Source organism: Vanessa atalanta, chromosome 9 (assembly GCF_905147765.1).
Source record: "Vanessa atalanta chromosome 9, ilVanAtal1.2, whole genome shotgun sequence".
Lineage (NCBI taxonomy): Eukaryota > Metazoa > Arthropoda > Insecta > Lepidoptera > Nymphalidae > Vanessa > Vanessa atalanta.
Window position 1 is genome coordinate 5716527 of NC_061879.1, and position 72089 is coordinate 5788615.

Genomic DNA, 72089 nt, shown 5'->3' on the forward strand with positions numbered 1-72089 from the left:
CACATGAAATTTCAGTGGTGCCTGCCTGGGTTTGAACCCGAAATCATCGGTTAAGATGCACGCGTTCTAACCACTGGGCCATCTCGGCTCATGGGGAGTTATCCGCAGTTATTTCAGTTTTAAATAAAATAAAATGTTATTATTTGATGATCGGTTCAACAGATACAGATTTTTTCTTTTACTAACTATTACATATATTTATCTATTACATCTACACCATCTAATTCATTTTTCATTAAATAGCGGCCATTAGTCCGAGTTTGAGAGTTCATGTTTGAAAACAAATTTCCACCAGCGTCCTTTGTGGTCATTTTTTTTCGGTTGCTTTGAAATAAGTTCCTAGTTGTAATACATTTTTGAGAGCTAAGAAAACGGTAATGTTTTTAAATTAATCTGCAAGACAAGTTTCATAACATTTTTTTTTGTTCTTAAAGCATTTTTTCGGAAAAGAAAATACTTTTTTTTAAATATTGTCGTTTTCCGTCTCGCATTTTTAAATTTGGACCGATAATTATTGTTTTAATATTGATAAATAACCATTGTTTAATTTTTTTTTATAATTCAGAAGAAAAAAGAGATTTAAATCATAACATGTTTTTTAAATAAAGATTTTAATTTGCATTTTTGACTTTGATAAAAACTAAAAAACGTGATAACTGAAAAATGGTTCACTTTTGCAACATGCATATGGGAGTTAAAATTATCGCAAATAATCACCCCTATCACCTAACGGGAATACGTCGAATTACCAATAACATTGTATAATTATATGGATAATAAGATCTGTTGAATATTTGATAGCATATGGCATAGGCACAATCATACAGATTTTTATGAGCATATCATAGTTTTAAAAATATTAATTTATTAGGTAATTAACCCAACAACAAAATGAATCTTCAGAAATTGATCACGGCAGCTAAGACACGCATATTCACAGTGGCGTGTCGTCAAAGTTTTTTGCAAAAGACAATTGTAATAACAAAATTATTTTATCGATTTGTTTATTAATTTTACCAACTTACTTGACTATTTCCGAAGAATAGTCTTTATGTAAAACAAAATGAACTCTTTTGAAGATTTGAAGAACCATTTCATCATCATTCATCATTCATTAGGACCACCAACAGTGGATACAACACTACATCAAATTAAAAAAAAATACAATTCAAAATTAGCTAGGCAAAAGTTCTACTACTTACAGGTAGTCTCACGATGCCCTATCATATTGCACAATATGTATTAAAAATATAAATTAAGTATAAGCAATAATTAGATATAAGAAGTATAATATAATCTATATATACAATATACATTAATAAACAATAAGTAAAAAATCAATTTTATAAGTAAATTATAAACAATACACGATCATATGAATTGTTTTATATTAGATCGATGAATAAAATTAGTATTACGAAAGGAATAAAAAAAGGTCATTTCATACAAAAACATGAATAAAAATATATGTATGTAGGTACTTACTCGCGGAGTTGTGGTGCCATTATGAAACAAATTCATGAGCCCATCTTGTCGTCATGAAAATTCGACATACGTGTTGGTTGTATTGTCGAGAGGATGAACAATAGTTTTAAGACACGGTAAGAGTACTGTCTATACGTTCTTTGAAATAACTATATCGTCTTTTATTATGATAAGATTCATATTCTATAACAATATATTGATGTAAAGTTATGAGAGCTTTTTTTTCCATTTTTATAAATGCTCCATGCTTGGCGGTGAAAAAAATTAGTTGAGTGATATTATGCCAAATGATTTTTTTCTAAACTTACTTATCTGAATATATTATGTGGTCGCTGTTAGGAACACAGCAATTAGGACTTGGTGCTAGGGCTTGGTACTTTTTTCGAACCTGACTAGGTAAGTACCATCAACTCATCATATATTCTAATGCTAAACAATCCTTTGTATTATTGTGTTCCGATTTGAAGGGTGAATGGGCCAGTGTAACTAAAGGCACAAGATACATATTAACTTAGTTCCCAACCTTGGCACATTGGCAAGGGATGTAAGGAATGTTTAATATTTTTTACAATGCTAATGTTCATGACCACTTTACGCGTCCGCCTGTATACTATAAACAATAACATACAATAAAAATAAATATATATTTGTTAATATTATATTTCGATGGCGCTGTAACACATCAATTGATGGCTATGACATAACTATGTACATATGATATACATATACATTACAGGTTAATTCGCCACCACCATGCGCCACCGCATTGGAGATGTAAGGAATAAATAAAAATTCAATTTTAAAAAGTAATTAATTTGTCCATGTCCAAATCTCAGTCTAACTATAAGTAAATGTTATAATTTAATGATTTAGTTCTAGATTATTACAAAAATAATAGTTATAATGCAATGCTACTATCATTATGATAGTATCTATCTAGTATTTTTCCTTGTATATTAATTCATCCAAGTTATTAAACTACATATTATGAAGTTATCTGTAGGTCAAACAAGAAAACTGTAAAATTGCAATAATATATTACATTGCTTATATGTTAATAATTAATGAAATAAAATGTAACGGAGTTCTAAAAGACATAATTATTATCTATCTATGTGTATGTATAATACACAAATGAATCTCAAAAATGTACGGACGCAATAAGTAGTTAATTCTCAATAATAAAGAAAATTTTATTTAAACGTTCATTTAGTTTTTATATTCATTGTGGTATTGCTTTAGTTTAATTTTGCCGTTTACAATAATTTGGAGAATATATAAGTATATGAATAGAATAATAATAGATTACAAAAGCTTAAAAGAGCAAAATCAAAGTAATAAGATTTATTTCCAGTACAATAGACCCGATCTACTAAAAATACACTGCTTACTGATATTCTAGTTATTCCATAGTCCAAGATCAGTGGTTCAGTTCAGTCATTATTTCATAGTTTATCAATATATACATATATAATAGTATTGTATAAACATAGTATTGACAAATTATATTTAACATTATTAATGAATAATTAATAATTTATTCAACTGATTCCAATGAATAATAATTAATCCCTCGCTCAGTAGGACGTAGGCCTTCGACATCTCAACACGTGTGTAGTTGACGCTCATTGCGTAACGATGTCAAGTAGTTATCTAAATACAATGTTACTGATAACCATATATTAAGAATAACAATGAATATGGAAAAAATTGAAGATTTTTTACCGAGTCAAAGAGAAACGGTTTTAGTGTTTTTTGTCAATGGAAAAAAGGTAAGTTTATAAGACATACTCGTGCATCTGCTGCATGTAGGTATTTTTTATGAAGCTTTTGTGCATATGAATAGTCTCGAAGTTACGACGAAGTATTAATTCCAAGTGTCTAGCATAATTAAATTTTAGTCTAAAAATGATAATGCTTGAGATTTGGTGTACAAGTATGGTTAGAAATTAGACCGAGCGGTGTCTGCGACTTCGGCTACTTGTCCGTTGTTTTCATACAGCATTCCTGTCTTTATAACTACGTTTGTAGCGATACTTTAAGTAATACTATTATCCACTTCTACTGTCTTTCCCTACATACTTAATGAAACGCTACGTGTTTGCTTATGGAGGAGATTCATTTGTTAATAAAAAATGTATTAATAAAGTATCGCGAATAATGTGTGAAAACTACGCCGCTGTTAGTTCGCTCATCGCTGGAATGTAAGCTGCTATTAATTGCATTTACAGTATGATTCAATTCTTGAAGAGAATGTTGTTTTAGCATAAGATAACATTTTGCACTTATTTTTTGTGTCCTTACTATAATTTTTTTGGTTTCTTGTTTCGGTGCTTAATAAATAATATTTTGTATTGTAATGTAAACTAATATACCTATATAATACTATATTAATTATTGTTTAGGTCATATATTTTCTTAATGCTTTTATGTATTTTTTTTTTATAATGTATTGTGAACTCTAATTATGTGATTCATTCTAATTAAGTTATTTATGTAGGTATATGTGTTCAAGAAGGTAAATAAACCGCCTCGTATATGTTTTCCGTTATGTAATTGGTTGTTTTTTGCTATATGTACCTACCTACATTCATGTGTTTTCATAATGTACCTTAAATCTGAGATTTTGGCATTTTGTTTGTAATCAACATTAAAAAAGAGATTACATTTAAAAAAAGGCGCGTTTAAAAAAAAACACGTGATACCTAGTAAGTCTTAATTGTATGTAAGACTGTATTATAACCTGTAAAAGTGTGAAACTTTGGTTAAAGAAAAGCAAACAGAGGCGCTGGTACTGATAGTCTCATGAATTAATTATATTACTCTATTCGATTTAAAAAAAAACATATATCTTTTAATATTACAGGTCATTGAATCTTCTCCGAATCCAGAATGGACCTTACTTTGGTATTTACGCAAGAAACTTCAATTAACTGGCACGAAGTACGGCTGCGGGGAAGGAGGTTGTGGCGCTTGCACTGTCATGATTTCGCAATACTTAGAACATGAGAGACGTGTGAAGTATCCTTTTTTAATAACAATTTTTATTGAGTCCAACGTAGACGCAAACTTTAGACAAATAGTTAAAATTTATGTTATGTATTATAATTTTGATTTAATTTAAATTAAATTGCGCCATAGTTGTATTACAGATAAAATTTCTCCAAAGTTATATATTAAATAAATTAGTTTACTTGTTAGTTTTCAAAATTTAAAATATCTGATTTACAATTTTCTATCAAAGTTGATGTTAGATAGCGTTTACAATTCACGTTATACGTAGGGTAGCTAATTTAGGAAAGACATGGATAGGTACGCTCGAGGAAGTCGCGCATACATAAATCCTCAGCCCGAAGGCATGATTTTAGAAGATTGAGACGTGGAAACGTTACTGCTGAACGGATATGGTCCCCTATAATTTCCGTTCTCAACACTATGACCATATATTTAATCCAAACTAATCGAATATATGTAATCACATTAAGCAATTATTTTGAAGAGGCAAGATTTAATTAATTATTCAAAACGCTTATTTTTCAACCTCGACCAAGACACCATAGATAATACACTTATACTAGCTACTAGACACAGAACTTACAAACATGAAAAGTACGCCAAAGGTGGTAAATGCCTATTCTGATCAGGAATGGCCACATTTTAAATCAAATTAATTGCTGTTCTTATTTTTGTTTAAAAATTTACAATGCTGTCACAATATGGTATATTCGGTACGATGAAAGGGATTATTGCAATGATTCTTAAAAGGTATTCCTTTATTTAATTTTAAAGTTATTAAAAATAATATTCTTACATAGTACAGTCATATGGCGGTTAACGCATGCTTAACACCACTTTGCGCTGTGCATGGATTGGCTATAACAACTGTAGAAGGAATCGGTAACGTACAAGACAAGTTACATCCAGTTCAAGAAAGAATAGCTAAAGCACATGGGTCTCAATGTGGATTTTGTACACCGGGAATAGTTATGTCGATGTATGCTTTGCTTAGAAATAAAATTAAAATAAATTACGACGACATAGAAACGTCTCTACAAGGAAACCTGTGTAGGTGTACGGGATATAGACCCATAATAGAAGGGTTCAAAACTTTTATAGAAGTAACTGAAGGTGCAACAGAAAATCAAAAAACAAAACTCTGCCCTATGGGTAAAGATTGTTGTAAATTCAATCAAAATAATGAAGATGTTTTGTTCAATAAGTCGGAATTTCAACCTTACTGTCCAACGCAGGAACCAATATTTCCTCCTGAGTTAATTTTGAACAATATTTACAGAAATTCCTTTCTTTTTTATAAAGGCAATAATGTTGTATGGATACGCCCACAAAATCTCAAAGATATCCTTATTTTAAAAAAAGAATACCCATGTAGCAAAATTATAGTCGGAAACACAGAAATAGGAGTAGAAGTAAAGTTTAAGAATAAATCCTATCCAATATTGATTTCCCCTAAATTAATTAAAGAAATGAATAACATACTTGTAAAAGAGTCATGTATTGAGATAGGAGCAGCAGTTTCATTAAAAGACGTAGAAGACTTCTTACGAAATCAAATTCACGAAAGTACAGAAAAGGTCAAGGTTTTGAATGCCATAAGAGATATACTTCATTGGTTCGCAGGCAGTCAAATTCGTAATGTCGCTTCTATCGGAGGAAACATCGTAACTGCTAGCCCTATATCAGATTTAAATCCGATATTTATGGCTTGTTCTGCTAATATTATAATTTCTAGTTTTGACAGGGGAGTTAGAAAGTTAGTCATCGACCAAAATTTCTTTCGAGGATATAGAAATGTAGCATTAGATGACGACGAAATAATACTAGCAATTGAAATTCCTTTTACGGATGACATGCAATTTTTTAAAGCATATAAGCAAGCCAGACGAAGAGAGGATGATATATCAATAGTAACTGCTGCATTTAATGTTAAACTTGATAAACAGAATCATTTTGTAAAAGAAGCTAAGTTATGTTTCGGAGGTATGGGTCCAATAACCGTTTGTGCCTTTAAAACATCGGAATTATTAAAAAATCTGCCATGGGATGAAGATATGGTTAATAAAGTTTTTAAATCGCTAAATGATGAACTACTTTTAAGCATTTCGGCACCAGGAGGGATGCATGAGTATCGCAAATCGTTGTGCCTAAGTCTATTTTTTAGGTTTTATATTTACGTATTGAATGAAGTAAAAGGTATTGGGTTAGAAAATAATAATAAAGATTTATGTGGATCTTCTGAACTACCACGCACGAAACCAAAAAGTTCTCAATGTTTTGAAATAAAAGTCAAGAATAAAATCAACCATAATGCTGTTGGAAAACCTATACCTCACATGTCGTCTATGAAACAGGCCACTGGTGAAGCAATTTATTGCGATGATGTTGTAAGCGTAGAAGGTGAACTTTTTTTATGTTTAGTATTCAGTTCGGAATCCCATGCAAAAATTGTATCTATTGACGTTACAGAAGCTTTACTAGAACCCGATGTTGTGGCTTTTTTTTCTGCATCAAATTTGTCAAAAGAGCTCAATAAAATGGGACCTATACTTAAAGATGAAAAAATATTTGCCGATAAAATTGTCACTAGTCGCTCTTGTGTAATTGGTGCCGTGGTTGCAAAATCAGAGTACGCAGCCAGGAAAGCTAAACATTTAGTTAAAATCACTTATGAAAAATTACAGCCTGTGATAATTTCTATTGAAGAAGCTATTCTTCAGGGTTCATTTTATGATGGATATCCACGTAAAATAGAAAAAGGAAATGTAAAAGAAGCTATTTTACACTCGAAACATGTCGTAGAAGGGTATATTAGAAGTGGAGCGCAAGAACACTTTTATTTAGAAACAATTTCGGCATATGCTATGAGAAAAGAAGATGAATTGGAAATTATATGTACATCGCAAAATCCAGCAGAAATAGCAGTAAGTATTCATGATAACGATATACATTTAGAAAAATATTTATTTAATAAATAAAACCATTTTTAGGATACGGCAGCCAAAGTACTCGGTATACCAAATCATAAAGTGGTAGCTAAAGTTAAAAGAATAGGAGGAGGTTTTGGTGGAAAAGAAACAAGAGCAGTCGTGTTAGCAATACCCGTTGCCGTGGCTGCATATAACTTAAAAAAACCAATACGAGCAGTTTTAGACAGAGATGAAGATATGCAACTTACCGGTTATAGACATCCAATGCTTATTAAATATAAGGTTGCCTTTAATGATGATGGTAAGATCACAGCTGTAATTTACGACTTATATGCTAATGCTGGAAATTACATGGATATTTCATGCTCGGTAAGCTTTCTTTGAAATAATTGATATTTGTTTAAGTACTCGTAAAACAAAAACAAGTAACAATGATTTTGTTTCAGATGTTAGAAAGAGCAATGGCACATGTAGACAACTGTTATTATATACCAAACATAGAAGTGAATGGATATCTTTGTAAAACAAATATGCCATCAAATACAGCTTTCAGGGGTTTCGGCGCACCGAAGGCTATGTTAGCCGCAGAAGCTATGATAAGGAAAATAGCAGATATTCTTGGGAAGAAATATGAGGAAATTGTTGATATAAATATTTACAAAGAAGGAAATTTAACCCATTTTAATCAAAAGCTTACTTATTGCACTTTAGGTCGATGTTGGAAGGAGTGTATAGAGCTTTCTGATTATTGGCATAGGAAACAGTTAGTAGAAGATTTTAACAGGTAGTGTAATATTCATAAATATATGCTAAACGAAATCTATTCGAAATATACTTTTGTTAATTAATTTTAAATTCTTTATAATAGATCGCACAGGTGGAAGAAAAGGGGTATCACTATGGTTCCAACCAAATATGGGATTTCATTTCACACTGATTTACTAATGCAGGGCGGCGCATTATTATTAGTATATAACGATGGTTCAGTTCTCTTAACAATAGGAGGAATAGAAATGGGTCAAGGACTTTTTACAAAAATGATTCAAGTGGCATCACAAGTTTTGCAAGTAGATGTTTCGAAAATTCATATAAGTGAAATGGCAACGGATAAAGTTCCAAACAGCCAACCCACAGCAGGAAGCATGAGCTCTGACTTATATGGAATGGCTGTAATAGATGCTTGTAATACTATAAACAATAGATTAGAACCTTACAAAACTAGTAATCCGAATGGAAAATGGGAAGAATGGGTTTTCGCGGCATACTTAGATAGAGTATGTTTGTCAGCGACTGGTTTCTATGCAGCCCGAAAAATAGAATACAATCGAGAAACGAATGTTGGAGATCTATATGAATATTTTACCTACGGTGTAGCGTGTTCTGAAGTTATTATCGACTGCCTAACTGGCGATCACCAAGTTTTGAGAACAGACATTGTAATGGATGTTGGAGAAAGTTTAAATCCCGCTATCGATATTGGTCAAATTGAAGGCGCGTTCGTTCAAGGATATGGATTTTATACGATGGAAGAAATGTTATTTGCACCGAGCGGCGAAGTAATTTCAAAGGGTCCGGGTGCCTATAAAATACCTGGATTTTCTGATATCCCTAAAGAATTTAATGTATCACTTCTAAAAGGTGCTCCCAATCCACGAGCTGTATATTCGTCAAAGGTAACTTTTGAGTTTGTTTTAACCTCTTATTTAAACACTCACAACATTATGAAAAAGAACATTGACTTGAAACTCGTAAATAAGGCCTATTATTTAATAAAATATTTTTTATATAATAATATAAAATAAAATTGTATAAAAGTAAAATACCTTTGTAAGTTGGTTGAAAAGAGTAATGACCGAGTGTTTTGCTGATTCTACTCGGTAGAATATATTTTCCAAACGTTATTTTACTGCTTTGTATTAAATTCAATACTGAAATATGACGTTTCAGTAGTATATTTTATAAGCTTTCTTGAAAAAATAATATTTTGCGTTTGGCTAAAATTGGCAATTGGACTTTATATTGAAAGTAATTCAGTAATCATTTTCTTAACTCGAGTACATAATCGATGATTTTTTTCAGGCCATTGGTGAACCTCCCCTTTTTTTGGCTGCGTCAGTTTACTACGCAATTAAAGAAGCTATTAAAGCCGCTAGATCTGACGCTGGATTTGATATGGAATTTACCCTAGATGTACCGGCAACATGTGCTCGAATTAGAATGGCATGTGAAGATCATATCACTGAGCAGGTACTTATTTTATATCTACTGTCTATGTTTATATAAATTAATGTTTTAATGAGTTCCTATATCATTCATATGAGTGAGTTGAAACTGTTGGTGACACTTCAAGATTTCAAGTATAGTATAAATAACGTAACAAAGGTGACAAGCGAGCTGAAAGAAAAATTAAAAAAGCTATGCAATGCCTGTCTGAATCAACTAGTCTAAAATAGAATAGCAATTTAAAAAAAATCGATTCAAATATATTAAATTGTCTAACCCCTTAAACTAATGTAGTAAATTTGCAGTGTAAAAGTCTATAAGGTGGCACTAACCACTCATCCACCACCCATCCTGGCAGGTTTACATGAAACGTTATAATCATATGTTCAACTACTTACATTATTATGTTTAATTATTACAGGTAAAACCAACTATTATGAAGAAAGGAACTCCGTGGAACGTTGTACCCTAAAAGTCAGTACCTAGTAATTAGATAACTAATTACAAAAATATATATGATATTATTAAAATATTGTTCGCAAACTTTTTTATAGAACATTTTATATTGTTTTTTTTTGCTTTTATTATATTAAAAATTAAAACAAAAATCTTGTTTTCATTAGTAACTCTTTGATAAATAAGTTAACCTAGTACAGTCGAAAAAATAATACCTAAAAGTGTAATATAAACAAAATACCAGTTACCAGCGGACCTGGTACACATTGTCGTGGCTACGTATACTGAGAATAATATTGTATGAAAATAGTTAAACAAAAACGTTCTCTGAAATACACTGAATATGATGGTGAATACCATCATATCAAATTGGATTCATGTCAAAATGTATAGCAGTTATTGGATTTTGGGCGTTAAAAATTATAATATAAAAAGTAACTCAAAAATCTTGTTTTCATTAGTGACTATTTCATTATGAAACTAACCTAACACAGTCAACAAAATATAACTGTTATATAATTGTTAGCAGGCTCGGCCACGTTTTGCTCTGTGGCCAAGTTATACGTTGATACGGTTTATTTTGTTGTCGTTGTAATATGTATACTTTAGAATTTAATAGTAATTACATGAGTATTTGTTTTACACATAGATTTTTTTTTGTTACTACTGATAGTCCAGGAGGAAGTTTTGCATTTTCGGTTTTGTTTTACGCCGAATGATTTTATTTTTTTCACAGATAAATAAATAGGTTATCTGCTGCTTTTGAAGCACCTACGGTGGAAACGGTGTCAGAGGATGTGAAAGTTGTAAAAATAGTAATACTATTCTTATAGTGCACGCAACTAATTATTTACTTTGGCATTTGTAAATATACACAGTAAACTTTTAGGTAATTAATTAATTTTCATTCATAATTTCATGTATAATTACTTTATTTTTTTCTTGTAAATATATTACAAGTTTATCCATACATATGACATGTAATTCTCAGATTATTGAATGTATGCTGCATTATATTATGTATTTTTTTTTACTTACAATTACATTACTTAACAATACTCAAACAATTTGTCAGTCGTAACATTCATAAGTTGTTTTTAACGCAACCTCCCAGACTATGACTGGGCTTGATTTCTCCCAATAAATTCACATTAGAATAAATTCTGTCCTTTTTTTACCAATTGACAAAAAGCAGACTAAGCAAGAGATAATATTTTAATATAATTTATTTGTAAGTTAAACAACAATCAAGATCTACTCAAAATATGTTATATTTAGAAAACCGGTTAGGAAACGTAACGAATATAAGTAGGGCCTTGAGTGAAGTAAGTTAAGCCTCTCGTTGACTGGAACTTCTAGGTGTTAGAAAAAGTTAAAATAAATGTAGACTCACACCTACTATGAAATATCAAACATGAAATTCGTCAAATTATTAAATGTAAGCCCATTTTCCCCGTTATGAAATAAATTATTTGATTTTTTTGTTAAAAAACAACTGAAAAACTTTATGACACCATAGTAACATATAAACATACTTATTTTATATAAAAGGTAAAATAAGAGTTTGTTTATTTATTTTCAAACTTTATGGTGTATGATTTTTTGTAGGCACACTTACTTGAAAAAGTTTTTGTAATATTATTTAAACGCATCATGGCCTTAATTTTACTCGATCGCAGTGCGAATAAAATAAGTATAAACTGCATCAATGATTTTTTTCTTAAAAAATAATTAGTTTATTATAAAACTTTATTGATTTACTTTTTCGCAGTCGAATCGAAACGTAATCGTTGTCGCTTAGATATTCTACAACACAACTATCCAGTTGCGGTTTGTTCGGAATAAGATCGGGAATGAATGTTAACCATTATAAATGAGTAGAATTTCCCCCAGGCTCCTATGCTAAATTCATTGTCATTAATCACATTCGTCCGGCCGTGACCGATGTGTCTGCTCTTCGTGATGACATAAGATACATTAGATGTTATTAGTTCTTAGTCGATTTTGAGCTCATATACTAGTTAATCCAGTTGTTATTTAATAATAACATTTTTCGTTTTAATTAAGTTCAAGTCACTTTAAATCAAGTCATTCATTGTCACTGTTATCATCAACATGATTCTCTATTCGTATCGAGACTGATAGCCGACAGCGCACTACAAGCAAATTATTATCGTTGCTCCATACTGTCATAGTTCAGTTTCGATCGAATATCCGAGTAAGTCGGACAAGGCTAATTTTGTCACTTTAACATTTAACGTTTCGATATTTTAATTTCTAGTATTATTTTCATAAAAACATGGGACTTTTGAACGCTGATGAAGAAATCAACGATATGGCCACGGAATTAGTTTTTTACGTGAACGGCAAAAAGGTACGTATCTGAATGTGATAAAGTTTATCAATTAGTCTTTTTGATACTCGTAATGAAGTATCTGCGGCAGGAGTTTGGATGTTATAAATATTTAAAATTCATAAACATATTTTTAATGCAATCACCGACATACTACGTCTATTGTATTTTATGGAGGTACATGATAAATTTCAAAGATTTATAAGTATTTAAAGATAAGCAATTTACAAAACACTACTATTGTATTTTTATGATATTTACGTACGTATACGTATATTTTTTAATTCTTTGTAACCTGTTTAGTTTCATACATTATATTAGGCTATTCGGGACCAGTATTTTTGATAACTGTAAGCTAGCCGCTTACTGTTATGAGTAACGGATAAGCTGTTTTAAGTAATACGAAACCACCATGCGGTTAATATCATGTGTGGTAAAAACATTATGTACTTACTAGATAAATCTTAAAGCGGTTTATTGCTAAATACTTGAATAAAACACTCGTGCAATATAGTCTTAAGATAAGTAAATACTTTCTTGTTATCAAATAAATAAAATATGGGACAATCAATTTAATATATAATAATTTGTATTAAATATGGCTGATGTAATTGATATTATCACCCACATATGTGTTAGTGCAGTATGATGCGACTTCCACTTGTAATAAAATATTGTAACTTTAGGACATATATACTTGCTTATTGTTGTGGGTGTGAGTAAAAAGTAGTCGACCTTGAAAAGTTAAAAAAAAACAAATATAATTTTTGATGAGTTCGCAATCGACTGACGAGAAATATTGTAATAAAAAAAATGTAAATACAAATATCTAAGGTAATGATTAAGATATGAAATATACTTATACGTTAATGATATTTTGACTTAATAGCTATTTAATGAAGCTGTGTTTAATGTTATATACTTACATTGAACATTAAAATGACTATATTCCTTCGACTTCTCTTGAAATCTTATTTTAAATAGTCTTAACATTATTTGGGATAAACTGTTATTCTATATTTAGTACAAATACAAGAGAGATTGGCATACAAATTGGTGGTACTGGTACTATTATTTTCATAAGATATTTTTAAATGTAACGGTGGCTTCATATTTTTGCATTTCTCTGTGATAAAAATCTGGCATGTAAAACAAAACAAATACGACAATCCGGTGCTGCGAGAAAGAAAGATAGAAATAAAGAGTTCCCATAAAATATACGTAGATTATATTATACTAATTGTTGTCCGTGGTTTTGCTGGCTTTTAAGCCTACTTACGTCTTTGGAGTTCAAGCTTGCTTCATTTAATTTCATGAAATTCAGTGATTTGGCCGAAAAAGAACAACAGACAGACACTTTCTCATTCACAATACTACTAGTATAGACTAGTATGGATAATTTACGCGTATAAACTACAAATATATGTCATTATAACATAATTAAACAAAAGTACTGCCTTGCATACCAAGAAGTGTTGCTTGCAAAAACATAATGGCTCAATTTATCTTAATCGACTTTATTATTAATTGCAAAAAAAAAACACTAATAAGTATTTTATTTTTAAAGTAATAATGTTTACTCGACTACTCTAATTTATATTTTGTACTTGATTTTGGCTTTAGTGAAAGCCTGTCTGGGTAAACACCCATTCACCAATACCAATACTTACTATTATTGCTTTCCGGTTTGTAGGATGAGTGAGATATTATAATTACAGGCACGAGTGACATAATAATTTTAGATCTCAAGGTTGGCGGTACATTGGCGATGTAAAGAATGGTTAATAATTCTTGCAGTGCCAATGTTGGTGGTGGTTAAGTACCATCAGGGCCGTTGACCCGACTGTGTATAGCTATATCATAAAAAAGAGAAAGGAAAAGTTTAAATAGATCAATCGATAGGGCAAGAGCGTTTATTCGTATAGTCTAATCCAATGGAAGTAGGACCAAAAGTATTTAACCTTAGATTTACGTATTTCATGCGATTCGCTGATAACTCAGCTATATTGTCAAATACATAGAGTTTTTGATTAATATATCTTTATTCATAACACAACAATTTTACACTTAATATATTTCGACGACATTCAAAATGCCATTCTTTCGCAAATTCTTAGTGAATATCATAAATTAATCAAGCCCTCGACCATTGAAACGTGTCAATTTGCTGTTAAATGTTGCTTGGTCTGGATACCAACCATAAGAGGAGAAAAGCCAAATCACTAAACTATACTCTATTGAGTATAGCAACATCCAGTCGATTTGATTAATTCTTTTTGCGCTAGACAGTCTGTTTATTAAAGAGGGTTACCCTTAGAGGCTACATAACTGCACTGTCAATAAATATAGTAAATATTATGAAACACGCTTGCGTCTTCCAGATTTAAGGCGAGTGAAACCGTGGCACATAGTTAGTTGGTACCCTACAATAACAAATCTTCATGTAGATACGTAAATTAATGTCAAGGTCATATAAAATGGCAGATAGTAGGCTGAGGCCCGGTTGAGCTTAGTCGGTTAACCTCATTTATGACAATGTCATTATTTATTATTAATATGTCTCAAAAGACATAGACATTCGTAGACTTATCTTATCGTGCCCTTACATAGTTAATATCATATAAATATTTTAAAAATACAGCATACTTGTTTCCTACGTTTATGATTTCATCAGAAGTTGAGCACAATGATCCTCCGTCTCCGATTGTTAGGTACTAAGGAATATTTAATGATATGACCCGCGCGTGATAAAGCGCGCCCCCGAGATGTTGCAATCAAAACAACTACTTTATACAAAAATAACGTGTACATAGTTTATATATAAAACTAGCCAAAAAGAAAAAAAATCTTAATCTTCTAACAATAATCTTACAACAGATTTTTAAGCATATTACCTTAAACATAACCTTAATCTGAACATTTTCATATATTTTGAGGACCTCCAAAACTGCGAATTAATATTTAAAATACTTTTATATTTAAGTATTTTATTCTATACAGTTATTTTTTTTCATATTAATGTATTCATGGAGATATATGAATAGATAGGAATCATTAAAATAAGTATTTTTATTTTTTTTTAAATAGTAAGTAGTAAAAATAGTAGTAGTAGTAAATTATAGAATATTTTCTAAGCTGTTCATTTTGATTCAATAAATGTATTATAAATGTATTATAATAACTTCAATATCGTTTTCCAATAAAATGACAAATCTAACCAATTCAACATTAAATTTCACGTTTAATTGGTAAATAATAATGATCTAATTCAATGTTTATTATTTTGAACTAATAAAAGATAAAAATAATTCAAAGGTGATAGAGCCAAATCCTGACCCTGAATGGACTTTGTTATGGTATTTGCGAAAAAAGTTACGCCTCACTGGAACAAAGCTTGGCTGCGCTGAGGGCGGCTGCGGCGCATGCACTGTTATGATCTCCAAATACATCCGAAAAGAAAAGAAAATAATGTATCCTTAAAAATATATTCTATAACTGTTAAAAAAAAACTAGTTATAACTTATTAAATATTCAGTTTAAGCTTTTAGAGGAGGAAAATTGCAATTTGAAATAATGCTAATAACTTTTGTTTTATGTTAAAAATAGAGATGTTTTTTAATAGTTTCTTATAAATCTTATGAATTCAGACATTTAGCGGTGAACGCATGTTTAGCCCCAGTTTGCGCTATGCATGGCTTAGCGATCACAACAATAGAAGGAATCGGTTCCACTAAAACTAAACTTCACCCCGTTCAAGAAAGACTTGCTAAGGCACATGGCTCCCAATGTGGTTTTTGCACTCCAGGGATTGTGATGTCGATGTATAGTTTGCTTAGAAGTTGTAGCAAACTTAAATACTCGGATATGGAAGTAGCGCTTCAAGGCAATTTATGCAGATGCACAGGTTACCGAGCTATAATAGAAGGATACAAGACGTTCATTGAGGACTGGGAAACACACCGAATTACAAATGGTCAATCAAATCAATCTAACAATGGTGTATGCGCGATGGGAAAAGACTGTTGTAAGAATAAAAAAGACGACAGTGAAACTGAATTTATATTTGAAAAGTCTTCCTTTTTACCGTACGATCCCAGTCAAGAACCTATATTTCCACCCGAACTAAAACTTTCGTCAGCCTTTGACAATCAGTATTTGATATACCGTGGTGAGAAAACTGTATGGTTCAGACCTACAACACTCGAGGGAATATTAAAATTAAAAGAACAATATCCAGAGGCAAAAATAGTTGTTGGAAATACAGAAGTAGGCGTTGAAGTAAAATTTAAACACTTTGTTTATCCAGTGATAATTATGCCTAATTGTGTATCGGAAATGAATATAGTTTTAGAAACAGAAACAGGACTTGTGGTGGGTGCAGCTGTAACATTGATGGAAATGGAAAATGTTTTTAAAAAATATATCGAGACTTTACCTAAATATAAGACAAGAACACTGAAAACAATAATAGAAATGTTAAACTGGTTTGCTGGTAAACAGATTAGAAATGTAGCAGCAATTGGTGGAAACATAATGACCGGTAGCCCGATATCAGATTTAAACCCAATTTTAATGGCTTTAAAGGTAAAACTCAATCTATCAAGTCTTGATGGCTCGCGATCTGTATTAATGGATGAGTCATTCTTTACTGGTTATAGGAAAAATGTTGTTAAACCTAATGAAATCTTGCTTTCGATCGAAATCCCATATACAAATCGGTATCAATTTGTTAAGGCATATAAACAGGCAAAGCGACGTGAAGATGATATTTCAATAGTAACCGCTGCAATTAATGTTGAGTTCGAAAGTGATACAAATGTTATTAAAAATATTAACTTAGCTTTTGGTGGAATGGCGCCAGTAACTAAAATAGCGACGAAATCTAGTCAAGCTTTAAAAGGCTTAAAATGGTCAGAAGAAATGGTCGAGAAAACGTTTACTTATTTATTGGATGAATTACCACTCAGTCCATCAGTGCCTGGTGGAAACGTACTCTATAGAAGAGCTTTAACTATGAGTTTATTTCTAAAAGCCTATTTAGCAATTGCCAAAGAAATGTCTCAAAGTTATATCCATGAAGATCTTATTACGCCATATCATAGCAGCGGAGCTGAACAATTTCATGGTAATGTACCCAAAAGCGCACAATATTTTGAATTAATCGGCGATAAACAAATTAAAAGTGATGCAGTCGGTAGACCTATAACGCATTTATCAGCACTAAAACAGGTAACGGGTGAAGCGATATACTGTGATGACATACCGATAGCAGAAGGTGAATTGTATCTTTCATTTGTTCTTAGTTCAAAAGCTCACGCTAAATTAGTATCAGTTGATCCAAGTGAAGCGCTGAGTCAACCAGGTGTAGTAGCCTTTTTTTCCGCTAAAGATTTAACAGAGGAACAAAATGCTATTGGTCCTATTTTTCACGATGAGGAGCTGTTCGCAAGCAAAAAAGTAATTAGTCAAGGTCAAACAATTGGCGTCATCGTAGCCAAAGATCAACAAACAGCGCAAGCCGCTGCTCGAAAAGTTCGAATAGAATATGAAGAATTACAACCAATTATTATTTCTATTGAGGATGCCATAAAGCACAAATCGTTTTATAAACAATTTCCGAAAACAATACGTTCAGGTGACGTGAAGCCTGTTTTTGATGACCCAAACAATATAATAATAGAAGGAGAATGCCGAATGGGTGGTCAAGAGCACTTTTATTTGGAAACCCACGCTGCGTTTGCAATTCCAAAAAAAGAAGATAGCGAATTAGAGATATTTTGTTCCAGTCAACATCCATCAGAAATTGTGGTAATTTTTTTTCTAAAATAATTAGAATGTTAATAATAGTAGTAAACAATAATTTATATAAACATAATATTATATAATTATAAATTTCGTAGTTAATATTTATTTTTCTAAATACTTCTTAGATTAATCTTAATGTTTCAGAAATTAACCAGCCATGTACTTCATGTGCCAATGAACAGAATAGTGGCCCGTGTAAAACGTATGGGAGGTGGATTTGGGGGCAAAGAATCGAGGGGTATGCTAGTTGCATTACCAGTGGCTTTAGCCGCCCACAAACTGCAACGGCCTGTTCGTTGTATGCTAGATCGAGATGAAGATATGCAAATGTCTGGAACAAGACATCCATTTTTAATTAAATACAAAGTAGCTGTTACTAAGGAAGGAAAAATATTGGCTGCAGATTGCAATATATATAACAATGCCGGTTACTCTATAGATCTTTCTGGACCCGTAAGTTAAAACTGTTTGATTTCTTTTAATTAATTTTTGTGTTGTATTTTTATAATGGTTATATGTTAATTACAGGTCGTTGAAAGGGCAATGTTCCATTTTCAAAATGCCTATTATATACCTAATAGTCAGGTAACAGGCCACGTATGCAAAACGAATTTACCTTCAAATACAGCTTTTCGAGGATTCGGTGGTCCACAAGGAATGTTTGGAGCTGAAAATATGATATGGGACATTGCTAATAAGTTAAACAAGCCTTCAGAGGAAATCAGAAGAATTAATTTATATACAGAAAATTTAACGACTCATTATGGACAGGTTTTAACTCACTGTACTTTGCAAAGATGTTGGGATGAGTGTGTTAATAAAAGTGATTTGGCAGAAAGAAAAACAAATATAGAAAACTTTAATAAGTAAACTTTTTATTTTGATTTATTTTTTTCATAAAAAGCATTATTCAAACCAATTGAGCAATATATAAAATTGTTATTTTCCAGACAACATCGATGGCGCAAGCGGGGCATATCGCTTGTCCCAACCATGTTTGGGATAGCTTTTACAGAAAAATTGTTAAATCAAGCTGGTGCTCTAGTTTTGATATATACTGATGGTTCTGTTCTCTTGTCTCACGGAGGAACAGAAATGGGTCAGGGTCTGCATACGAAAATGATTCAAGTTGCGTCCCGTGCTCTCGGAATTGATATTTCAAAGATTCATATAAGTGAAACGGCTACGGATAAGGTACCCAATACTTCTGCCACTGCAGCTAGTGCCGGTTCAGATCTTAATGGGATGGCTGTTCTTGAAGCCTGTCAAACATTAGTTAAACGCCTTCAGCCTTACAAAGAAAAAAATCCTAATGGAAAATGGGAAGATTGGGTTTCCGCAGCTTACGTTGACCGAGTAAGTTTGTCAGCTACAGGATTTTATGCCACACCAGATATTGGATACAATATTAACACAAATACAGGAAAAGCTTTCAATTACTATACATTTGGGGTAGCATGCACTGAAGTTGAAATCGATTGCCTTAGTGGCGACCATCAACTTATCAGAACTGATATTGTAATGGATTTAGGAGAAAGTATAAATCCAGCTATAGATATTGGCCAAATAGAAGGAGCTTTTATTCAAGGTTATGGACTATTCACAATGGAAGAGCTAATTTATTCTCCAACTGGAACATTATACTCACGTGGTCCTGGTGCTTATAAAATCCCAGGTTTTGGTGATATTCCGCAAGAATTTAACGTTTCTTTATTGAAAGGAGCTCCAAACCCGAGAGCAGTATATTCGTCAAAAGTAAGTAACATATCATACAGTTTAGGAACGCTACTTGGAATCAATATATAATTTATAATTATTATTTATACGTCTTGACTGACATACCTTTTTGCTGTGTTTCAGGCGGTTGGTGAGCCTCCTCTGTTTCTGGCAAGTACCGCATTCTTCGCGATAAAAGAAGCTATTCGAGCAGCACGTGCTGATGCTGGGGTCCCTCTAGACTTCGTTCTTGAGTCACCGGCTACTTCTGCACGTATACGCATGGCCTGTGAAGATCATATTACTAAAAGGGTAAATATTAACCTGATCATTTTCTATAAAATTGTATGTTAAAAAAAGGATTCGCTAATACAAACCAAATGAGTCCAAACTCTATAAGCCATTCGAGAATTTTATTATTCATTTCCTGGTTCCTTTATCAGGCCAGCTCGATGGTACCGAATAATAATATTATCATTCAAATTGTGAATCCGAGTGCAAAGTTTGAAACGTATACAGCTGTTGTTTAAAATTAGCTTCTCATTTTGATTATTTTGAGATTAATGTAATTCTTTATTCAATTTCAGATTCCACGACCGGAGCCAGATAGCTACGTCCCGTGGAATGTTGTTCCTTAATTTTTATACTTAATCTTCATACTGTATTATATAAAGTAAAATATTTTAACTCATATGGATATAAGAATTGTTATTTTCTACACATTCTGGTTGTGTCTAATAATATTTCATTGTACAACTTAATACTATGAATAAACTAAACTATCAAATAGTTGTATTAGGTTTTTAATTAAGGATTAATAAAAGTGCCATATATATAAAAAAAAAATATTTATTTCAATTCGTATCTAATACAGGCTAATAAACGAAAAAGTTATTTTAAATAAATTAAGATCGTGCCAATATGTCTGATTATGATATATAATACAATAAGTAATTTTTCGTTTTTCATAACCTTATTAAACATGTTCAAATCGTAAGACTATTTATAGATAGAAATAATAAATAAAAAATCGCCAAAAGAGTGTATCCTTGTTTAGCCTGTTGGCTAATCGTTAAGATGTTTTTAATTAGGAATAAATTCAGAAGGTAATAAATTGAATTTCGAAACTTACTAAAATAATAATATATACCTATTTAGAATAAATAAATACACAATTTTTTTATTAGAAATATTTTTTGGAAATTGAAAAATAATATAAAATTTATTTATATTTATAAATAAAATACGTTTGATCATATGCGTTCGTATCGAATCGTAAAATGTTCGTTTTAATAGAGACGTTTAGACTAAACGATAACAATGATGTTACAAAATTGCAAAGCAATCGAATAAATCATTATATTTTTTGATGAACTTATTGATTTGTTTTGATATTTTACACTCAAATATTTTTTTCTGAATATATAAAGCTTTTGTTTGAAATTAAACAATTCTTTACGATTTTTATAAGCAATTCATATTTGTTAAATGATCATATATGTGCAGGTATTATGTATATACAGAGTAGGAACTCATGCAAGTAAACCAAAGAGTGAACTTAACGAAAATAAAACTTAATTATAAATTATAATTAAAATCTTTCTTCTATCACTCAAGTTGTTATTTTATATCGAAAACCAGGAAAAGCCGTATGACAAAATGTAATATAATTCTCGAATAAATTAATCTTATGAACATTGTATTCCATCATTATCTCGTTAAGTACATTACGATAAGAATTTGTCTTGTTTATCTCAAACGTCATGTTTTCCAATAGACTTATCGAAATTATTAAATAGCAAAATATTACTTGAATAGCATAAATAACTTATATAGCAAATTATATTTGATCATTGCAAAATAATTTTTGTTGGTGAGATTTTAATTAAAATTTAAATTTTGCTTGGTACTGATCATATAGTACATTTTTATTAAGACGATATCAGACATATTCACTCTTGAAGAAAATTCACTCGAGTGAATATTAATTTTGCCAGTTAATGCCAATGCCGATATGCCACTATCCATTGGCACAGACAAATCCATGTCACTTTTTTATTTGTTTAGTATACTTATCACTTTTAGCGTACGAGCAAAATGAATGAAAAAAATATGACAGATTCCTTCTTTATGGTGTATGATCTTCTAAATAAGATTTAATAGATGCTTGATAAGATCGGAGGGATATTTTAGTTTAACGGAAGATTTTGTAGAAAGTATATTGAAGGAAGACTAGACGCCTATTATTTTATTAATCAAGGCTACTTGCTTTCATGCATGCCTGTTTCGTACGATAACCATTTTGGGTGACGTTTATTGTTACTTTAACGTAATAGCCTATATACAACTCAACATTGAATAATCAGGTTACAAAAATACTCCAGCTTTTAAAATATTAACACAGATTATAAATATAGAAATAAGTTTTTTTTGAATAGTGACTTTTGAAATGGGTTCAACGAAAAAAAAACTACAAATAATTGCAAACGAAACAATAAATCTTCAATTGTCAATTAAACACTACACCATATTATACAATAATATTTTCCAGTGGAGTTATTGAATTCCTCATTCCTCACTACCGTAACCACCAACAAAATACGATTTGGCTCCAAATTTAACTTTTAGGTAACATAACATTTTTACATTCCTTTTTCAGACTCGGACGAACATCCTGAACCAGAACTTGGGCCTGAAAACAAAAGAATGGGTAAAAATATAACATTTGAAAAAAAAAGACTACTGTCACATACGACAGAACAAAATACAGTCAATTTAAATTTATTGTTTAATGTTGTGTGGTAAAAGAAGCCAGCTCAGTAAAGCGGGGTCAAAAAACCACTCAGATCTACTCTTTAATTCGGAAATTACACAAAATATACAACCAATAACAGAATTAAAAATAAATATCTTAACTAACCAATAATTATTTTGTTGAGGCCAATTTTTTTTTTTATGAATTATAAGTTTACTTATAGTTGGTGTTGGTATCGGTTAACTGCAATATTTTTATTGAAAATAATATCTCAGAGTTAAACAATTTTGGACGATGTCGACATACCTGAGTGTCTGGAGTACCGCCGTGCTTGTTGCCTCCGCGTGGGACTGTCCGAGTTGTATTCTGTTTCAGTGTCGGGCGGTCCGTTCCGGGATCGTGATCCACGACCATTATACCTACAAATTATTATGTTATATCATACGAATATAAAACTCTTACAATTTAAAAGTATAATAATAATAATAAAAAAAATATATAAAAGTATATTTTTCTATGTTCAAAATATTGCATGAAATGTTTATAATGCACAGTTGTCAACAAAATAATGTTTTGAAATTTGATCATTTTACAAGATGGTCTTTTAAGAAAAATCGAATATTTAACTACTAACAATTCAATGATAATAATGCATTTAGAATACACTTCACGAGCTAGGATATTATTTTAATTTAATCATGTATTTAATTTTGTCCAGTGGCTTTATGGTGGCCTCTTTTGGTAGGTGCAAGCAACTTATAATTTATCTGACGTCTCTTAGAAAATCGCCTTTAGAATGCAATGAGTTTTTATTTTAATTATCACATTATATTGATTATATATAGGATGTCGCTTGATGACATTTAATTGGTGGTGGTTATTGATATTGTCCGGGAAGGAACACCTTTGTTTAGAACAGTACTATCCAAAGTACGGCCCACAATGTGAAAGAACCTTTATATTTCGGCGGCTCACCAGCATAATATGTAGTATTTTTTATTAGAATATATGCAACTCTTGTCTTGAAGGCAATGATCAGGAAACACATGTATGTGTCACATTTATACAAACCTATCTGTAGATCGTCTTCTTTGTCTGGGCGAGTAGGGGGAGCGACTTGGTCTCGGCGAGTAGCGGCTCTCGGGAGAGTATCGCATAGGCTCGGGCGAGTAGCGCCTGCCGGGGGAGTATCTGCTTTCTGGCGAGTAGCGGCTCTCAGGCGAGTACCGGCTATCGGGCGAGTAGCGCCGCTCGTTGTATCTATGAACGAAATTAATAGAAAATCGAATATTCTAAAAAATTGTTTTCTTCTAAGCCAAATTATTAATGACAATTGACTTTCGTATATAAAAATAATATAAAAATGATTTTGATTCGTAATTTTAATTCGAAATAGATACAAATTAGTTTAATTTTAACTGACAAGATCAAAATGTTATTGTTATATTATTATTCGAGCGTCTGTTTCACAATGACCGACTTTTTGCTTGCACGTTATTTAGAATCTGTATAACTGGAGAAAGCTTTGTTTTACACTATTTATAGATAAAGTGTTTATTTTTGTTACCTTGGAGGGTGTGGCGAAGGCAATCGGCCCAATGGGGGCGGGCGGGGCAGTGGTGGTAATAATGGGGGTAGGAAAGCCAGCGGCGGCGGAAGGGCTGCCGGCAGACCCACCTCTGCTTCCAACGGGGACGCTACCTCTGTAAAGAGATACCGTTTTTTTTACTTTTTCGTCATGTTTAAAACTCTTAATTTAAATTCAAAACAGGTCCAGAGACATTGGACATTATCAATAATGCTCCCGAAAGTGACGTATACACTGATATGAGCATCTAGATCAAGTGGTTCTAAAATAGTTAATAAAAAAAAATGTTTTTTTTTTAAATATAAACTTTATAGTTTTGTTGATACTTTTATTACAACAGAACTGGAATGACACTGTCGGTGTTTCCACTTCCGATATAAAGTAGAGGGGGTACGGACGCGCGTGCGGCGAGAAGGCGCCGTCGGCGCGGCTGGCGGCGTGCAGCTTGCGGCGCAGCGCGGCGGCGTCGTCGCGCGCGGCGTTGGCGTCGCGCCGCGCCTGGCGCGCCTCGAGCCACGCGGCGTGCGCGCGCGCCTCCACCTCGCCCACCGCCGTGCGCCGCGCCGACTCCTGCTCCGCCAGCTCCAGCGTCAGCGCGTCGCACTTCTCTCTGATACGAATACGTATTGCTTACTGTTTTGGGTACGTCCGACTTTAGGCATAAAACTGAAGCCCGTCATTTGGATGTGACCTTCGTTTTATGATGCGTAAATGGTAGGAATTAGACAGGACTGCAATGTCTTTAGGTCCGTCTAATCGATCCATTCTGAGTGTCTATTCATCAAACTGAGCTGAGATAAATAAATGTTGATTGCGATATTAAAACAATGTATATGATAATGATAGATCAAATATAATCTACATTGTTTTCATTTTCGCGAGTGAAGTTATTGGTACACACTTACTTGTATCTTTGCACTTCTCGTTGTAGTGACTCGATTTTTTCCACGGTGCTTGCCGATTCTCCTTGTTTGCTGAACCATAACGCTTCTTTGGTACTTAATTCCCTACAAAAAAAATTTTTGTCATGCAAACATAGATATAAATATTTGCCATTTTATAATCTACCAAATGACTCAAAAATATTTGTTTATTTATTTAGTATACGAATAAATAATAAATATAATTAAATATTGGACAACATCACATACATTACTCGGATCCCAATGGTAAATGGTACCACAAACACCCAGACCCAAGACAACATAGAAAACTAATGAACTTTTTCTACATCGACTCGGCCGGGAATCGAACCCGGAACTTCGGAAGGGCGTAGCTATGAAAACCGGTGTACGCACTACTCGACCACGGAGGTCGTCAAAAAAAAATACATTAAATATAAAATAAGATTTCTTACTTCATAAGTTCACTCTCTCGTTCTTGGAAGTATTTTCCTAGCACTTCGAGCCTCGTCATAGCCTCGGAGGTTTGCTGTCTGCATGTCTTGTAAGACTCTTGGATAGTTGTTAGTTCTTCTGCAATACGAGCCCTCTCCTTGTGTTCTGCCTGAACAGTTACATTTATTCATAAATATACATCGTAATCATGATCTAATTCGATATTGAAATAAAAAATATATAACTTAAACTTAATATAATATTTGTATCTTGTATGATTAAAGATAGTATAAAACATCATTGTCATAACTAATAAAGGAACATCCATTTCCAGTGTAGAATTTTTCATTCAAGTCGGTGGTAGATATTTGAAATTGAAAGAAAAATTATAGAATGAAGAATTAAGTTACATTTTGAAATAGCAAAGACGTGAAAAAAACTTTTAAAACATTAATTTTACCTCATATTTGGTCATAAATGTATTCTTCTCTTCTAATGCTTTAGATAATTTAGCTTTAATTTCTGTGTGGTCTATCAGTGAAGTTACATCAGTATTAGACAACGAACCACTTTTCAGTTCCTTTAATGCATCCTAGAATCAAAATGGAGGAAGAAAATTAATTACAGCAAATGTGTCAATTATATAATTACATCCATCTTTTAATAATTTTTAGGTAATTTTTTTGTTTTTAAATCTTTATGAAGTCTTCCTGACTGAATTCAACCATTCTCAATTGAGAATAATCAGATGTAAGTTATTATATTCAAAAGACTGTCCAAACTGGAACACTCTCATAATTCGAAGGGATGTCAATCCATCACAACTTAACATGCTTTCTAAAGTCCAGGTTGTTACTGTATTTTTAGACTGATTAACTGACACACTTTTGTATCTATGCGATAAGGGTTTGAACTCAAGGACTCAGGATCTAGAATCTTATATGTAATTGAAAGCAGCATTTTATTTGAGAACTATGTCTAATTATTCTTATATCTGTAATTTCATTATTCATTTCACATTCTGCAGTGAAAGTGCATTGTGAGAAAATTATACGACATGTGTATGAACCTGTATCGGACCAGCATTTTTTGGTTTAAGCCAAAAGCTAAATTCAATATAAGGAGATATGCACATTAATGGGATAAATATCGGTTTTTACTTTCAACATTATACTAATATTTAAATGCATGTACATTTCTTTTCTTCATGGACATAATTGAAACACAAACATTAAGATATTGAAACTGGAATATAAGCAACAAACAATATTTCAAAAGAAAATTACTTTAAGTGCTGCAATTTCATGTTTCTGTAATTCAATCTTATTGTGAGCATCTTTCAAGTTTTGATTAAGTTCATCCAGGTCTTTTTTTTGTTTTTTAAATTCTTCTAGTGCAGTTTCAGCCGATACATATTTTAATTGGAAATTATCTCTTTCTCGACTAACAGATACTAATTCTTCTTCAAATGCTTGTATTTTACCTGTAAAATATAATAATATTTTGTTTATATATTTATAGACACACTAATCGATTTTTTATATATAATAAATATACAAAGCGAAAAATTTTTATTTGTAAATGGGGATGACTATTTAATTTAAACATTATATAAAAGGGATTTAAAAGACCGATTGACTAAAACCAGCTCTCCTTTGGTAAGACTTAACACTTATGGTATTGATAGGTGCATTTAACAAATCTCCGTAATCAACTGTTATGAGGGTTCTATCGTGATTTGCATAAAATCATATTCTTTAACGATTATTTCTTAATAAAATTATTACTATTCTATAATTTAAAGAAATGTACCATTGAACTCTGCTATTTGCTCTTCAGAGTGAGCTCTTTCAGCTAAGAGTTCACTAAGAGTATTTTCAACTTCTCCTAAAGTATTTTGTAACTCTCCGGCTGTGTTTTCTGAGACTCTTAATAATTTTTCGTTGTCGTCTAATGAATTTCGCAGTCTTTCATTGTTTTCTTTTAACTCTTGTATTTCTTCTTTCAATGATTGAACCATGTCATCCATGCCAAAGGAGCTGTCTTCAATGCCAGCCAGTTTATTTTTAGTAGATGAGAGCTCCTCTTTAAGGATCTCACACTCCTAAAATTTAATAAGATTAATATGGATAAAATATTTGAATATAAATGTTTTAACTAAAATAATAAAATTCACTTGATAAGTATTAAGGAAATTTGTATTTAATAACAATTTTCCTAAAGACATTATAGTGAAAAATATACAAAGTTTATGTTTAAAAAATTATTAAACTAATATTACAATATTATTATATATTTTTGTAGAAATCAAATAAAAATTACCTTAGTAGAAAACAGCAATTCTCTCTGTAGGTTATTTATGTTACCTATGAGCCTACCGTCTTGTCTTTTACTTTCAATGTAGTAGTAGCCAAGGATGAACAAAATTACTGAGCCAGCTGTAGTTAAGAGGAAGGTGAGCAGCCGATTTGGTTTGTTAAGGGTTTCTCCATCACAGTACTCATCCGTAAAGCATGTATCCCCTGAAATTACAACATATTTATCAAAACTATAAAATGTCACATACACATTCAACAATAATCTTATCTTTAAGCAGAAAAAATATTGCCTAATACATACTGTTACAGAGTATATGGTTGAGAAATTAGCCTATTATGTCAAACAAACATGTCTAAATTAATAATTACATATTAAAAAATTCAATTTCAAATCAGTTTCCTTACCCGCTGAAGGGAAGAGAGCATTTGATTGTTCTTTACTACCCATGACAGAGTAATAGGTGTGAAAGATGTATTTTACAAATGAAAAACTTTCATGTGATGTTTCATCAATTTCAGGTTCTTTAACAAATTCAGGGTTAAAGATTGACTCAGGTGGAGGTGACTCTGTAGAAGTTGGCCACATATCTGCAATTGTTGTGTAAATACTTGATAGGATATTTTCACTATTCTCTTCGGTGTTAGATGCTTCTGTTGTAGGTGTATTAAATATTTGCTCAATTACACTCTCGGTTGAAGCAGTGTAGAAGTTGGAACCTACTTCAGGTGTTGTTACAGATTCAGACTCCTCTAGAGATGACTGTGGATTAGTTTCAGTTGTAAACATTTCTTGCTGAGTAATCTCTGTGGTTGTTTCAACAGTATTTTGTGATTCTATTGTAGTTTCCTTTAATAAATCTACAGATAGTGATTGGACGTTTAGACTGCTTGCATCATTCACAGGAACATCAGCAGGGGTATTAATGTTAGTGAATGTTGCTGGAATTGTTGCGGTAGTTGTCTCAGGTGTAGTCTGTATAACAGGTAAAATAGGCTCTTTATTATCCATAGGTGTATCTTGAGTTGAAAATTGTTCTATGGGTGGTTGTGGTGTTATAGTTTCTGGTTGAATATTCATTTGAGGAGTGGTGTCTTCTCCATTCATATTAAGTACATTATTAACTTTATTTGTTTCACTATCTATAATTATATCGGGATTTGATTCAGGCACTTGTGGTGTGTTGTCAGAAAGTTTCGGAATTATGACCGTATGGTCCTCGATATTATTTACTATGTTAGGATTATCAAGAGGCTCTTTTTTGGCTTCAATATTATTGATTATACTTGCTGGTAATATTAAATTTTGATGACTAATATCACTAACATCAGACTTTGATAAATCTGAATCTAAGTAATCTACTTTATCAGGCACTTTGACAGATTCTGCTGATACATTTTCACTATCACTTAATATTTGCTGTTGAGGAGACGTCTCCTCTGTTGGAGTAACTGTACTCGGTATTTTGAAATCTTGATTTATTGTGTCGTTACTTGTTGTTTGTGCATTTTGATTTAAACTATTATTGCTTTCTCCTTGTAGCGCATAATGATCATTTGTTATCTTATTATTGGTGTCAATATTCTGAAAAGTTTCAGATGTGTTTGTTTGTTCTACTTCAACAGGAGACAAACTCTTTTGCTCAGGAACATCTGAATCTGAATTAGTAGAAGACAAACCTACAAGATTTTCATTTAAAAATGTTTCAATATTTGTTGGATTGGGAGTCTTTTCATTGTCAACATTTTGCACAGAGTCCTGATTTGGTACTTGTTCTTGCGAAGATGGCATTGTACTTTCAGTGGACACAATTGTAGATGGAGTGGTAACATCTTGTTCAGAAACAGGTGGTTCTATTGGAAATATTGTAGTGCCTTCAACTATTTCATGTGCTTGCTGCACCTTATCAGGTTTAACATCTGCCTGATGTTTATCTCCTTCTATGGGCAGAATAAATTCAGGCTCTGCAATTTTTTTATACTCTCTTAAAAAATTTGAGTTAACAAATCCTGATTGACCGTTTATATCGGCGTACCATAATTCAGAATGCAGACCAGCTGATTTCATGTAAATAATAGCATCAGATTTTGCAGGAAACGATATTAAGTTGGGATCTCCACTGTTATAATTAATTAAGGTTGTAGCTTTGGATATAGGTTCTGAAAGTAATTATAATTATTATATATAGAATATTAAATTTAGGAAATATTAACGTAAACTAAACAGATAGTCATTACTTACTGCTACAATTTTCATTGACACATTTTACTTTATCTGGTAATCTACAGTGACTTGTCGAAAAGAATAAAACTAAAAAAATAAATTTTAACACAATCATTTTCGCATTATTATTAACATTCAATTACTACACAATACTACACATAATTATTAAAATTCACTAATACAAGACGGTAGGCCACATCATCTGTCAAGTCGGTATTTTGACGTTCCGTTATACGCATAGCGTATGCCGTATAGCACAATTTAACACATTTCACTTTGTTAATTTAATAATCAAAACAATATAAATTTGTTATATTACACAAAATGTCATACTTATGCTATTATGTTTCAATTCAATTTTATTTAAAAGTATATACAAAAAAAAGGAATTAATCATTTAACCATTCACAATTATTTATGAAGAATCGGTAAGAAGGGTAGGAAAAGAAAAATATGTAGGTAAAACTATTTTGTGAGTATTTCGTTTTTAGTACTTATCTATTTAAAATAAAATCGATCTGACATACGCACTATCTGCGATATATCATAAAAAAATGTAAAACATGGAAATGAATACGAAAGTAATTTTATTAAAGAAGATAAAATTTTAAAATGTCTACTCTATCTCATATTTCTTTAATCGACTTATCAAAGCAATTTAAATTTGCGATTGGTGAGAATTTTTAGATATATTAATTAATTATAGCTATTTATTTTTTGTTAGTAACCAAAAGTAGTGCAAAATTGAAAAAAAAGATTAGTCGTTCAGATTACTCAGAAAATTAATTTCTATTTAAATCATTCAGAGCCGAGATGGCCCAGTGGCTAGAACGCGTGTATCTTAACCGATGATTTCGGGTTCAAACCCAGGCAGGCACTGAAATTTCATGTGCTTAATTTGTGTTTATAATTCATCTCGTGCTCGGCGGTGAAGGAAAACATCGTGAGGAAGCCTGCATGTGTCTAATTTCAACGAAATTCTGCCACATGTGTATTCCGCCAACCCGCATTGGAGCAGCGTGGTGGAATATGTTCCAAACCTTCTCATCAAAGGGAGAGGAGGCCTTTATCCCAGCAGTGGGACATTTACGGGCTGCTAATGCTAAAATAATGCTAAATCATTCACGACCATTGACTCTCCGACGCTTTGAAAACTCATGCCTATACCTAAAGTAACAAATGTTTGAAAACGATGGAGTGTTAAGGAAAGGAGTAACGTCTCTGTGTATAAAAAAACCGTCGAAATGAGTTTAATTGGAGTGGCGCTACAATAACAATAGAGTTTACACGACAGTTATTTTAGATTATATTCAAAAAAAAATTCTGACTATATAAATAATTTAGCTTTTTTTATAATTGATTGTCGTTAATTCATCTAGTCCATTAACAACTATTAAATCCATACCGTACCCTTTGCCTGTGCTAGCGCCATTTTGGAGGTTTTTTGAACTGTTATTAACTGATTATAGCTGAAAACCTTTTTTCAAATTATCCCTCATATCAGACGGTTCTCCTTACCTTTGCCATCCATACTCAAGAGTATAGCTTTTTGTTTGACTTTTTTTACTGTTATTATAATATTTTTTTAATATTAAAATATACACACTAAATTTAACATCATTTATATATAAACAAAATTAATGTATTATTATTATATGAAGGGTAAAACGTACTATTCCAAATTACAGATGAAGAAACAAAAAAGAAAATATGTTTTGATGAAACATTGGTAATAAGTTGTGCTCATCATGAGGGTAGTTATAAATATGAGTCTTCTGATTCAGAAATTTCTTGCACGGATTCTTTAAAGACTAAGGACTCTGATAAAAAAATAGATCACGAACCAAATGAAATAAAAATGAATTTTGAAAACAAATGTGAGGTCAATAAAGAAGACGTAGAGGAAGAAGATAAAGATTTTCACTTCTTTTTTTTTCCGGATTGCAAAACTAAAGCGTCATCAAAAGACAGCAAGGCAAGTTTAATATTAGTAGATGGGTTTCCTATAATAAATTCTGCTGCTCTTAATCAACCATTGTGCACCTGTGCTGTTGATAAAGCAGGCAAATGTCCTTGTCATTTAAAAGTTCCATGTTTATGTGGAGCTAAGCAACGTGATGACTGTACCTGTATTCAAGCTCAAAACATCTGCGTATGTGAAGAAGGAAATCCCCAATTGGTATGTAAATGTAAACCTAGCAAGGTATGCTTGTGCGACCCTGATTATAAGCCTCAACCAATTTGTGTTTGTGCAAAAATTGATAAGCCATGTATATGCCAAACGGATAAATATCCTTATCCTGTTTGCGTATGTAAATGTAAACCTAATTCCCTTCAAAACTTAACTAAAAATCAAAATTATACCAGCGAGGGAAGCATGATCCAAACAGAAAATTCTACAATAAAGAATCAAGAAGAAGATACGGATCCTTGTACTTGTCAACAACCAAAACCAAAGTCTATATGTTTATGTAAAAAGGGAAAGGAGTGTATATGTGACCAAAACATGTGTATTTGCGATGTCCTGCCAACATGCGTGTGTGAAGCTGATGGGAAACTAATTTGTGAAAATAACGAATCTAAGACAGTCTGCAAATGCGAAGTCAAAGCAGAATGCACATGTTATGATAAATCACCTGATAATTGTGATTGTTTTCCTAAACCAAATTTGTGTACTTGTGGTAATCCTGAAAATTGTGTTTGTTTTTCGACCTGTGAATGCACTGATCCTTGTCTTTGTGATACCATTCCGGACACAAAACAAGAATGCACTTGCGATGAAAATCGTAAAGATATCGCTGATGGCTATGTTTGTACTTGTCCCCCCGAAAAAGAAGATGATAGAAAATTAAAGAAGGTAAGAGCTGGTAAACATGATCATCGATGGTGTCATGATGTTGATCCTAAGCATACATTTTTTGGATATGCATATGGGAGGCATAATAAAATATCATATAAAGAACAAGACAAAGAAAAGTTAAAGATTTTAGGTCTTTATGATGAAATAAAACAAGACGAAGTTTGTGAAATACATAAAGCGACAGTGCCTGTTTTCAAAAAAAAAGTGCAAAAGCCTTCTATTGATTGTTGTGGTGCTGTTGGAGGTAACGGAAATAATTATAAAAATATTAATTTACTATTTCATAGAGTAAACAGTCTAGTTTTAGTCGGCGTATTCATGTTATTTTTGTATGCCAAATAACTTTTCTCTTAAATACTAGAGCCAAAATGGCGCAATGGCTAAAGAACATAGTTAGGATCTTAACCGAAAATCACGGTTTCAAATCCTGACAAGCGCTATATCAATTTTGTGTTCTTAATTTGTGTTTGTAATTCACCAACTGCTCGGCTTGTGGAAAAAAATATGTCGGTAGAAAACCACATGGGCATTCATTGATAATCTCAGAAAACTCATGCGAAAATTACATGGATGGCAGTATTTAAAAGTAAAGCAAAAGTCATATCCCGTTAATGCCCCACTGCTAGGTTGAGGCGTCTTTCCCTTTCGAGGAGAAGGTTTATTTTACTATTCGGTTCAAATGCAGGTTGGTTCCAAGCTCACTGTCAATAATATCAATAAGCCCATCTATCAGTCCGCAAGGAATATCAATATGTTTGTAATATTATTCTTTGTGGCATGTGAGTCATAAATGGAAGCAGTAGAAAATAGATTTGTTTGGCTTAGTATTGTTTGTATTGTTCTGTTCTAAAACAACGTTACGTATTAATACAGGTATTAGTTTTAGCGTTGAAACGCTAGGAGAGGATAAAGATAAATTTCTCGTTCAAGTTGTATCTCATGCATCTAAAGAAGGAGCTAAAATTGGCTCCAAGCTTGTTAGCATTTTGGACTGCAATCTTCACATTTTAGAAGAAAATAGAGCAGAGTAAGATTTTTACTTAATTTTCATCAATTTATAGCATACGAAGCTTTGCTATAAATATCGTACTTATTGATTTAATACAAAATGAATTGTTCCAATATAGTTAAGAGTAATGTGTGTGTTAAGTGTAGTAAGAATTTGAATACTTTAAAATGTAAAAAAAAATATTACAGTCGGCCATAAAACTTTGACTGTGATTAAGAGTAATTTCATTTCAGGCACATAACAAAAAAGAATCTAACGAAGGAGCACAGAAGTTATATGACGATCTGTGAAAGCGGCTATTATAATAAAGTGACACGTATTTGCGGAGACAAACATTTTGTAAAACGGCTTTACCACTCCTTTGAAGCGGCTCGCAATTTTTTACTCGAAGGTGCTAATGTTGTGCTGCTTAGATACTTTGGAATAAGCAGATTTTGCGGTCACGTTAAAACCGATACCGTTCTGATAAACGGCACTATTTGTGAAAGCGTTTACGTAAGTAATTTTGGATGTAAAGTAAGATCTTTTTAAGAGGTTTAAATTATAATAATTTTAGTTGCTATAATTAGTAGTGGTTTATCAAGAATTCAGTCTAACATATATAATAACATGCTTCATCATTTTTATGCACTAAGACCATTTTTTTTGGATTGTATGTAACGAACATTGTGAAAATTGCACAGTAAAAAATAGCTTGACGCCAACGCCAATTCTGGTTAGCCCTTGCAGGCTCTAAGGAGAAGTATCCAGTGCCCAACAAACAAATATCCTTTATTTGGCTCCTACAACATTCAAGGGATAAATTCAGTGAATTTTTTATTTTGTGGGAGTTATATATAAACTTTTATTTATGATTATTTTTATTAAACCTATTTATATAATTGCAATGTCGAAATATTTGGTAAGTGCCGACAAAGTATGACCTTATCGAAACCGAAATTACACGTAATTTTAGCACATAATATGTGGATAATACGATCATCACGAAAATAAATATATTTATATATATATATGTTATGCGATATCAGCGCTTAATAGCCAATATCATGTAGATTTAAATGGGATAGTTGATTGATATTTTAATTCTTAGGCATTATGTTCTGTCATATTACAATGTTAAAAAAAATGCAAATTTTAACTAAAATAATTGTATGGTAATTTTTTAATATTCTTCGCGAGCACTTGCTAGTGTGATTTTGTATAAGCCCGTCTGGATAGGTACTACCAACTGCTTACATATACTACCGCCAAACAGTAATACTTAGTATTCTTGTGTTTCGGTGTAAAGAGTGCATTGACGTCAATCCTTTGTGTTTTTTTAATGTTTAATAATTATAATAAAATAAAACCTAACCTAATCTTTATTAACGCACTCGCAGATTTTATTTCCTAAGGTGGCGTTAAATCGTATTTACTAATAATTGTTATAAATTTATAAATTGTGTGTAATAATAGTAAATAAAGAAATAACTACAGACAAATGGGAAATAATATTTTAGCTCCAAAAAGTGGAGGCACATTGGCTATTTATGGAATGGTTAATATTTCTTTCGTCTGTGGGTGGTTATTACTTACCACCAGGTGACCAATTTGTCCGTCTGCCTACCAGGTTTCAATAAAATTTTCCACGTTTCTTATAATAATCTTTTACGTTAGGTTTGCTTGGGCGTTAGTCAAGCTATTGTGAATGGCAAGCCATTATTCGTCGTAAAAGTAGAACGTCACATCATTGAACCGTCAGGATTTATTCATCAAACATTGACAATTCTTACGCTAAGAGGTAAGCTAAGACGGTTAGTAAGTAACAGTAAAAATATCTACATCTACATTAGCTTGTGTGGTTGTTATTTTTTTACAATTTAATAAAGTATATGGAAGATCGATTTTCCGTTTAACCTTTTCTGATCTTAAATCCCTATAGTTATCACTATTGAGTTATTTACCGAAATGCTCTCTACCAATATGAAATAAAATTATGCGATTCAAATAAATTTTATGTTTTCTACTTAATTAGTAATTAATTGTAATAGATGGAAACTGATCACGTAAAATGCTCTGAATCTGATTTTATATTAGCTGGCCGCCCAGCTTTGCACGGGTGCAAATTGTTAATAAAAAATAAATATAACATATAAATATAATACCTTATAGCACTCAGGAATAATTTAAGCTAAATGATCCCTGAGTGCTATAAGGTTATTTATTATATTTAAATGAGATTTGCTTCTAGAATTGGAGCATTATTTGTGGACTTTTTCTCTAGATACAAAAAAACAAATTTTACCTCTTTACAATATAAGTATAGGTATAAGTTAGGACTTATGATCGAGTATACAGTAGATAGGACTGGCTGATGTCCGGTTAGTCAGACAGTTAATCAGACAAAAGACAATTCGTATACGCAAAGTCAAAAAAAAAAGTTGTGGAGTGATATATTGGCAATTTGAAATTAGAATTCGGAATGCGTCAATTTTGTTTTAATAAAATAACATATGTAAATAACCTATGTAATTTAATTGGCGTAAAAGAGTTTATAGTCTGTTTTTCCTAGTAGAATTTTGAATGTGTGACTGACGGCTTTTCATTTAATATAATCTTGTAAAACTATTCAAAAATACTCGTAAAAGCTTCATTGAATGAGGTTTTGTTTATGTCTTGTTAACAACTAAACATGAAATATACATTTAAATAACTTGATTTAGTGTTATAATATATTTTGATGATCGACTTCTAACACATGTATGTATGACACGAAAAAATAAAGTATTTTCGTTATTTTTTAAATCCTGATTTCTTTCGTTTGTTTTTCATGTTTTTACATTCTGTGCTTAGTCGTGTGAATAAATTGCATAATGTGTTTGTAAGTTAATTTACAACTGTGAATTAATTAAAGCAATTGCAGTAGTTGTTTTTAATATATGCTTGTAAATGTAAATGCTACGGTAACGTAACATTATAATTTTTTTGTTTCATTTATTACGTTGGTGTTGATTGTTAATCGTTTGATTTGATTTAGGTGTAAGCTTACGCATTAGATGATTGCATGTTCAAAGGTTATATGGTGAGTCACGAGTGGGCAGATAGTAGCTACATTTTCCATATTAACCCTCTCCTGCAAGTCGTCCCTGAAAGAGATGAAATAGAGTCCCACGAGCCGCTGCGTGAGAAATGGCGAAGCGATTTACAGCTGTTATCTGATTACCTCGATTTTAAGGTAATGTAAAAATAGATATATTTATTTAAAAGGTTACATAAAATGTAAAAAATATTTATGAGTCGGCTTGTGCATGTACTAAAAAAATTGAAGTTTGCTGACGTCACAAGTGTCATAATAGTGCCTTAATCGCATAAACAGGATATTCAATCTATACTATGATTATAAGCTAGAGAGTTATTTATTATAAAAATAATATTTATATTTCTAAGGAGCGGAGTTGTCAGCATAAATGGGATGCATATTATGCATGTATATTCCATTATATATTACATTTATATATGTATATGACGGCGGAGGGCCATCACCACAGTTATAGTTCATGGTTTTCTTATGTGGGCGTCTATCGGTGGGTGACGTAGGATCAAGAAAACACACTTGTACAATCAACCACAGTATAATGACTCAGTAACACAGTTTAATTCAATTTTTAAGATAAGAGGTAGAAGTTAAAAGGTCCACACATAATTTACATATATTTCACTAGTGATATAGTTTTCTGAATGTTCAACCGAATCAATGGCTTTTGATGAGTCATAAACAATCCCTAATGCATCCTTTGACTTCTTTTGGGCTTTATTTATATTATTAATAGCTCGATACCTGCGTCATAAATAATATTTATTTTCTATGAAGAGATTGTACCTCTAATAGTAATCTATATTTTTTTCAAATATTTTGTTGAGTGTTGTGAGTGATGTGAGTTTGACCTAGAATTGCTGGGGTCCGAAGAACTACCAGATTTAAATACTGGTATGACTACTAAGTTTAAATGTACCAAATTTTTTTAAACTGAAGCAACATTTTACTACTTTTACTACTTATTATTACTATGCAGGGTCAATTCTCTAGCAGTTTCACAATTAATAATTTTATAAATGTATTTTATTTAATCACGTAAATCCTTTTTTTTAATGTGTAACATAAGTTGCTAAAGCTTTTGCTTATATTTTATGTCTCGCAATTTTATATTTATTAAAAAAATTTGTGTATTAACTGCTTTAGAAGTATATACTACTATTATTTTAATGGTGTTGAATAATACGTTGGGCTTTTTATTAAAAGAAAAATATGGGGACGAAATAATAATAAGGAAAATATCGTAAGGAAACCTACATGTGTTAGTTTTAATGAAAATTTACCACATGTGTATCCATCAACCCGCTTTGGAGCAGCGTGGTGGAATATGATCCAAACCTCCTTGAAAGGAGAGGAGGCCTTTGCCCAGCTGTCGGAAAATTACCGGAAGTTACTGGGTATTGTGAAATATGAGGAGATTGATCATAATGTTACTTTTAAACGTCTCAAGCCGGCTACGTTCAAAAGAACGCACCTTATTTTTTATGGTTGTTTAATTTTTAAAAGTAAAATAAAAGATACTAGACATGCATAGTGATTTGAATTTAATTCAGGAATAATTATTTTATTTGAGTAGTTGTGGAATCTAGTGGAAGTTTATTCTAGTCGGCTCTAAGAACAATTTTACATCGATATATGAATTAGACAAAGATTTGAATTTAATACTAATTGTAGTCTAGTTATCCACAAATTTATATAGAAGTCTCCAATAATCTATTTATTGATTTAGAAATAAAAATATACAAATTTAGTAATTAATAAAGTCGTACTACTTTCGATATCATTCCACACCTATGATTAAAGCCATACTCGTCGTAATATGTGGTAGATATTAAATATTATCATCGATATTTTATTCAGAGCACACGTACATCTGAAGGAGGACGTTACGTGACGGAGAACGGCGAACTCACCGGGATAATTCGTGACTACCTTCAAACCTTGCTTCTTCTCCGTCCTCACGATGCCTTGCATTTTACTAGACATTATTTTGGATCAGCTCTATCTGCGTTAGATCTTCCTCACGACGAATACTTCGACCCTTGCACTAAACATGTTCGTTACTACTTTTTTGAAGAATAACATGAAACTATGTAGTTCTCTTTGTACATTCATTGATTTATATAATATTATATACGATTTTCTAAAAATTTCATTAAATTTTTCTTGTTAACTTTATTGTTTTATTTCTGATTATATTTTAAAGCAATTATATATTTTAATAATACGTCATATTAAAGTATTTCTATGTATTTATCACGTAGTTTTGTTGCAATTTAAATATCAGTTTGTTATAACCTATGTCGGTAATTTATATCGACTAAAGTTAATAGCGGGAGAAATTTCGTATTAAAATAGCTCATATTAACAAGCATCGTGGATTTTATTAATAACATATATTGCAATTTTTATGTGTCGACACAGAACGTCTATTTTGGATGGTAAATTATGGAAAAATTTGGTTAAATATTTTAGTTAAATCGATTATTTTACCTCATAAAGTAAAACAATTATTAATTAAAAAAACAAAAGAGAGCCGCACATTGAATGACAATAGGAGATTTTTCCTAATTGTATTTTTACTTCAGGACTATAAAATTTATAAAATAAAACAATAATAAATAAATATTCTGTGTACTGTTTCATGTGTATTATTACATTGTCTTCTTTTTCTAAATACAGTTCGGATCACTCAATAACAACACATATCTATACACATGTTGTTATTAATGGGATCAGAATTTTATAGCTAAACGTCTTATTTTATTAAATGTTTTTGTGACGTCGTCTAATATAAGTATCTGTAAGCTGTAGCCCAAATTTGCATTAATTAATGCTGCATTGCAATATAATAAATACGTTGCTCTGTCCGAATATCTATAAAAATAAATAAAAAGCAATACATCAATGGAATAAAATTTAAATAATCCAAATCGGTCGAATGGTCGGTGAATATATGCATATATAAAAGAATATACCTGCCGAACATAATATAACCTTCTGTTTTTGAAACCGGTTAAAAACGTTTCGCACACATGGGGTTTACATTACAGGCCTGAATGTCTGACTTGTAGAATTTCATTTTTAACAGTATTTTGATCACAGTCCAAAACATGAACAAATGTTTAAGTACCCTCAGTTTTTTAAATTTGGAACATTCGATATCTAACGAGATTTCATAAAATACTAAAACGTTTACTATAGAGAAAAAACAAACGGATTAAAGCTTTTCCGTTAACGTGACAAAACATTCGATACAGAAGTTATTCTTGGTATATTTCAGCATTTTGTTTATTTTATGATTGGTATGTCATTATCATTCATATGGAACCTGAAGACAGCTATAGAATACTTAGAGCTAGAATAATTTATTAGTTGGCACTTGATTAGCTCATTTAGGCAGGAATGCACAAGGCCATCCATTGTAAATTAGAAATTAGGAGATAAATTTGTCGAACTTCATATCTGACAAGTGAGATTGCCACAGACACTTGAGGTTACTTAAAAAAAGTAATGAAACAGGCTAATTTCAATGCAACTTTAGAAAGAAATATAAAATTTCGCGTGTAGAATCTACATATTATTTTCCTTCTGGCATGAATCTCAGGTAACAAGTTAGTATCTCTAGTACTGTGCATTCGAGGAATTTTCAACGAAAGTTTCTATTTGAAGAAGTAAACCTAATTGGAAACTGAATAAGTCCGTATATCTTTGCTATTTTAAATATAAATTTGTTTCCCTTATATAAGTCTTCAGCCTTAATATACATATACCATTCTATAATAAGCTAGGAACACTCAGCATACGTTGTCCGGCTGTGCATACCAATTGCTATGGCGATCGGTTTAATGTTATAGATGTGCTACAGCGATGATCGGTCAAACGGTGTACAAATCTCAAACAGATGTTCTAACATCACTTTTTATATACCAGATAGAGCGGCTCCAGATTCTGGCTTATATCACGGTGCGAATTCACCCTGCGACTTTCTCGTAAAGTGTAAACATGTGCAAAGGTAGAATCATACGTTTCCGTTTTTGTACAATTTTCAACTTCTATTTTGCTCTTTCTCTCAAAGTAACTTGTCTAAACAAGAAAATAAAATAAGAATGTATGATGAATTTTAGATATTAGTATTCAGTATTGAAATAAATATTCACTCTCCTGAACGTTCTTTAGAGTGAATGTGTCTGATAATATCTTAACGATGAAATTGTGAGATGACTAGAAGAAGTTTCTGCTCAGAGAAAAATGAAATGGAGTACAGTCAAGAGAAGAGAGCAGCAGATACTTGGTGGTAATGGTGGATATGTTCAAAATGTCGCTTTGTAAAGCTGGAGAAATTAATGCTTAAAAAATAACAAATTATTTTGTAGTTAGTACTTTAAAAAAGTTATAAGTTTAAGCATTTAAATTTTTATTTTGTTTGGTACTAATTTATGATTTGTGAGTGGTACCTACTGTAGTACAACCACAAAGTATCGAAATTAGAATCCACATAAAATAAATTGAAGTTATTAGATTTTTTTAATATTGCTTGGGGCAAATAGTTACAAATTACTTCACTAATGTCACGTAGGATGCAAAATATTCTGTAAATAAATATTTAACAAATTTTGGAAACAAATGATGTAACTTTATTACCGATACATATAAAACTTAAAGAATAATACAAACTAATATTAATTTGTAATATAATATGTCTGTTATAATTTTTTGTTTAAAAATAAACATTTATAAAAAATAAAAACCGGACGCTTAAACTAAACTAAAAAGTAATATTGATTGCGTAACAGTAAAAATAAGATATAATAATAATTGTTGAAATATTTACAACAGTCTAAGCTATTTATGTAGTTTTAAAAAAGATTTTTGACAACTGAGACACAGCACAACTAAAAAATATTTTAATTATATGTAGTACAGACGATTTTTTTCTCACTCTAATTTTGTTTGATTGTGTACGTCATGTACGAATGATAACGTCCCCGCTAGCTATTTTAAACCAGCTACTAACCAAGAGGATAATGCAATAATCCTTCTAATTTGTGTACCTATTCATTTCAAACCTACTCAAAGCTCTGAATGTTTATGTTTAAGTGACTCGAATTGTCGAATTCTTAACATCCAAATCTTTATTATATAAACATAATATGCGGGTCTGGTTTATGGTATAAAAATAAAAATAAACGAAAACATTGATTTATCACTTACCATTTTTTTGCTTAGATATTGAGAAAAAAAAAACAAAAACATAATTGTGTACCAAACACACGTAAATTAAATATGGAATAGTGTTGCCTTTAAAAATAATTATTTTTTTAATAACTTCATATTAACTTAATCGACGATAATAATTTAACAAATACTTTTTTGTTAGAATTTACACATGAAAATTTCCCTAGGCCTAGTTATAGGATGCCAACAGCACGAAAGTTGCCGTATTTCGTCGCATAGTAATTTTAAGGTTAGCAATTTGTATGCAATGTGAATGAACACGCGTCTGCTTGTTTGTAAACTGAGTAGGATGAAGGCCGCACGAGACTCTCCTAACAAGTTAATTTAAACTTCTAACGCTTATCCGTATTAGGTTTACGGAGCTTAATAATACTTTATAAGTAAAATTTGAATTCATTACGTCAGACCTCGCTCCTTTGTTGCAATAAATAGGGAGCTTAGTCTTATGTTTATTTTATTTAATATTTACAATGTTTCTTCTTTACATTTGGGTTTTTATTAAAATTATTGATAAATGTAATAAGATTTCTTTCTATTTAATTAAAATAAAATTGATGTTTTACTTTTGTATGATATTTTTTACAGTAGATATACGTACTGTATTGATTGCCTCGTTGGTCTATTTGCTATAAAGCCACAGATCCCGAGGTCTTGGGTTTAACTCCAGGTCGGACCGAAAAAAGGTATTGGGTTTTTCTATCGAAAATTCTCAGTTTATTTTTTTATAGTACAGGAGGCAAGCAGGACGTTCAAATGATGGAAAGCGACTACCACAGGCCTAGGATATCTGCAATGAAGGGGTTCTCAAAGGTCCACAGTCGTATTTCCGTGCCTCGGAAAGCACGCAAAGTAACATCTTACTTTGCGTGCTTTCCGAGGCACGGAAATACGTCAGGATCATCATCCTGCGCCTGAACTCTTTCCAGTCTTACCGGATTTTGCGGTCCTATCGGATTATGAGATTTAGGGAAGAGTGCACCTGTGTCTGTACACACACTTGTGCAATATAATATGTCCTGCGGAGGCTGGCTTCCTTTAAGATTGACTACCGTGACCGAAGAAGGTCAAGGCGACATTATTATTATTACATTATGTCTACTGTAAAAAAAATAAAATTGTTTCTAAAAAGTATTTAGAAAAATGTATTCAGTACACAGCGGTAGTACCTACTGTAAAAATCGTTGATTTATTGCATTTACCGTTAATGACAACGATACAAAGAATTCATAAAACGATTTTGAAATTAATAATGTTTTCTTAATATTTTAATACTTTCTGCTACAATGGGATTATCAAATACCACTCTGGATATTCCGAGGAAAGCTCTATTAATCCAAGCGGAAAACATCACGTCCTAGTGAGAAGAAAATTGAAGGCAGAAAGGTTCATCAAAATTCTTATTTGAAAGTAAGGTGAGGGAAAATTGGACTTGTCCTCGTCGTAATGTCGTATGCTAGCGATTTTGGGACCTAATAATAAATTCCTTTGTGCAAAAGGAACAAAAAATTAAAATTCTTTTCATGTACGACGCCTTCCTTGAGCACAGTTTTGTTACTTTGCTTGGGTTGAGTAACATACGCAAATCCCTCGCGTACAAATACTTGTTCGCTTTACAACTTTATATCAGTTTTGTTTGTTAATAAAACTCGTCGAACTTGTACATTTGCATTCGTACTAAAGTTTTAAAAATTTATAATGAATGTCGCGCGTGTGAAACGTTGTTTTTTATATTTACAGTTTTATATTTTGAGTTTGATACAAATTGTATAATTATAATATACTATTATATTACAGCAAACCTTTGAGTCAAAGATTCCAATACCATATAAATGATAGCTGTACTAAATTGTAAGGAACTAATAATCTTATTTTCTACTCCAATTAACCGTACAGCTTCTGCTGGGAGTGGCTACGACAACAATAAAAAGGGTCATGAATCATGATCGAATCAACGACTTTAATATTGCTAGGCGTACCACTAACCGATGCGCTATACAGACACCGATATAGGTTAATATATATTTTATCGTATAATAAACAGCATATATAAAAATACTTCAGCTAGCAAGAAACAGATAACCATATAACTTTTCTATTTAATATAATGCTCAGTAAATCAATGATGAAATTGTAATACACATAATATTAGTATCAGGAATAACATAAGCCTATTATTCAATTCGGTCAGTACCGCTATGTTCACCCTAATTCAAAATTGAGTAAGTTATCAATTCGGCTTAATTTTTTTGTAAATAATTCCTTACATTTACCTAGTTTCCTATTTATTTTAATTAAATAATTGTATGAAATAATATTTCGAGAGTATTTTTTATTGAATATTCCGGGTAATAACAATCGAAAATTATTGTTTTATTTTTCATTTGTTGTGTGTGATTTATCGATTTAATTTATTTATTTAGATTTATTAAAGACGACCAAAAGTCTTACAAAACCGCCTTAAAAATGCCTCCATTTGTATGTATACGTGAAAGCATTCTAAACAAATTGCATAAGCACAATAAATACAATTAGTTTTGCTTAAATATTTAAAACATAATTTACTCTAAACAGCAAAACTTTGTGTTGCTGAGTTCCGGTTTGGTCAGTGAGCTAGTGTAATGAGGCCTATAATGGACATAACATATTATGGTTGTCGGCGCATTGACGTTGGAAGGAATGGTTGTAACAGTGGAATTTACCCGTCTGTCATGTTGACAAAATAAAAAGTTTAGACTGATTGCCAGTCAGATTTATTGCCTTTTATGTGTGTAAAAATCAACGTACGTTTTCCATCGTTTTATATTTAATTAAATGCCTGTCCCGACTTCGTGCGAGTAAATTTCCTACGAAGTAAAAATTTCAGCTGTCTACATATTAAGTGTTTGGATCTACGATGAAATAGCGACTATTTTGTAACCTTCATAGCTCAGTGGAAAGTATACGTGGACTCGTGAATTATGACATTACTACCGGATAAGTACTTCTTTTTTCATGAGTTTTCATAAGTTTGACTTGTGCTCATATTCATCTTGTTCTCAGCGGTGAAGAAAAACACCGTAAATAAATTTGTATGTATCGGATGAAATTCTATGGCCGCATAGGCCGCCAACCCTTACTGGATCAGCGTGATAGAATTTATCTAACGTGTATACGAGAATATCCGAAGATATACTCGTATACACGTCGTTACTTTTATAGGTTTATAGTTTATTTTTATTTGATATTAAAATATTGCAGTATTGGTACTCCTGGCTCCGATTCTCGAACCTTTAAGCCGATATTATAACCGCTATTCCATTCTACTCAATCAATTATTTATATATTTTGTTTTCATGGTTTATTGAGACCGACATTTTTTAGATACACGTCTATACATTATTAATATATTTCCATTAGACGACCCTTTTCATCCGAAAAGTAATGGGATTGATCTGTTTGCTTTTAAGGTTGATTTTAAAGACCCAAACTTATATAAGTTATTTGTATGGGACCGATATACATATTTTTATAACGCCCTTCTTTATGGATTGTGTATATGGTTACAAGTAAATAAATATCAGGTGCCAGATAAATGTATGTACACACGTTTGGACACAGTGTCACAGAATGTTCGGTAGATGTTAAATATTGAAATTGGTGTTCACTGAAAGAATTAATAATAAAAAAAAATAATCTTATAGTATTAGCATATGATGTGAAACATCTGTTATCGCACCTTTGGTATAAGAAACCTTTACATTAAATCCTGTCGGAGTATACGTTATAGCATCTGACGCCCAACTCTAGCACCTCGTGCGCTTTTTTTACACATTTCCGCGATCATTCCCACAAATTGCAGGAATACAATGAATTAGAGGAAATAAATCAGTCAGTTTGTCAGTCTTCAAAAAAAAATGAGTAAAATTAAATAAAGCCGCAAAGTATACACTTTATATTTATGAACATCAACTATCGTCGCGTGAATTTGTACTTTCGATTTTTCGTGTATAATATGTTTTTTTTAATGCTTGTTAAATAAATTGTTTCAGTGATAATAACATAAAACTAGTGATTTACCCGCGAAATATCGCTTTTATTCAAAAGAAAATTTCTAAACCTATGACAGGTTTTATTTTGGTTTCATTTCATTGTAAACTGCAAGTCACACTTACATTTGACTATGAAAACTTATTTAAATGAAATTTTTAATGTCAAATAGTATACATTAGTTTAGTTAGAATTGGAGTATGTCGAAAAGGATTTACTTTTATTTTTTTTATGTTTTATTTTTTTTTTCTTATACAGCCGTATAATTGTTCTCTAACCGGCCAGTAACTTTCTCCCGCACTCTAAAATTAATTCTTTGTTAAATTGTAACGAATTAGTAAATTGTAATCAAGAGTCCTTTTCAATTTTCTGCACATCTACGAGTAGAGTTCTTCAATTGAGACCAAGACCGATTTTTTTATTTGCAGCTATTGTGCCATAATCACTGAGACAAAGATCGGCTTATACAATTATTATAAAAGATAAGCTTTTATATTGTCAGTTTTATATGTCATTTTTTATAATTAAAAAGTTATTATTAATTTTGCGAACTGGATTGATTAACTTTACCTTCTACCAGCTTAGGATTGGACGTATAACTTTCAGCTTAAGTCGGAAAAGGGCATTTATTGTGCGCCTAGAGTACACTGGACAATTTGCAAAAGTATAGGGCAAGAGACTTATTATAGAAACTTTATTGACAATAAGACGGACCGTAGTCCGAAAATGTTATTAACCCTGCAGAGAAACCCTGTGGCTAGTTCCAAAATAACAAGCCCTGAGTCAACCACCAGCCTAGCTCTTATATAAATTTCAGTCATAATAATATCGTGTAATAGCGTACTTATCCTCATACACGACATATTTTGTCGAGAGCCGTTGGGCTTACGACTTCATTCATTTGGACGTCGGGTATGACGATACAGTTTTATTATTATATTTTAGGAACTTTGTTATTTTAAAGACAAAGCCATGTATGTATGTTAACAGATAAAAAATTATTATAGCGATTTTTGTTCAAATCCATTTCATACCAAAATATGTTATTGAATTGAAGTACTATTCACTTTAAATCGACTTACGAAAATGCGTCTATTTTGATGCGTGATTATTTTAATTATTAAATTATTATTATTATTCTAATTTGCACTCGGTTTTTCGACACAGAACAGTTGTGTATTAACTGCCTCGTTGGTCTATTGACTTATATATATATAATATAATACAAGGCCGCAATTCCCAGGCCACAATTTCAGGTTTCAAACTCAGATAAAAAGTTATTGGGTTTTTCTATCAAAAAATCTTGAGGAGTCTGGAAGTTGGAAGTGTGGTCTTTCTTGGGAGAGACCTCGTGTCGGAATTGCCGTCCCATCGGATTATGAAAGTTAGGGAATAGAGAGTGCACCTGTGTTTGCAAACACTAGTGCACTATAAGCCCTGCGTTGTTGCTTAGTCTCCCTTGATAATGGCCGTGGCCGAAATCGGTCAGGATGATATCAGCTGTATTTCGAAAGTAATGTTTTGTATCGTATTATTTTGTTGTCGATTGTTAATTTTTTTTTTTAATGTATTTTATATCCAGACAGACCTACTAGGCTTTTATTTAGTGTTTAGATAGTAAAAAACTTTATTACGTATTTACAAAAGGCTTTATTATTCTGTCTAAAATGTATCTACGAGTTTTATATTTCTCAGAAAATATAAGGATACGTACAAACATACAGTAAATATATTATGATAACGATGAATCAATTAAAAATAAACGTAAAATAATTATGATTAATTTTATATTACATAATTTAAAAAAATAGTGACGCTATTGCGATTTAAAATATAAAAAATAGAAAATAAACATCTAAAATATAAATTGTTTTATAAGATAATAGTGTGAGCGGGCAAAATCTATGGTTCCTCAGAGGGATTACGGTCGCTGTCCATCAGAGGGACAATAAATTACGTTAATTGTCAACGTTTTATTGGACAGGTGAGGCCAATAGGGAAAACTAAATGAGGACGGGAAATACTGTGATACAATTGTTATTTGTACCAATAAAGTGAAATGTATTCAAAATAATTGAGGAAAACGCAGTTTTATCATTTATTAATACCAAGCTATGTTGCGGGTCCGCCTGTAATAAATTATGATTGATAAAATAAAATTTACATCTTTTATTTTATGATTTATTATCATTGAATTATATATATCCTATATATGCTCGTTAGCTTGCATTCATAAATGCATTTTATTTGAATAAAAACATATCGATCCAATAATAAATATTTAGATATATTTGATTAATAATTAAATACATATAGATCAAAGATAAAAATAAATCATTGTTCCAATCATAGAATTGCAGAATAGAAAGAATTCTAGTTCCTCGTCGAATCGCAGTTCCAATTCTCTGAACGAAAAATAACCCGCCCTTATTACCGGTAGGTAGAAGAGAGCCAATAAGACGAGGTGTTATTTTTTTGTAGTATAACTCCAAGGTGCAAGGCTTCTACGTGAAATATTTAAATAATATTTCTATATTTACCTGTTAAAGTCACACAAAAAGGGAGCAATTCTACTATGGTTCTCGATTCTATTCCGATCCAGATTCGACAATTGCTCATAATAATAAAAATCAGGTTTATCGTAACTGAGGGCCAATTTTATTTATTTAGATCAGTTATGATATGAAACATTATATTCCGATTCATCTTTGAAACACAACTGGATCACTGTGTTGAAGTTTAGGAAACCGGTTGAAGGACAACGATTTTCGATGTTTCGATTCGATTCCGATATAGTGATAAATTGTTTCTAGAATTGGCGTCCTAATATCAAATACCATCGCTCGTTATTAATTTTACGGAGTAAATGGAAAATGGATCCATTTCCACGTTTGTCATTTGTATTTGGAACTAACGAACTCTGATTGTAATCAGTCTAAAATAAATTACAATCTATAATAACAATATTATATAAATTAATAACAAAATTAAACTCTATAGATTGAAAACATATTCTTTAAACCTTATGTATCACTAAAGTTTAATTCAAAATTATAATGATTTAATAAATATTTCAAAGTTAAATTGAGTAAGAACTCTATTGTATACTACATTGGCAGGACTTCGACCTGCTAGAATTACCAATCTGCTCGAAAAACTCAGTCTAGAGCAATCTACGTAAATTGTTCGCGAGAGAACCAATTTTTTTTTCAATTATTCCTTGCTATTCAATTAATCAAAAGTAATCTAATAACTATTTGATATTAAATTCCTTAATTGAAACATGAAACTATTATAAGTTCAAGTAATATATCCAACGAAAAATAGTATAAGGAATAATCTTGCATAGATTTTGCTAAGTTTATTGAAATTATTATTTAAAAAATCTATCTGATGAGTGAGATGGCCAGTGATTAGAATAGATGAATTTTATTCGAAAACTGCGGGTTCAAATCACGGCAAGTACCACTGGCTTTTTAAGCTAGTTGGAGAGGAAAGGAGAGGCGGCCCAATAGTGGAAAATTTAAAGGATGTTGATGTATGAAATGAAATGAAATGAAATATGTTTTAGGTAATTTTTCGATTCGATATTTATATATAACAAACATGAAATTGATGCTTATTAAGTAAATGATCTAACTTTAAATCGGGTGAAACTGCGAAATGCCTCTACTCAATAATAATAGTGAATACTAAAATCGTACCCGATACACTTCTCGTATAAGGTTTACTTATCTTGGTTTAGTTAGTATATATTTCAGTCAGACATTACAAACGTATATTAGTGTAAATATACGAGGCATGTTTACTTAAGCATAAATATTTTTCAGAAAAATATTCACCTTTCACCCAAAATTATTTGACCCAAGCCTCGCTAACGTTGCCATAAACTACAAAAGTTTGTTCAGTATAATAAAAAGTTAATACTTGGCGCAGACAGGGACGGGTTAGATTGCGCGTTACTTGCTACATTATAAACAAGCCTGCCTGTGACACCCCTCCTTTATGACTCCCACTCTGCCGGGTGGCATGCATAATTAAATCTGCGCGGTCAAATTAGCAATTTGGACCCCAACAATAGGACATAGTTCAGTTTTAAGCGTCTTTATTGTCCAAACAAATTTATTCAACCATTACTTCGTTCAATTAGCGCCGTGTACATACTATTCTGGACTTTTTATTTTGTCTTTGTTAGTGCAGTCTCCTCTCTGTAAAATACAGACATAAAAGGCTCTACTCTCTTCAGCCTTTTTATTAAAGAATGAAATAATTAGGTTTACATTCAAACCTGACTTTTGCCATGAAGAGAGAATATGAAAAAAGTTTCTAGGGCAGCTTGATAATTATGTACGAGGCCGTTATGAATATGGATTACTGACTTATTATAAGCAATGAATAAAAATGTGCTTATGTATAAGTCCGTGATTATATAATTATTCAACATATTCTGTGAATGGAAATAGATTAAAAGATAGTTAGTTAAAATTAGATGAACTTTTTCACACAATGATCAAAACAAAGACGAAAACTAACTCCATGCAAATGTAATGTCAAAAACGCTTGCTAGATTTTTGACATTTAATATTATCACAAATAAATAGTAATTATAAATTTTGTATTAAATAAAATTTTCACCGATTAAGCTAAAACAAGATTTTTTAAATTGTGAAAAGTCATATGTGTCATTTTGAAATTTGATTCAATACAGAAAATCCGGCACGAAACGCTTTAGATATTCTGTTTGGCAATCCATTATGGTTTCTGAAACAAAGTAGCGCATCTATTAATTTATAAAATAGTTGTGCCTGCGACTTCGTGTGCGTCAAAAAAGTTATTGTTGTAGCCTAAGTTACTCCTTATTACATCAGCTATCTGCCCGTCAAAACGTCCAACCGTTCCAGAGATTAGCCGGAACAAACAGACACATATACAAAAATTTAAAAATATGTTATTTAGGTATATGTACCGTGTATACATACATAATATGCACTTAGTAAAAAGCGGTTATTTTAATATTACAAACAGGCACTCCAAATTTATTATATGTATAGATATCAAATTTATATATTTTGTACGGATATAAATGTATACTAATAAATAGTTATTTGTTAATGGTATGGTATAATTTTCGTTTGAGAGAATGTGTAATATAAAATGATTTTACCTAACCTAAGTGGTGACATCTATAATCAATGTCCAAAGGAAGCAAGTACGTGTTTTGAAACGAGTGCAAATGTGCTTACATAATTATTTAAATAAAAATAAATGAATTGTAGTTAATAATTTCACCAGTTGTGAAAATGTAATAGCTGTGAATTTGAAATGTACTCACTACTCCCGAATGTAAAAGTTATTAAATTACGGAATGAAGTAATAAAGTTACCGATTTGCATAATCTCCTAATATTTGTCATATTTCGGGGTTCCATCGAGTTTAATAATGCAGCAGTTTGGTAAGTTTATGAAAATGCAGCGGAGGGTTGGCGTGCGGCAGACTGATAAAGGATTCCGAGGTTTTTCAATTCCTTCTTATTCAAAATTCGTTGTAATATCTGAACAATTTAAACTAAATAAACCGGCCTTTCGACTATGCATTAATATTTTATAATTAATCACAAGCGACTCTTGTCTTGATGTCTTTTATCCGAAACAGTATCTCCGCAAGGTTTCTAGAATTAATTTAAACTTTGCATTTAATCTCGTTGGCTGATGAAACTTTTGCAAAGTGAGATAAAATATCACCTAAACTGGCAGAGTTCTTGACATTATCAATATAGCGATGAACATAGGAACTATTAGAAGTCCATAATATCAATATATAAGCCCATAAGTTAAAATGCCTCGCGGATGTAATAAATTAAGTAATAATATCTACGTTATATTTATTTTTATTGATATACGATATAACTGTTGCTGTAATAAAAGCGCAGTATGTGTATCTTACTTATAAATTCCACAGTCTTTAAATTAAATAGTTAAAGACAAAACAGCTCAGTGACTTTTTATAAGTTTAATAACTTGCAATGTTTGTTTATTAATTTGTTTAGGTTTTATCTTGTAATCTGAATTAAAACCACTTTAACTTATTCTATAATGTTGAAGATTTACAAGTTGGTATAAGTCCGATAAAAATGTTGAGTTGAGAAAAATGAGGAGAGCTCACACGAGCCCCGAGTGGAGTACAGCACGGGAGTGGCCGTGCGTTATGCGCTATATCGACACGACCCTGCAGCCTCTCCGATCTGTGCCGAAGACTGCCTCCGTAGTAGTTTCAGGAATTGTACATAATTCGATACCCGAGCCCCTTGCGTGAAAAAAAGAAGTCCGATACCAATGTATTTTAGAGGTAAGCAAAACCCGATTCTACAGTCCAAAATCGCTTCTAAATGTTGGAACTATTCTACGGCTAAACGTTTGGATAAGAGATTTTGTATATAAAACCTTGTTTTCATAATGTTCTTTTTATTGAAAATATCTTTTATTCTCTTTGTCAAACAATTATAATTTCTTTGGCTGTCGTTAACGAGCTTTAGTGTTTATATCTATGTATACGAATCCGTATCGAAAATGTTGTATGTATGTATCAAAGCTAAGAATAACTAATTTGTCAATATATGATAAATTAGTTGTTACCCGTGGCTGCACTTGCGTTTTAGTGGTTGATCATCAGGTGTGGGGTATGGAAAGTAGCCTCCGTCCATCCTTGGGGTTAAAGCCTACTTCATACCAAAATCAAATTCTATCAAATTTGTGTCAGTGGTTTGGCCGTGAAAGAGCAACAGACAGATAGACCAGCGGACAGAGATACTTTTGCATTTATAATATAGATAATATAATAAAAACTGATAAAATCAAAAATCACTTTATGTTTTGTCGAAGTCAGGGAAAACTTTAGTTAAGATTTTATTTAAAATGTTATAATAAGTATATTTTTCAACGTTCTATAATTTTGAAGGAAAATGTTTCATATTAAAGAATATTGTTCGCAAAATATAAGTTTTGTGAACATTTGCATGTTTAGATATCATCCATCTTTGACATTAAGTTGAAAGAGCGTGAATAAAGTGAATGTAGAAGTTTTAGTAAATAAAAGTGCTTTTATTCTTCAAAGGACAACATATATATTACAACAATGCTTATTCATTAAGCCACACCTAGAATCTGTTAGGGTACGGTTACCAATTACGAAACCCATGTACTTTTATTTTGTCTGAAAAAAATATGACAAATTTCATAATAAACTTACTTAAGGTGATTTTGTGACCTCCGTGGTCGAGTAGTGTGTACACAGGTTTTCATGGGTACGCCACTCCGAGGTCCCGGGTTCGATTCCCGGCTAAGTCGACGTAGAAAAAGTTCATTACTTTTCTATGTTATCTTGGGTCTGGATGTTTGTGGTACCGTCATTACTTCTGATTTTCCATAACACAAGTGATTTAGCAGTAGCTATATTATATTGGGACCAGAGTAATGTATGTGATGTTATCCAATATTTAGTTACAATCACTTTACCTTTAATTTCTTAAGTAGTTGCCTAGTTTTCCTTAAAAATAACCGCCGTAGACGAAACCAGTCAGGAGATTGGACATCAACGTAATCCATAGTTTGGAGAGGAGAAAGTTGTACACTTTGTATATACGAAGGTGAGTCGGTACATCAAAGTGTTCCTTATGCGATGTCGCGTTCCTCACTTCATATATAAAGACAAAATTTAATCATACAAAGGGACATAGGGACAGAAAAAGCGACTTTGTTTTATACTGTGTAAAGATAATAATAGTATTATATGGCATTTAATTTAATTTTACATGTAATTATATGGTATATAAGTATTAGGCAACCGACGCAATAACTGTTTCGTTTAATTTTGATGTCCACAGAATTCTACTAGGCAAACTATGGGGCCACCTTATGGTACTAGTTACCTTAGTCTATGGACACTAGCCAGTGCCAGAGAAGTTTAAGCCACTCTTAAGATTCTTGATGTGCTGCCAACCATGGGATCTGGGATGTCACGAGTAGTCAAAAGCTTATGTAATTAAAACACAGCACAGGGTAACAAATATGACCAAGATGATTCTGCATGAAACCTTTATTAAATGCTATACTATGAACTAAGTTTAAAATCGATATTATTGTTTGTGCGAAGAATTAATTCATTAACGAAATTATTAAATTATTTTTGTATGTTTTGTTTGATGTGCCAAAACAGCTACACTTCTACACACAGACACTACTACTACACACTACAACTACAACTACAACTACTACACACACAGATTTGCATGATCAAACTTTATTCAATTTAAGATCTAAGTAAAACAAAAAAGAACACATAACAAACTTTGTTTATTAAACTGTCTTCGATAATTTCGATGATTTCAACTACATTATATTTGTAGAGAATCATGTATTCGATTACCCAGACTAAAATATCTTAAAATCATAAACATACGTCTCGCTGTTTTCGTAGGCGTGTAGATAAAAATCTTATCAAATAAATTGTAACATGAAGACGTAAAAGTTCTTGGAAGAATATTTATGGAGGTACCCTAACCTTTAACTCTCAGTCTTTATGCATCAATATATAATCAGATTTTACCTAATAAATATAAGTAGTATGAACACACAGAGTCGTTGTTGTATCGTTAAACAAATATTTCGAACATGATGCTGTTTATAGACAGACCAGTGGAATAGCCCACAGACGTTACGTTACGTTACGTTACGCTATAACTTCTCTTAATTGTGATTCCCAGAAGTGTAGCGCCTACTACTGATTGCTTATTATTATTTATATATGGAGATAATTATCTGACATATTATTGTTGTTTGTTTTTAAATTTCATTGTATAATATTATGATTAATTCAAATAGTAATATATTCGATTCAAAATATTATAGTCAATCGTATTTATACATATTTTACATCATAAATATTTTTTATAAATAATTAACGTTGAAGACAAGATGTGTATAGTACGGTATCGGTATTGTATTCCTCATAAATACATTAAAATAATCATATTCGTAAAATTGAATTTACAACTTAGTATAAAAGTTATTAAACCTTTTTAATAATATACACACGTGGTAAATATATAATAAGTCATTTGTATTATCTTATCGTGTCAGAATGAATTATTTTAGATTGAGGTTGGATCAACCAGCTTATGGTAAAAAGGCTTCCAAAACTCATTGATTGGACCGAAATTTAAATACCAGGATTTTGTTTGTTTCTAAGTAAAACCAATTGATTATTTGTTTGTTTTTCAATTTATGTTTGATTCAATGAAAAGGCTTCTTTTAAATAAATTCATTTATTATTATTCATTAATCCTCGACGGCAATGTGAAGTGTTGATTAAATCTAATTCTAGATATGAATGTGGTTTTAGATATATACTTTTTTTAATTATTTAAACTTACTTTTATATTTTTCATTATGAGTCTTTGTTGTCTTAGTCCTAAGTGAAAGTGTGTTTAAAACTTACCAATACCAATTGTAGAAATGTCAGCTATTCGTGTGTTCGAAAGTAACACACGAAAACAATATTCGGAACTCAATTTCCAGTTTATTGGAAAAGCTATTGATTTTTTTATAACTCGTCAAAGCCTTTGAATAATAATTAAACGTATTTATTTAGTTACTTCGCAAAAGAAATACGTTTAATTATATATATATATGATTAACGGCTTAAACTTTATTGTAAGCATACTCTTCGCGATATTTTTGTTTTTGGCAACTAGAAGCACTCGGGTTTATTTGGAAGGAGTTGCCTCCCTAGATTGGGACGGGCCTGATATACATAGGTTATATTATCAGGATATTTTCGGACCTACCTATAATAAATTCCGATTAACAATTATCTTGCAGTTTAATTGTAAGTTTTATTTTCAGTTCTTTATTGCACTATTTAAATGTGATTGAAATTCTCAGTTTCGGAAAAAAAATTAAGGATAAGTGTAATCAACACTTAACTCAATATGGACATAACAAGAGGCATAAGGGATATAACATATTTGTGCCGTGTAACAAGGTTGGCTGCGAATTATCGGTTTAAAGAATGCTTTATATCAAACTTTAAGACTGTAGTGACCACTTTTCACGAGGAGGCCCATTTCTTGTTTGTTTACCAATTGTATAAAAAATGAAAAAAAAGTAAGTTCGACGTACTTCCAATCAATTAACCTTTATTATAGCTGGTTACCATCTGTTAACACATTTATATTTGGGTAGTGTTAATGATGTAATATAAAACTATATAAATATTTCCCTCATCGTAAATAATATTATATTTCAGTGTCTCATGATGCTAACTAATAATTACTAGCTACTAGGTTCGTCTCTAGTGTTAACTGATATAAGTTATTTAATTTTTCCTAGGTATAGGATTGGAAAGAAACTTCCGACTAAGGCGTTCGAAACTAAAGTTAATAAGGAAGACAACGAAATCTTTCATAATATTACAATTATATCTCCTTAATTAACCAATACTATATAAGATAAGCTTATAATATAAGCTTATAATATAAGCTTTTCTTGTTTGGAAATAAATAAACAGATTTATAGTAAAAAAAAAAATTGTTCAGAAAATATAAATATATATACATCTCATATTGTATGTTTTTCTTATTTATTATTTTTGTAATGGGTTTGACTATTTAGAAGTCTAAATTTTGACAAATCAATGAATTTCGAGTTTGGTAATTTTCTCTATTCAATTGTTTCTGAAAATATTTGAGTAGTTCAGTGTGAATTTATCATGTGTGATATACGTATAATTTTATAATCATATTAATTAGAAATTTCGTGTTAGTAGACAAATAATTTGAAGAGAAAATGCTTTTCAGCTGACCTCTATCGGTCGTGCCTCTCTTTATTGTAGCACATATTATCAAAAACTACAAAAGGAGATTGAAATGTATTATTTTGGAGATTACAAAATCTAGAGTTGGAATTACTCACGTCAATACATTTTCTCTATACTTTATCAGTCTATAGAAGAATCAAGGATATGAGTGTGTCCGCATAGTATTTAACTTAACAGCCTCTAAATATATTCGATGACCTTTGATATTTGAGCCGAATAGCAAAGCGGTTCTTTCCTCTTGGTGGAAAGATTTAGAAGTTATTCCAACACGTTGCTCCAATGCAGGCTACATGCGGTGAAACTTTATACAACACATGCAGGTTTTCTAATAATGTTTTTTACCAGAAGTGGTTAGTTGAATCATACTTAAGTTTTATTAGAGATTATTACTTATAGTTTTTATAAAATTTCATTCAGAGTGATTCAAATTTTTAGATGATAAATTGGAATTGATAGCGTGTAATTGATATTGGTACATAGAGAGAACAATTTGAATATTGTTGAACTGTCGGGGAAACTGAAAGCAAAAGTATTTTCTAGAAGGGGTTTCTACAATTACATCAGAATCAAAAAATCTAGCATATATCAAATGCGGCATGTAATGGGTATGGCTATCCTCACGATAATAAACTAGCTTATCATTTACATAACGACAATGACCAAAGATAGTAAATAAATTAATCAGAGTTTGCTTGATATAATGGAATTGTCACAGCCTAAGTTACTAATAATAGAAAAATGTTGAGAAAATGAAAAATCAAGAAAGTCGACTTTGCTGTGGTTTGTGAAAAATAGTCTGAATCTCAATAACTGTAACATATACCGAAAGGATATGACACATCTTATGGGGGTGTTATGGGGGTGGGCCATTTTTAGACAAAAATAGATATAATCAAAAGTATTATTTCTTTCGAATATTAAATTTTTATTCTAATTATTATATTCTGTCTTGTAATTAAGGCTAATTAATTATTTTTGTTTAATTGTTAATTTGTGATGACATTGAAAATATTATCTCTTTGATTTGTCCACCGGCTGTCAACGCTTGTCAAATGAATTGGGAACATATATTCGAAAAACTACTACTACTACTTTAAACGAAAAACCTTGTCGTTTCGTGACTTCAAATGACATCTCATGTCGGTTGTCATTCATATCCTATTTGCCGATACCTAATTGAACGCTTTCTAAATGTCTAGCTTTTGCTTTCGCCACAACCCAACGCCGGACATTCTAATATTCAGCACATTCAGCTTACCTGATATCCTAACCCTGTTATTGGAGGGTTACCCCTTTACTTATAAATTTATTAAAAGTATAGCATATAGCAAAACTAAAACAAAAGTGATAGTAAGTAGCCTAGCAATGAAAGAATCGATAAATTAGCCGAAGAAGAAGGCTGTAATGGTGTTCAATGTAGTTGTCAACCAATATATTTAGCATGGAGAGAGAACTTGGTCATGGTCATTAGAATAATAGTGAATAGAGATCTTCGATCTGGACAAATGCTTCCGCAGTTTTGCGGCGTTGATAGGTAAAGTCCCATCACCTTCCTGCAGAGAATGTAGTAGGAATTCTGATTCACGTAATCATTAAATGTGTTCGGAACGACGTTAAATATACTGATTTTCTTAAGTATGTAAATTTTTGAAAAACGGGAAACGTTGATGGAGTTGTCTGGAACAGGATTCTTTACTTTCGATATCTCGAAAAGGCAAAAATACTGTACAAACTCATCATAAGCAGCAAAAATTTGAATGTATAACTTACATTTCATATGGTTAACGACCTACAGGGCTAACATTATTACTAGGCGGCGAAACCCTAAAAATAATTAAGCAGACAAAAATTTTTTTTCGAATAAATATTTAATGGCTTAATTTTTCGGTTTTTGAAAAATTTACTCCTGATTTTTTTATACATAATTGTGGATTCTTCGTATGATATTTTAATTACAATTGTTCTTAAATTATTTTAATAGTCAGTTAACACAAGTGAGCGTATAATTATGAAATACTGAAGTCAATTTTGATAAGTGGAGTGTATGATTTTAATAACATCGTCATAAAATGTTTCGTTCATGAAATTATTATTCGGCGTTATCTTTAATAATATGAGCATATCTGTTTCAGCAAATACTATAAGCCAAAAAATAATAGTTCTTTTGGTTGTCATTACTGACATTGTCTACATGTATTTATCGGAAGAAAATAAATGTGTATTTAAAGTAAAACATGTAAAGATTCTTGAAATTAGACATATATATATTTCCTCACTGTCGAGCATGGGATGAATTGTAAACACATATTCAGTGGTGTTTGCCTGGTTTTGAACCCGCATTTATAGATTAAGCTACATACATTCTAACGACGGGGCCATTTCGGCTCCAATGTATACATAGTAACAAGGTTATTGATAATGTTGAGTTGATAAATAAAATATAAATAAGAGTTGAAGAGGTCGCAGTGTATTTTTTTACTTAAATAAAAATTATATAAAAATACACCTATTTTAAATTACTCAGTAAAAGATCTAGCCCAATTATTTTTTAATTGTATAAAAAGAACTTGAGTTTAGTTCAGTCAATAACAAACAAACTCATCAGCTTCACAGTCTAATTATAGATACATGGAAAACAATCTATAAGAAATTAATCGACTAATTGCTATTCGACGAAATATTGTGAGTATGTGATATACAGATGATTTTTTTAAAGTGGAATGTGGATCCTATTCTATGAGGATTATCGGGATCACGGGAGGATTTTAACACAAACTAAAACTGCATAACACGATTTCCATTAAGCATATTTTATAGATTGTTCTAAATGAATAAATAGCATGCCTGTGAAGTGTTCTATTGCTTGGCTAATGCCTCCTATATTCTTAAGAATTAAGTTAGAAGCTTATTTCACTACGGTGCTTTGGCTAAGGTTTATCACCTGTGGCAGATTTTCATCCGACACATGAGGGTTTTCTCAGGATGTTTTCCCTCACCTCCGAGCACGAGATGAAGGATAAACACAAATTGAACACTTGACTCGCAATCTTCGACTAAGATTTACGTGTTCTCCACCATTAGGACATATTGGTTTATTTTCATCCATTTTATTTTAATTTACTGAAAGATTGATACCAAAATCATTTTCGTTATAACATTTTTACGAGGATGCGACGGTTAATGAGAATATGAAATATCCTGTGTATATGGGAAGTAGCTTATTATGACATTCCCGAGATTATGAACATTTACAAGGGTCTTTGAATGGTCGAGTGTTGCTGCAGAGTAATTTATGTACAGCCATTCTATTATGACATGTTGATCTGTTTTAAAGCACTTGGAATAATGTAATTTATATGTAAAATAACTATTTAAATGCAAATTCATATAAAATTTAGTAATTTATTTAAAAAAAACCGTCACGATACGCCCGGCATATATGAAAATTAAAAAAAAAACTATTTTTAAAACAATTAATAACTAAAGAAAACGGGTAAATAAATGTGGCTTGAAATAAAAGAAAACATCCAGTTTCGTTAAAAAGGATATATTTTATTGAATAATTTATATTATATGCACGCACACACATGATATGATAGAGAGGGGAAAGGGGGCAGGGTGCCATAAGTTTCCTTGACGTTTGTCGGCACGATATACGAGTCGAACTTACCCCCAAGGCAAAATTACAGATGTTTCTCGTCAAAAATAATTTAATACTATATTTATATATAAAAACCTTGTTATATATTTATACATATAACTTAATAAGTCATTCAACTTTAAAACATTGCAAAAATACGAATGATAAAATAAAAACCGCAAATACAATCGCCGATTACTTTTCAAATGCTAAGCTATTCAGGCGATTAAAACCTGCTGTTTTTCAAAATATTTATATTGAAATAAATACATGTACAGTAGAGTAGCCAGATAGAGGTTCGATATTTTTAAAATATATTTTGGAACGAACCTCTTTTTCGCACGATACACTTCAGACATTTGGCAAATGAGAGTTATACTGAAATAAGTGTAAGACTTCATCCGCTACGACACTTGAAATACTTGAAATAATTCTACTGGTGTACTTAATAATTTTCTACAAGTTACATTGTTGTCGATAAGTGAATTATCATTTAAGTTTTATTAATACATTATATACAAAGAATATCTGTTCCAACTGGGACGACAGATCTCGTTTTTTTTTTAAAGTATCTGTAGAGCACTTACACCTAGACATAGACGGATGAGTTAGCATTGTATTTCTAGACGTATATTTATTTCATTTGGATCGTGGGTTCTTGATAAGGCCAAGACTTAAGAATTAATTAACACAGTATGCTTGTATAGTCACAGTTCATATTGTTGGTGTTTAATTAATTCACTTGGTTAGCAAGCTTACCTATTACATGTCTCTGAATAGAAACTAGACGTTATCTGCAGATTGCAGCTGAGACGAAGGTTATTTTACCGGTTTCTGTGCCATATAATGTTAAGTAAAACGGTGTTTTCATTTATTTTATAATATTGGGCGTTAGTTACAATATTTGAACTGAGGTTCAAGTTATTTGTAAAGTATAATGTGATTTTTTTTGTATTGTATGTTTCATATCTATGTATGTATGTTTGTGAAATGTTTATTAAATATACTTTGTTATCTTACAAGAACCACTCAATGTATATCCGAGAAAAAAAAAACTGTCTGAAAGAGAAAGATAAGGAGCTTAATCCGCCATCAGCTTCGATGCGGGTTGATAGATGTTCATTGTACGTATGTTAAAATTTTTGCCTGTTAAATGTAGGCCGCTTTTTAGATATATATTTTTGGCTATTTTATAAACAGCACTTTTTTGTTATAGGTAGGCGGGTTATCTCCGCCCATAGACATTGGCGCTGTAAGAAATATTTAACTATTCCTTACGTCGCAAATGCGCCACCGACATTGGGAGCTAATGTGTTATGTCCCTCGTGGCTGTAGTTACATTAGCTCACTCTTCAAACACAACAATATTCATTCTTGCTATTTGGCGATAGAATATCTGATACGTGTGTGGTCCTATCCAGACGGGCTGACAAACTACAAACAGAATAAAATAAACACTGACAATTATCGACTTTTAATCAAAGTGTTCGTTTGAATTTCAGATAAATCATTCTATATTTAACCTGTCTGTATTATTAAAATTAAATTAAATATGAAAAAATATGTATATACGTTTAATCGTACCAAAGAGAGACTGATGAAATAATTCAAAAGAAATATGATGGTAAAGCTCTCATATTTCATAAGTAAAAATACTAATATACTTAAGATGCTTACCTAACTTATCGCGTTTAAAATTAATTAGAATAGAAATATATATTTACTTCAAAGACAAAAAAATAATGAGTCTTTAATTTATAAGAGAAGGCAAAGCTTATATGAGCTTTATAATTAAATAACTTAAAATAATCATTCAAACTAAATCATAAGTGCAATTAATAAATTTCAAATGAAAAGAATATATATATTTTTTAAAGAAACTTAAATGATGAAAAATTACAACTTCAAGTTTAATATGAGCTTTGATGATATATCAATTATGTAGTATCGGTATTTGTTGCAATGTTGACAGTCAAAACCCTTGTTTCCTATCTTACTCTCACCGAATCTCTTTTAAAGAAGAACATAAAAAATATGACTGTCTCTCTCTATTAGATATCCGAGGTGGTCCATGTTAAGGTAATTTCAATAAATAATTGACATAATCTTGTGATAAGTTAATACTTGCTCTCAGCAGCGTGCTTCTGATAGGAAACACCTATTGGCGTTGTGTGAACGTGGCTTGTGTTGTATATACTTCGTTTTTTCTATGTGTAAATAGGTGTACTACACTCATTGTAATCTTGTCTAGGCAGAATTTAGGGGGCAAGAGTAGTCTCGCCTCACACGTTCTTTATAATTGCTTACAGCAACCACCAAAGTCATCTATACGTACTAAAATTCAGGTGAAGATTTGTGTACGTTATCATCATAAAAAAAATATACTGGTAATAAAATATGAAGAGGACACACTTGCGATAAAGGAATTTGTTTCTAAGCTGAAGGTTTAATTTAAGTCGCTGTACAAAATATAAAGTAAATATATATCTACTTAATTTAAGTCGACTTATCTCTGTCGCTCGCTTTATATTTACGCTTTTACGTAGCACGATCTACACATCGCGTATTACAATTAGCTAAGATATAGAAATAGAATGGTTACTCTGATAATCCAAGCGTACAATCTCCTCACAGAACAACAGAGGTGCAGATATAAAACTCAGTCTTATAAGGAAAAGTTTTCTATTGTTACATCTGAGCCGCGGGTCGACGTATTGTTCGTCCTGTATTAAATCGACTGAATTATTGTAAACACAGATAAGATGGCAATAATAGTATCGTAGTTGTACATTTGGACTGAAAACTTAATAAATGGTAGAAATAAAAATATAAGTTGTTACTTTTTCAAGTAAATGAATATTATGAAATTTTGTTATTAATTTTTTTAGTTTGCCTTATATCGTGTTCCGGGCGTATTTGTTATCTTTATCAGAGCAACTCTACAAGTACATACTTTTTGTAAAGGCTTGACAAAATAAATATGTTTATAAACTTTAGTAATGCTCTTCTAGTTTACTTTACTTTCAGTTCCATGCTCCTCAATTCAATGCCGTGTTTAATTTGGTCTTAAGTTAAAATATTTACATGTCGCATCCTTCGCACGTTCGGGCTCAGTTCGCTCTTCCTCCATTACTCCGTGCTCTAATCCAACCGTTTTCGGACTTCTCAATCTTTTTATTTTATTCACGAAACAAAATCCGTAATAACAAATGAATGAATGACAGCCCTATCAAAAATGCAGTGTTGCCGTTTCTCAAAATCGATTCCATCCAATTCCTCTTGACAGCAACACCGAGGCATAGTTCTTGATCGTATTAACAAATGGCATTGCTCGTTCCTCGACATACATAAATCGTTAAATGAAAAGCCTTTTATTAATTTATTAATAAATTTAATACTATAAACAATTTAGATATTCTACTTTAATGTCGCGGCAAGTCAAGCGCGTAGGATACTATTAAACGCAAGTGTGCGCGCAAACGTAGGCACACTTTCTATCCTCTGATAGGCTGACGGGACGGTAATTTAAAAAATAACGAAGCATTTTGATTATACAAAAGTACATAAAAATATATATATATCATAAATAAATAACCCCATAAATAACTTAGTCGATAGTTGTACGATAACAAAACCCTACAATATAAGTGACCTGGAACGAAATCGCGTGAAATTGGAATCACAATATGTTTTATGTCAATTCTATACAATCTTTCTCAGCAAGTTACTAAGTTATGTAACGAACAAATAACTACTACTAAATAGAAAATGTAATTACAAGAAACACATGAACGATACCTCAGTTCAGATTATGATATAAAACTTGTCTATTACAAGTCAAAGTAAAAATTTTTATTCAATATAGAAGAGTAACATTTGCTTATTGATAGTCAAAAATCTACCACCGGTTCGGAAATTAACACCTCTCACCTGAGGGGAGCTGGAGAAAGAAACTAACATGTCTACTACCAGGTTTGGTTTGGTTTTACTAACATGTCGTCTGAGATCACAACGGTGAGATTTCTACGCAACCGAATTATAGCTGGAAAAAGAGTATGGACAACAATGTGTAGATACTCGTAGTTAAGTTATAATGCATCTGTGTTCGCTATTGCAAGAGAATTACTTACTAACCAGCAAGTTTCTTAGCAAATTTTCCAGTACAAGAACTATATTATTTTTAAGCATATTTTGTGGCTTACATATTAGTTTTAGTTGACTAACAGGCTACGTATCTAATCTAGAATAATTAGAATTTAATTTAAATTAAATTTATTAAATGAATGAGGTTATTTCTAGAACGTGACCAATACGAGTACTTAAAACTCAATTGAATGGCATATATTTAAATGGATGGTAAATTAGGATTATGCGAACAAAGGTTTGATATTCTGTTTTTGACATTGTAGTTTGCTTTGGAGAATCATAAATATTTTATACTGTCGTGGTTCTAGGCTCGTTAGTATAAGGTTTTTTAATACTATAATACTCCTTCTATAATATTCTCCTCTTCCACAGATTATTAACGCCATTTCTTCTTTAACATCCTTGCTGTTTATTCATTCCTAATTATTCATTGTCTATTTTTAAAATTTTGATTTGTCCACATTCATTATTATTCAATTGAAAAATACAGTACATACTTATAATTTACATATATACATAAAAGGTGTCAGTCAAGATAGTTCAGATGTGACTTATGGTCGCGATGGTATCCCAAGATTTTTATTAAACCGACAGACTAGACTGAAGACTGCCTATTGTCAATTGTTGACAAGTGGTTCCAATTGACTCCACCATTGCAACTACTTCTGACGTCATCAATACGTCGCCAGCCGTGGGAATAGACATTTATTCCTGTAATTAAACTGCGACACTTACCTTTCAAGCATATTATGCAATAATATATTAACAAATGGTGATGGACCTATGTATGAATAGGTTGTACCTAGCTAGGCCTGGCCCAGGTAATATCTATCGCTTGTAAAAGAGTTTCATATGCCAACTTAGTTACTGTGCAAAATTTCGAACTGTATAAATGTATGAAATAAACAAGTCAATTAAGCAAACAGCATCATCAATGTTATTGATGATTCCTTGTGCTATGAATATAATTAACCATGATTTCGATTATTACATTTTATTTATTTTCAAAAAACTACAAGTATTGAAAATGTTCATTTTCCAAAAAAGTGCTCTCTGGACTGCTTATTTTTTTGGAGCCTGATACTACATTCGGAGTGTTTTAATAAAGTCGATACTAATACGGCCATATAATATAACTTTATTCACAATAATATGTAGATATAATCCGTGAGTTTTACTAGTTAACGCTTTTAAATGTAATGTATGTATGTAAACCTACATATGTCCAAAAAGGTAAAGTTACTGTGCTTTTCACGAATCTACACGTAATTATTAGACAGTGCTGTTAACATTTCTATTCCATACATTTATATTAATACCTCGGGTAATATAGTATCTACTTCAAAACTTTCAATTCTTATTTTTAATAGAAACCCGTGCCCTGCCTCAGTTGCCCAACAGTGCGATAGAATGACGGACTGTACCTACTATAAAACATATTAAATATAATAAAATATTCTGATTGGTCGCTACAGAGATTGCTAGTATTATACTGGGAATAATAAAAATCGCGAACAGAATGTTATGGTTTGTTATTTTCATAAAACTTAAGATATGATAAATAACGCGCATCTACCTTCCAAGTTTACAGCCGTGATTTGAGTCTTGTTATTATGAAGCCCGTAATATGTAGGTACGAAAGCCCCGGTATAAACAGGTTGACGTTGCCACAAAGTTTCATCTCCCATTTATTATTTACGATTAAAGAGATTCAACAAAACATTTTTTTGCCCCTGGAATGTAATATCGCGAAAGTTGAAGATTTTGCTCGATAAATTTTATATTATAGCGTTTGTTACGAAACGTAATATCAAAAATAGTTTCTATGAATATTATGATTAATGATTAGGTTATATAGTACAGTAATAAATAGAAAATTATATTTCGAACCCTTGTAAAATGGTATATTTGTAATTATATCATAGTATTGAAGTAATAGCAGAGCACTTATTATACGTTCAAACTGGAATGTGTTTAATTGTATTAAAATAATACAATCTGTTGCCTCGGTGTTTCACGCGACGGCTGTTATATTAGCTACTTATAAAATCTAAGAAAGATAGGGCTAAAAGAGGAGTTAGTAATATTAAAATAATTAATAATCGACTATTTTGGAATTAATGTCAATCTAAGATTTTATCTCGTTGAAGAATGCTACTGAAGTTTTACTTTTAAAAAGACGTTTTTGCAGTCGTCATTATTGCGCGTCTTACTACGCATTCATTGAAGCTATTTACGAATAAACCTGTACGTGATACAATTTTGTAGTGAAACCGACGAACTATATCCTTGCACGATACGTGCAACGTTGATTAAGCATGCTCTGTACTGCGTTTCGTCAGATGTCCGGTCCTCAGACTGACCACTTTTAAGTAATTATATGCGTAGGGATATTACGCTGTTTTGAACCAGAATAGTCAGTTGCACATACTAAATATCAGCTTATTCTATTAGTAAAAGGGAAAACACTTCAAGTCGATATCCATATTCGGAATTAAAATGTTTTTTCAAATTTTTGTTTACGACTGATAGAAGTATGATTTTCGTTTTATTCAAAATTCGATAAAATGAGTTTTTTAATCTTATTTTTTTTTTACTAATGGAGATCCAAAAATGTTAACGCAAACCCCTTTACTCAGGGTTGAAATCATTCGTTAAAGTATGTCCGCTTAATATTGTTTTTAATGAGTAGTTTAAAATGTTGTCCCTTAAAGGAAAATGTATTTTAGATTTAAAATTTTCTTTTGTTAGTGGTAATTAGTAATGTTGTAGTATAGTAGTATACAATTTGTCAAACCACTAAGTGTATATTTTTTAACCTTTTTATACAACACTTGTTAAATTAATTGTCTAGGAACATTTTAAAATAGGTTACGGGTAGAACATTTATTTTAAAGATTACCCAACAACACATCCTGCTTATATTGTTGTCAAGTTTAGTATTATAATTCATTTATCTTTGAACTATGAAGAAATCGACGTATATGTTCGGAACATTCTTCAATATCTGTAATTTGAATAGTTAACGAGTTTCTAATTAATTAATAAACACAACTTTAGCTGACCGATCGACTTACCAAGCCACAGAAAATCTCGAAGCCAAATAAAGATGTTGCTATAATATATTAAATTGGTTATATTAAGAGTATGTTGCTAGGCAATTCTAATGTAAGGTACCTTGACATTTTGATGCAAAATGATGATTACTTGATAAATTGAAATATATACGAATCAATGGAGCATCACTTATGCATTTTGATACATTCTGGTCAGCAGTTAGTTTCCCAAATATTGGGCACCGTAGCCAAAATTTAATAAGAAGAATATTATGCCTATTTAGATAAAAAAAGCTGGAAATAGAATTTGTTGATTTTTTATGGCATCTGCCTATAAATATTGGCGCATTTATTAAATTTTAACTATTTCTTACACAAAAAATGCACTACCAAACTTGGTACTGAGATGTTATGTCCCGGTAGTTCCACTAGCTCACTCTCCCTTCAAACCGGAACACAACATTACCAAGTGTTGCTATATGATAAGTAGAATATTTAATAAGTAGGCGTTACTATTCAGGCAGGCTTGAACAGAGTCCAAAGTAAAATATACACATCTGTTTCACGTCATGAATACATCATCGTCAAGAATATTGTGTAAAAAAATCTAACAAAACGTAATAAGAAAAAACAAAACGACATCGAAATAATCAAACGACATGATAGTAATAGTCTTCAGTTTGATTGCCAGATAATTTTAAATAACAAAACGCGTCCAAAATGCGCCGCGCAGCCCCGAGCCAGTGCCACACCCGACTCGTTACTTTGTCAGATTGCTTAAAGTTTGTGGTTACTGCTTCGCTCTGTAACTCCTGGATAGAGAGCGCCTTTGCTGATTCAACTACACAACTCAACAACAACTATGATCAGTACTACTCATTCCTCTTGAAACCTTATTGCTGTGGCAGCATATTCTAATTCCAACTAACTGCTTACTTGACTAGCGGTTCAGCACCAGCGACACCAAGGCACTTTATTTTTATCGACCTTACTTTATTTTAATTACTTTTATATTTTAAGTAAAATTAATCTTATTTTTATAACTCTTGTTTTGCAGCATCAAAACCGATACCGAACTAAACAATTCATTTCGTTTTGCTTCAAATAATACGACATTCGTTGTATGTATATCATCCCGACGTTTGCCTATGAATAATATGTGTATGTATTCTACTAAAGAGATGATTATATAAAATAGGTATATCATTTCTCGTAAATTATAACTGACACAAAACGTTATTTAAATTTATAGGACTGAAATTAATATTGAAATGAGAAACATTTATAAATCTTAATGCTCAAAAAACGTCACAGCGTCGAATTAAAACTGGCAACATTTCCCCTTTTGTATGGACGGTGTAAGAGATTTGTGGATTTCATAAGCTAGCCAGGTTACGTTTTCCACCCTAAGTAATCATAAATGTTTATGTTGTCCTGACAGATATCGGTCAGATGGCAAATTTCCATAAAGTCATATTATGGTGCAAAAGTGTGAGCAAACATAGGTGACCTCTTATAATCCGATATGACGATAAATCCGACACGACCCTATAGGGTGCAGGTGCATTTACGTGCTCTCCAAGGCACGGAAGTGTACCCACTTCCAACTCAGACTCCGGGCCGTTACTGAGATTATAACGATCGAAAAATCCAACAACATTTAATCGGCCCGATCTGGGGTTTGAACCCAACATCTCGGATCTGTGGTAGTATATTTAGGCAGTCAGAAACAAACACAAATATTAAATATTAATATAAATATATTAAAAAAAAGCTTTTAAAACTCGACTTGCTAAAGTTACATATTGTTACATATATAGTGGATTAAATGGTTAAATTTTAATTATGCAAATTGTTTATTTTTAAATGAAAGAGTATTAAATTTAATAAATTATGAGCCATTCTATTGCTTAGCCATTTGGTAAACTGGGCGATGGCTGAAGCCCACTCCAAGGTAACTTTAAATTGCGTTTCCGCTTTCCTTAACTTATTTACTTCTTATAAGGAGAAACAAAATATAATTCCACTTTACAGGTCAAAAGATAATGGCCTTTGATAACAGTCTGAAAAAGCTTTCCGCTGTTTTGTTTCCTTTATCTTCCAGTTTACTTGGACTTTCCGCAAAAATTATAACTTGTGAGATTAAATAAGAAGTTTTAATAAATTGCCCTGCGTTGGGTTTACGTTTGGAGTAAAAATCTAATATATATTTTTGTTTAGCCCTTTATAACTAATGCTTATGACTGCCATTTGCGGCCACGGTTCAGGTGGAGCGATTTCAATAAAAGTTAAAATTGCACGTATATTGAAATAAATGTTTTGGTTGTTTGAAGTAAAATGTTTATATTTACAATTTCTTTGTTTGAATACTGTTAAAAAAATATTGTTCTGATTCAAATAATTTATATTTCCACATTAAATTATGGACTTTTAAAAAAATATTTTAAATAAAATGACATTAAATAGATTCAACTTGATTCAAATTCAAAAGCTATTTTGTTTATTTCAGTAAGGCAAATAAATAATAATAATATTTTTTTTACACTAATAGTGATTACTAAAACGAGTCAATTCGATGTTGAGGAATCACCTTGGTTCGTAGTCATTTGCGCTGTATAAAACATAAACCATTTCTTGTCATGTCAATCTGACAACTGTCAATCATGAATGCAAGACATGTTTATACGAAACCCACCAACCGGATACATTAAGGAAGACATAAACTTATGAGCATATTGGAAAATAAAAATATAAAATAAATAACTATAGCAAATTTAATATTTTATCGATCAATACAATAGTCTATCATGGAATATGTATTTATAACTTCGGCAATAATATGTAATACAATGTAAAACATAGTTGTATAACTTCTAAACATTGTTATTGCTATTGTTTAAAAAGTAATTTCATACAAAATAGAATATAATAGAGGAAAAGAGAATATAATTTCTAAAGTTATTTAAAAACATACACAAACGACCGCAAGGTTTACGCTCGAATTTATGATGCACATTATGGTTGCAGACTGCTTCCGCTAGTGGCACTTGCCATACGAAATAAGCAAACAGTGTCATTAATCATTGCCTGTTGGACAATTTAAAGTCTTCTACTTTTATTTTTTAACATAAAATATCCCAGTGCCAACGATAATAAGCATTATATACTTGATAACTTATTCGGCGGTTTAAATTTTAAAAACCCTTAAAATCTTGCCTAATCTGTTTTGATATCAGAAATGGATTGTACCCAAAATATTTTAATGCATTGCTTGGTCTTTAAGATATGCATATACATACGTTAAAAATAATGGAGACATATTTTTCATAGCTGAACAAAGAAAATCTTTATTCTAATTTGGAAGGATTGAAGATTATTTCGCGGCGCTATTTCGATGCTGGTTATATATGTATATGGCAACGGATGTTATAGATTTCATTTGATACTTGCAGGCTTCGTAACGATGTTTTCCTTCACAGATGAGCGCGAGATCAATTTTTAAACACAAATTAAGTATAATATGAAAATTTTATAGTACTTTTTCAGATTTAGACTCGTTGTCTTCGGCTTGGACTTATGATCGATACGTCAGCCCGAAACATTTTTGATGTTTAGAAAAAGCGAATTTATTCTATTACTGCAATATCGCGCTAGTAGTTTGCTGCTAGTCCAGGGTAGTTTACATTTCGTACAATTGACTCGTATGTTAAACAATGTGTAGACTGTAGATTATGTTCACAAAGTGTCTAGAGTAAGCTTTGTCTTAGCAATGTTGACTTATGCATAGAGCCTCCAGGCCAGCTTTTCAAATATCGATTATACTTCGATTTGATTTGTTTTATATTGTTACTTAGTATGAAGTTATACATATTTCAATTGAAACAAATACGTTATAATTTAATTAAATCAAGAAATTTAAATCATAAAAGGTGCATATCCCATCTATTTAAGCTCCGCATTAAGCAAG

General features: G+C 31.4%; 4 protein-coding genes across 4 annotated transcripts; 3 read left to right on the forward strand and 1 right to left on the reverse strand.

Annotated features, from left to right (window-relative positions):
- Positions 1-3079: 3079 nt before the first annotated feature.
- On the forward strand, positions 3080-10210 carry LOC125066251 (xanthine dehydrogenase-like). Its single transcript, XM_047674254.1, has 8 exons — positions 3080-3257; positions 4352-4506; positions 5306-7424; positions 7491-7799; positions 7877-8214; positions 8299-9103; positions 9510-9677; positions 10075-10210. Exons 1-8 carry the CDS (start codon positions 3180-3182, stop codon positions 10123-10125), a joined length of 4023 nt encoding a protein of 1340 aa, XP_047530210.1. The 5' UTR covers positions 3080-3179; the 3' UTR covers positions 10126-10210.
- Positions 10211-12279: 2069 nt separating this feature from the next.
- On the forward strand, positions 12280-21104 carry LOC125066606 (xanthine dehydrogenase). Its single transcript, XM_047674738.1, has 8 exons — positions 12280-12483; positions 15778-15932; positions 16110-18270; positions 18412-18720; positions 18796-19133; positions 19218-20022; positions 20128-20295; positions 20571-21104. The coding sequence occupies exons 1-8, from the start codon at positions 12409-12411 to the stop codon at positions 20619-20621; spliced, it is 4062 nt and encodes a 1353-aa protein (XP_047530694.1). The 5' UTR covers positions 12280-12408; the 3' UTR covers positions 20622-21104.
- A 1359-nt stretch (positions 21105-22463) lies between these two features.
- Positions 22464-30396, reverse strand: LOC125066607 (transport and Golgi organization protein 1). Its single transcript, XM_047674739.1, has 13 exons — positions 30221-30396; positions 28387-30138; positions 27986-28185; positions 27476-27767; positions 26950-27146; positions 26124-26255; positions 25684-25832; positions 25232-25333; positions 24725-24936; positions 24306-24441; positions 23810-23998; positions 23045-23157; positions 22464-22675 (listed from the first exon to the last, which is right to left on the reverse strand). Exons 1-13 carry the CDS (start codon positions 30315-30317, stop codon positions 22626-22628), a joined length of 3621 nt encoding a protein of 1206 aa, XP_047530695.1. The 5' UTR covers positions 30318-30396; the 3' UTR covers positions 22464-22625.
- Positions 30397-30687: 291 nt separating this feature from the next.
- Positions 30688-39317, forward strand: LOC125066296. The gene is made up of 7 exons (XM_047674329.1): positions 30688-30875; positions 31891-33306; positions 33936-34089; positions 34305-34566; positions 35728-35851; positions 37125-37285; positions 39005-39317. Exons 1-7 carry the CDS (start codon positions 30815-30817, stop codon positions 39224-39226), a joined length of 2400 nt encoding a protein of 799 aa, XP_047530285.1. The 5' UTR covers positions 30688-30814; the 3' UTR covers positions 39227-39317.
- Positions 39318-72089: the final 32772 nt, after the last annotated feature.

Excerpts from the sequence above, each read along its gene's own strand:
- LOC125066251 (XM_047674254.1), top strand. The coding sequence starts at position 3,180 with ATGAATATGGAAAAAATTGAAGATTTTTTACCGAGTCAAAGAGAAACG. Across the intron at positions 4,507-5,305 it reads GAACATGAGAGACGTGTGAA|TCATATGGCGGTTAACGCAT; the intron begins GTATCCTTTTTT and ends TACATAGTACAG. Across the intron at positions 9,104-9,509 it reads GAGCTGTATATTCGTCAAAG|GCCATTGGTGAACCTCCCCT; the intron begins GTAACTTTTGAG and ends GATTTTTTTCAG.
- LOC125066606 (XM_047674738.1), top strand. The coding sequence starts at position 12,409 with ATGGGACTTTTGAACGCTGATGAAGAAATCAACGATATGGCCACGGAA. Across the intron at positions 20,023-20,127 it reads GAGCAGTATATTCGTCAAAA|GCGGTTGGTGAGCCTCCTCT; the intron begins GTAAGTAACATA and ends GCTGTGTTTCAG. Across the intron at positions 20,296-20,570 it reads AAGATCATATTACTAAAAGG|ATTCCACGACCGGAGCCAGA; the intron begins GTAAATATTAAC and ends ATTCAATTTCAG.
- LOC125066607 (XM_047674739.1), bottom strand. The coding sequence starts at position 30,317 with ATGATTGTGTTAAAATTTATTTTTTTAGTTTTATTCTTTTCGACAAGT. Across the intron at positions 27,147-27,475 it reads GCAAATAGCAGAGTTCAATG|GTAAAATACAAGCATTTGAA; the intron begins GTACATTTCTTT and ends TATATTTTACAG. Across the intron at positions 26,256-26,949 it reads ATGAAATTGCAGCACTTAAA|GATGCATTAAAGGAACTGAA; the intron begins GTAATTTTCTTT and ends TTTTGATTCTAG.
- LOC125066296 (XM_047674329.1), top strand. The coding sequence starts at position 30,815 with ATGTCTACTCTATCTCATATTTCTTTAATCGACTTATCAAAGCAATTT. Across the intron at positions 33,307-33,935 it reads TTGTTGTGGTGCTGTTGGAG|GTATTAGTTTTAGCGTTGAA; the intron begins GTAACGGAAATA and ends GTATTAATACAG. Across the intron at positions 34,090-34,304 it reads TTAGAAGAAAATAGAGCAGA|GCACATAACAAAAAAGAATC; the intron begins GTAAGATTTTTA and ends ATTTCATTTCAG.